The sequence below is a fragment of the Esox lucius genome, chromosome 13 (assembly GCF_011004845.1).
Source record: "Esox lucius isolate fEsoLuc1 chromosome 13, fEsoLuc1.pri, whole genome shotgun sequence".
Lineage (NCBI taxonomy): Eukaryota > Metazoa > Chordata > Actinopteri > Esociformes > Esocidae > Esox > Esox lucius.
In genome coordinates, this window is record NC_047581.1 from 35812440 (window position 1) to 35873387 (window position 60948).

Sequence of the window (60948 nt, forward strand, 5' to 3'; positions counted from 1 at the left end):
TATTGGGGAATCCACATCACAGCCAAAGGCAGGATACTGTATAATATCACTGTGTCAAGATGCCCCTCCCACCCGGAACCCCCAGCTTAAACAGGATTGTCAAATCAAGTCTGTTACAGTGTGTGTACGTGACCTGAAGCCCCCACAACGATAATAAAAACAGAAACAAATCTGTCCCTACAAGGGTCCCTAGGTAAGATGTGATGTCCAGTTTTGGGAAAACCAATTGGGTATATTGTTGGGCTTACATTTAGGTTTAGGCATTACGGTTAGGGTTGGCTGTTTGGGCTAGGTTACGTTTAGGGATATAAGTCATTTCGAGTGGGTTTAGGGCTAGGAAATAGTATTTCTGGGTCTCATGAAAATACTATCTCATGTCTCCAGAAGGATAGAGTGACAAAAGTGTTTGTGTGTGTGGCTTTAAGAGTGGTCCTTTATTTAATTGCTATTCTACATTCTGAATGACCAACACAACTGGCAATGTGCGTTTGTTCCTACACGGCAGAAATGGACTGGCACACCGACACTGTCACTGTTTTCAGAGGCTGTTTCCGATCAACGTAGTCTTTGGGACAGTGGCACCATGCATTGCTGCCGTCCTAACAGTGCTGAACATCAGCATGGTGGGACTCGCTGGTGTGTGGAAATTCAGGGTTTTATAGCAACTTCTTACAGGAACAAGTAGTGACTGAAGTAAACTGATTAATCCTCAGCTCTTTTGATCACATTCAGACGGGCATTCATACAGATTCGACCACTTTTTTTCTCGTGAATATTTGGTCTTTGGTATTATACAGTGAAGTGCTAACATCAGAGTGGCATTTTATTTTGCAGCGTATTTGTATTTTGCTTTCATAACTAGCTATTAATTGTTTGTTCCCCTTTTACAAATCTCCAACTGAAAGCTCTGAGGGGCTACAATAGGTGCATTACTATGTCAGACCAGTAGAGGGTGCTTGAAACACATTTCCCCCCAGTATAAGAGGCTCCCAGTCCTTTAACAGTAAATCTCATAGCAACTCAGACAGTAATACGACATATTTTGTTTTTGTACCTAACTTAGGGAAGATTAATATGCAGAGTTGCTCAGGTTCTGTGTCCTTCGTGAGGGCTCTGTATCAATGGACATAGGCGTGATACAGCATAACATCACTATATGTCAATATTGTACAGCCCCGGTTGGGACGCTGCATAAAATGGAAATGAAAACAGAATGCAAAGATGTGCAAATCGTTTAAACCCAATATTCAATAGAAAATGAAAAAACGACATGTACAATGTTGAAACTGAGAAATGTTATTGTTTCTTGAAAAATATATGCCCACTTTGAATTTGATGCAAGCAAAATCTTACATAAAAGCTGTGACAGGGGCAACAAACGACTGGGAAAGTGTAATGCAAAAAAAACCAACTTGTGGTACATCTCACAACTTAATAGGTCAGTCGGCAACAGGTCAGTAACATGATTGGGTATAAAAAGAGCATCCCTGAGAGGATGAGTCTTCCAGAAGTAAAGATGGGGAGGGGTTCACCACTCTGTGAAAGTCTGCGCAGGCCAATAGTGCAACAATTGAAGAATAACGTTTCTCAATGTAAAATTGCAAAGAGTTTGGGGATCTCATCATCTATGGTATATAATATAATTAAAAAAATCACAGAATCCAGAGAAAGTTTGCATAGGACATCAATATTTGATGTGGCTGTGGACTTCAGGCCCTCAGGCACGATTCTGTAGTGGAAATCACTGCATGGGCTCAGGAATATTTCCGAAAACCATTGTCTGTGAACAAAGTATGTCACTGCATCCACAAATGCAAGTTAAAACTACCATGCAAAGGAGAAACCATATATAAAGAAGATTCAGGCACACCGCCACATTCGCTGGGACCGAGCTCATTTAAGATGGATAGAAGCAAAGTAGAAAATTGTCCTGTGATCTGACTAATCAAAATGTGAAATTATTCTTGGGAATCATGGACACTGCACCTTCCAGGCTAAATTGGAGAAGGATCATGTGGTTTGTTATCAGCGCACAATTCAAAAGCCAGCATCCGTGATGGTATGGGGGTGCATTAGTGCACATGGCATGGGTGACTTGCACATCTGTGAAGGCACCATTAATGCTGTATATATATATATATATATATATATATATATATATACAGGTTTTGTAGCAATATATGCTGCCATCCAGACAATGTCTTTTCAGGAGACAGCAAGACATTGTCAGCAAGACATTATGAAACGAAAAATATGACAATGGAGACCCCGAACATTTGAGCAGCTGAAATCCTTTATCAAGCAAGAATGGGAAAACATTTCACTTTCAAAACTACAGAATTGGTCTCCTCAATTTCCAAACGCTTACAGAGTATTGTTAAAAGAGGTAATGCAACACAGTGGTAAACATGCACCTGTCCCAACTTTCTGAAATGTGTGGCAGGCATCAAATTCAAAATGGACATGTATTTTTGGAAAAACAATAACATTTCTCAGTTTCAACATTTGGTATGTTGTCCTTGTACTATTTTTTATTGCACATCATTGCATTCTGTTTTTATTTGCATTTTATGCAGCATCCCAACTTTTTGGGAAACGGGGTCGTATTTCCATTAGTATTTTCAGCTGTGTTATTGCACAGTGTGTATTATGTACTAATCAGCAGAATCCTATTATCTCTCAAAGGGAAGTTTGAAACTAAGACCACAAAACTGTCCTCTTGCTAGCAGCAGGCAGTCCCCTGGCCTTCCATGAATAGCTGTTTGCTTATTTGTTTTATGTGCATCATGCCTTTTTTCAAGACAGGAAGCTGAGCTTGAAAATGCAACAAGCCCTGAGGGTCCATGGATGAATGCAGGACTCTTACCGGCTATGGCTCCTTGTGAAGAGGCTCTTGGATGCTCCTGGCCTGGGGATGTCTGGAGAGAGTCTAATGAAAGAAAGTGAAAGAAGAGGGGAAGACAAAACGTCACTGTTCTGGCCCAGATAAGTCTGCATCACAGGGCTCAACTGGCACACAGTCCAAGTGACTCACTTCAGGAATCCACCTGTCTATTAATAAATGTCCTGAAGCTGATTTCCTGGTTCTGAGAGTATAAGGATCTGAGGCACTTGTGAGAGGATAAAGCAGGGATTTATCGTATTTTGCTATTAAATTATTACAGACACCAAGGAAAATGGCCGTCCTCTACAATTCATGAGGTCACAGGGATAGCAAATGTCTTTCAATCTCGAAACGCACGTGAACACAAACCCTTCCCAGCGTTTGTTGAGCTGAAGGCCAGTGCTGCCATCCCTGTTGTTGACTCCATCCCAGATGGGCTTCTGTCACCTACATTCAGCCTCACATGTTATCAGCCTCTTACCCAGAAGGCCACACAAACACTATGTTCAGTGTCAACCTTGGACACACACACCATATTCACTATATCAACCCCCCCACACACCATATTCACTATATCAACCCCCACACACACCATATTCACTATATCAACCCCCACACACACCATATTCACTATATCAACCCCCCCACACACCATATTCACTATATCAACTCCCCCACACACACCATATTCAGTATATCAACCCCCCCACACACACCATATTCACTATATCCACCCCCACACACACACCATATTCACTATATCAACCCCCCCACACACACCATATTCACTATATCCACCCCCACACACACACACCATATTCACTATATCAACCCCCCCACACACCATATTCACTATATCAACCCCCACACACACCATATTCACTATATCAACCCCCCCACACACCATATTCAGTATATCAACCCCCCACACACACCATATTCACTATATCCACCCCCCCACACACACCATATTCACTATATCCACCCCCACACACACACCATATTCACTATATCAACCCCCACACACACCATATTCACTATATCAACCCCCCCACACACCATATTCAGTACATCAACCCCCCCACACACACCATATTCACTATATCCACCCCCACACACACACCATATTCACTATATCAACCCCCCCACACACACCATATTCACTATATCAACCCCCCACACACCATATTCACTATATCAACCCCCACACACACCATATTCACTATATCAACCCCCCCACACACCATATTCACTATATCAACTCCCCCACACACACCATATTCACTATATCAACTCCCCCACACACACCATTTTCAGTATATCAACCCCCCCACACACACCATATTCACTATATCCACCCCCACACACACACCATATTCAGTATATCAACCCCCCCACACACCATATTCACTATATCAACCCCCACACACACCATATTCACTATATCAACCCCCCACACACCATATTCACTATATCAACCCCCACACACACCATATTCAGTATATCAACCCCCACACACACCATATTCAGTATATCAACCCCCCCCACACACCATATTCACTATATCAACCCCCACACACACCATATTCAGTATATCAACCCCCCCCCACACACCATATTCTGTCACCCACCAACAGATACCATATTTCTTTACCCATATTGAACCAAGTAAGTTGACTGAGAACAAATGACAATTTTCAGCTACAATATTCCTTCCGTTAAACATGTACGCACAACATCCTCATTTAATGTACATTTATTTATTAAGAAACACATTCAGAACACAATCTCTTTTTCAAGTATTCTCTATTTACATTATAACCTTAAAAAAATAAGTACATTAACACAACCAAATTTAGAGAGCATTAAAACCCAGTCTGAAAGTTTAACCACAGCTAGTACTGTATCTACTTGTTCTTTTAGCTAGTTAGTTAACTATATATGGACTCACTAACACCCAAATTATTGTGATTTGTCCAGGGCAATAAAGGTAATTTGACTTATGGGTCAGAGAGTATAGCATCTATTATATTTTCTTTGCATTGCACATTGGTCTGACTGTGATTTCTGCAATGCTTGAAAATCAAACTAAGAGGCTTGGCTTACAGAAGGTGCAGTGGAGTGCAAAACTGTATCAACAGGATGAAAATAAATGTTAACATCTGGTAGTTTTGAAACCACATGCAGGCGTATTTTCCCAAACAAATAAGTCAACTTGTGGAATGATCATTCAGGAAACTCTATAAACAAGGCAACGTGCTCAATATGTCCACCCCAGGCACACATCATATTTATCACAACTTAGAGAACAATATTGTTCTGTATAGACACACTAGAATTTCAACCAGAAAGAAATGTATTATATAATGCCAAGATATATATATATCTTGGCATTGCACATTCATGCGATTCAGAAAATATGACACTTTTCCTGTTAAAAGACACTGTGAAAGTATGGATAATATGTTTTCCTGTCTTGCCATTAATGACAAAACCATATCTGCTGATCCAGTAGGTAACTTTCACTTGCTTTTAAGACATAATGCCAAGAGCAAGGAACTTGCATTAATTGAAAAGAAAATGAATAAGGCATGTTCACGTTAAGAGGGAATCTAGGAAAGAAGCCATAATATAGAAGATACGAATGCATTATCACAATCCTTTAATCAGGAACCTCCTGACTAATTAATTGCAGTGCAAATTCAACCCCACGGCAAAATAAATGCTACTAACCGAGGTCATCAAAGGAATTTGCGAAAAGAGCCTTTGGGTGAAATAATAGCAATTTGCAGAGTGACAGAATCTAGCTCAGGTCTTTTCCAGTAAAACTGAGATCAGACCAAACATCCTCATGTGAGGTCATCATCATTACAGCCCGTGCCAAGGAGACAACGGTTCACTTGCTTGTCCCAGCCCGAGAATCACACTAATCGATACAGTCTCATTAAAGCTGGTTTACAGAGAAAGACAGGAAAGGAGTTGACAGGGTGGTTTGACCCCCTTCACATCCTTCTGCTGGGAGTCGTTTGTTCCTTTGCTTCCCTATTCTGTCATCTTTCAAAGTTTTCTGTTCAATTCACCATAAGACGACTGGCAACAAGGCGACCGTCCATGTTGTTGAAATAGTATTCCTGTTTCTTTTTCAACTAAGTGAAAATCATTTAACAAGAATACAATTCCAGAAAATTATATGAAACGACATCAGTCTTTGTTGAGGGAAAGGTCTTACGTTCTACGAGTGAGCAGTTCAATTAAGAACTCGGAAGCCAATTGGTGCAGGTAGTGCTGATCATTGTAGTAGGCATTAACCTACATCGTTGTCTACTTTGCTTTGTGTCACAACATATTTAAAAGAGAACTAACGTGATCAACATCAAACATTTTCTCATGGTCTATTTTGTTTTTGTGTTTTTTCCAACAATATTTAGTACATTAGTCCACTGCATGCCATTTTAAGAGTTGACCACCAACCAGTGTCACATTCTGAGTGCGTAGATAAGAGAAAAACAGACACTAACCCTATTTTTAAATACATTTCTTCCAGCAAGAACTAACATATTTCTCCCCATGGCTGTTAAGACATTAAACGGTACTCAACATCTGCATTCTATCTCCTTCGTTCCTTCTGGCCTGTGAACATGGAATCTTTTTTTAGTATGCAGTTACATTGTTCTTCTTCCTTCCCGCATTTTAAGGAATGTTTAAAGTAATAGAAATAAAGTCTGTTAGTAGTATAACAGATTTAATAGATTAGTATATACAGTGGCACATTGTACGACGTTATAGTAGGCTTTCAAACGCTTAACAACACATTGACTGGAATGTTTTACTCTCACCTGACAAATGTACATCTCATGGACCACTTCATCTGTTTCTGGGTCAAGGTATATAGAGGATTAGGAAAGGGAATGGAGGATAGACATCTTGCCAAATGTTAAATGCTCATGATATATCCTGTTGCCTGTAGATGTCCCTTCCAACTGAGTGTTAATGCATATACACAAAATAAATTACGTCCTTGCTTTGAAAGAAATCACTTGACGAAGGAATCCTAGTTTTTGAAAGTCTTCGATGATGAATGTTCAGTTTGTAGACTCATAATGATTTGTCCTATTTTTCCACCTACAGTGGCAGTACTTTTCACAGTGGTGTTTAATGGTTCTTCCAGCTAATATACAACTACATCTACTTTGCCAGTTTGTCTTCCTCATGGGAGACGGTATATTTAGGTATAACTTCATCACAGTTAAACAGATATTTTCACACAGACACAGTTTTTGAGACAAATTATATCTTGTTTTGGTCCTTTTCTTAAAACAGATTGCAAATGTTTACCCTTTTGCTCTGCAATCCAATCTGTGTAAAACTAAAATTATGATACATGATATTCATTATGTCCTTATAACTGCTTAATTAAACAGATGGAATGAAAATTGCTTTGATTTAAATTTTGTTGCATGCGAACTTCATGAGGAAAATAAGAGGTTTGTTCTCATGAATAAGCTTAGATTAGCAAAATAAGATAGAAATAATGTTCTATATCCACTGAAGCAGAAACAACACACCCTCCCTTTCCAAAAAACGACCTCTTAGTGTTGTACTGCATTTCTCAAAGCCACTCATAGCAACCTTGAACGATGAAGGTGTACTGCATAACCGCTACTGTGTATCAGGTGGGAGAAAACATCTTAAGAATTAGCTGTTTCATGGGGCTACAAGGAATGTGTGCCCACGGACACCCACATGCATGTTCACAAATTACCCCACCCCACCCCCCCACCCCACCACACACACACACACACACACACACACACAGTGTAGTGGTCACATATCCATTAAGCCGGTTTAATGGTAGCAAAATTCTAACATATCGGACAGAGTTCCAAGCAGTGTTGAGCGGGTTTTCCGCCATAGATAATAGAACAGTAGATGGGCTGATGTCATACAGACCCTATGAATCAGAATTGAGCAATTCGACAGCTATCTTTCCTGGGACCAGTTCTAATAATCTACAATACGAACATGTGGTAAAAGTGACATTTCAGTTCTGGATAGTTCTGAAAAAAACTGTTGCATTTCCTTATAACAGTTGCATTTCCTTAATAATATATAAATAGCCACAGTCAAGCATAGCATAATGCATAAAATGATTATGCTCAGAATATTAACAAACTAATCCATTTGAAATAGTTTTCAATTATTTATTAATTTAAGAGTACATGGCTATGGTCTAATGTAGGAAGATACAGGATAGTGCAAATGTATATTTCTTTATATCCAAAGATAACAATTAAGTGTAATTTTAAATTATATTACCTTATATTATATTAGCTTTCTTGTTCATTGATTAAAAACATGGTATGTAAAGTTAAGTATGTTATCATACATTTCTACACTATTACTGATGCATGAACAATGTTTCCCACCTCCTTTTTATCCTTCATCCTATTTCTGGACCAAATTACTGCTGCTCAAAAAAACACCATGACTAGTGTTAAGTGGGATTTTCCGAAGTGGTCCAAGGTAAAATGGCGGAGCATTTAGCTACTGTTGGCCTTGTCATGCCAATTTTGCACCATATTTGTATAGCACCAAATCCTGTCTAATGGTGCTCTTATGTGGCCACTTTGATCCATAGTTTCTAAATCTTTTGATCGAGGGTATTTGGAATTAACAGACGAATGACGCGTGCCCATCGGTTGCAGTAACGCGCACCTGAATGACAGTCGATGCGGGCTAATCGGCCATATTAACGGCTGTGGTGAGGCACGTTACGCGCACGTGTTATGTCTTTGTTTGATTCTAAGCGCGTCCATCTAGTCGTATTATAACATGATTAACGGTGTCTGGTTTATATGCATGTATGTGCAAAACTATACCCACATTGTTCATCGGTCAGTAACCATTGTTTTGACATACTGGCCTACTTTAAACACTGTTTACAGACCGTGGTCCATAGATATCAAATGTGTTGTTATGTGAACATCAGCTATTTGGTACTACATGTGTTTTTCACAAAATCCAAAATGGTGGAAAATCCAAACATCGTCCTTACTAGAAGGTGGACCATGTACCAATTTGCAAGATTCTAGGTCACATGGGGTGAGAGTGGCAAGCTAGAAAGATTGGTAAATTTAGAGGCATTATAGCACCACATTGAGGTACATTTGCATGGCATTTACTATGATGCAAGTTGTGTCTCACTGGAATTAGCAAAAAGTGTCAAACCCTGGAAGTGCCATAATAATAAACGGCAGTAACACATACAATAGGGTTTTACTCCCTAACCCCTAATTAAACATCTGTATCATAGCCAAGTTGTAGGGGGGAATTATGGGTAATTGGAAAACTGCTTCAATATAGTAAATAAAAAGTAAATGATAAGCTTACTGGAGATCAATGCATCACAAAGGGGGGGGGGGTGTTTTCCTTATGCCTCGTGTTTTAGACAGCATGACAGGGAAAAGGTTTTGATTGAGGAACAGAAGCGTTAAAATTAAGAGACCACTGCAAATTGAACGCTTCTGTTCCTCTCTCAGAACTTTCCTTTTCAACGTTTTTTGGAAAGAAATAAGGTGTTGTGCAGTGGTCCCTTAATTTTTTGCGGAGCTGTATGTGCATGCGTGAATGTGCAGAAAATATTTTTGTCTCACGACCCAGTGTTAGGGTGTTTCTGTCATTCCTTTTTTCCCATGTGTATAAGGGCCTTGTAGTCAGTGACCCAGAGAGATGCAGAGAAACACAGGCTTCTGCCTACTCCCCCTCAACAGGAGTGCAGCATGGTGCTGGAGTGTCCAGCGATGGAAATGTCTTCGGGAACTATCCATTATTTACACTTTGCCTACCCGTAGACCCGATGTGACTTGACAAGAGCCATAGGAAACATAAATAAAACACAGCGGCCTAAAAGTAAAATGATGGGGGGGGCAGAAGTTAGGGGTGGGGGTAGGAGCTGGATAGATTGCAAGGCACGTTGCTGTGGCCAGAGGGGATTGGAAGGCTGAGGTGAAGGGAAAAGGAGAGATCTGTGTGGAAAGGGCGTTTTAACAGAGAAATAAGAGGGAGAAATATTGCCCCTTCCTTGGCCTTGAATATATTTGAAGACAGGGAAGATGACATCATTGGCTTTTAGTGGGAGATGAATCCGATGAACAGTCAACGGTCACACTAAACCCCTACCTACATTTATTGGATTGGTTGAACAGTTCAGAAAAAAAAACACCACTTTATTTTTTTTAACTCTTGTGAAGGCCACGATAAGGTAAATGTGGTTTCATCAGTGACACATTCTTCCAGATTTTAGGTACAACTGAAAAACTATGGCCAAATTGAGTTACCACTTGCGTTTTAGCACATCACCTTAAGCTCAGCCTCCACAAGACAGACCTGCTCTTCCCACAGGGGAAGCCCTGCTCACTCATAAAACGTTCTATTATGGTTGACCACTCCACGGCATTACTCTAAACAACCTGTCATTCTACTAAAACATCAAGGGGATTCGCCCCTGCAGGCTCATCCTCTACAACATTCATAAAATACAACCTTGCCACACACAGGAAGCAGGTATGAATTAGGGCACTTTCTGATAGCTACTTCATTGAGGAAGATGTACTTACAGTACAAAACGGTCGGGACGTTTGTGGGTGTGTACTTCCTTGAAGGTGTGTGAGGTGAAGGCCATTGACAAGCTTTGTTTGGATTCATTTAGCCTACACTGAACACTCCAGAAATGAAAATATACGGAAGCAACGTGAGCATAAGACAAAAGAAGGTACATTTAGCATTTGAGGGACGAGAGCTGAAGTTTGTGTGAACATTGATGCAGAGTAATTACCTTCCTACTTGACGAGTAGGTTACATCACCTCATTAAGCTAGTTGGCTAGATTGTTAAGGAAATCTATGTGGAAGTTAATAGATTGATGATGATGGAGTAACAATTATACTACGTAGAAAATCATTCAATATTACTGTTTATTGGTATGAGCGCAGATACGTTATAGGAATTTTTCTCCAAAGTCTTTGGTTGAGACAATAAACTAATGAGCTAAGTTGTGTCTGAGAAGACATGCATTTTGGGTTGTTGACTAAACCTCATGCATAAGCAAATATTGCTCAGAAGAAGCAATTATATTGCCTTTTAGCTAGATTTAGCCTTGTGCAACATGGTCAAAGAGCGCTAGCTAGCATGATATTGGTGTCATGTTCGCTAGATAGTCATCAACGATTCTCTGAATTATGCCAGTGCATCAAACGCAATAGATAGCCCAGATGTTGTTGTGATTGGTTTAGCTGTTTACTTTGTTCATTCTGTGTTTTCCGTAGTTATGGAAAGGTACCATCAACTTTAACCCCATTTGAAAAGTCTGTGTTCATTGTTCCAGCAACGACGATTGGAAGTGACACTGCTTCAAACCGGTCAGTATGCTCATAGTTAGTAATGACAATGTCAGATCCTAATTAAGTAACATAACTGACATTCAACTCACTGCCAATAGGTGGCATTAAGTTGCATAGGGCAACTTTAAAGGAGATAGGGTCAATTAGTATGTATTCACAAGCTTAGGCCAGATGCTTTTTGTATGGATGTCCTATTATATTGACGGAGTACAGACAGAGCTTGCTATGTTCAGCCCATAGAATCCAATATGATAACAGCTTGCTAGCTTGACATTTTAGCTAATGTGGTTCAGAATGACCATGTGCATTGCCAGGCCTGCACACGGTAATTACAGTGATGACTACATTTATTTGGGTTTTTGCCAGAGCTTGAGCCAAATGTCTTTAAAACTGGAAAGGCACAACAACCAGACGAAAATAAACAAGAGAAAATCCTCGGGAAGATGATAAATCTAGGAGCGGGAATTCACTGACTATTACACATTTTTAGGAAGTATCCCGTTTCAAATAGCATCTCTCTGCAGAGCGCCATGTGTTATAATTAGCATTTTCTTGTGTTTGTATGGTGCAAATCTTACAAGTGTCTCCTTTTAGAAGACTAAGCCTTTGTGGATGTATCAACTAAATGACATAAACGTACATACTGCAACTCAGAGAATCGGCCTTTTGTAGCTCAGTTGGTGGAGCATGGCTCTTACAAAGCCTTCTTCTTCTTGTTCCTTGATATTATGTCATTCTTATAATGCCAGGTCTGTGGGTTTGATGTCCACAGGGAGCCAGGACAAAAGAAAAATATGATTATGTCACTACTGGAAGTTGCTCCGGATAAGAACATAACTTTTTGTGTAATGTATTAAACATCAAAGGAGGATACATTCTTGCTGAAGAACAGATAGCCAAGCCTATGATATTTCATGTTTTCTACGTGCTATGAATCTCTGTAGCCCTTCCTGTTGCTCGGAAATCCAGACCGTTGATTGGGACAGAGGAGGCCATGGGGCACTTGGATGACAGGTTGGCATTTCCTTCAACTTGGAGGGTGGTTGTTGCTGCTCTCATCCTAACTTCCGCGGTGCAAAGTCTTTCAAACTGAGCTCCTAGGACACCGCTCTCACTCTCTGGCTCACACTTTAGCTCTCTCTCTCTTTCACTCTCTCTGAATAAATCAAACAATTGTTCTAGAAATTTGTGTGTGGCAAAAAGAAAAAGAAATACAGCAGCACTTTCTACTCCAATCACTAGACCCTAGAGCATTGCTGCCCATCTTCCCTGAAATCACTTGACCGGAAGAGGAACCGGCCAAACTGGCAATGCCACGGTGATATCATCGGAAAATGCCGTCCACCTCTATGGACACTGAGCTACAACCTGATTTTGTAGAGAAAACTATCTTGCTCCTAGTGTGAGTGTGTGTGTGTGTGTGCATTATGTGTGTTTGTGTGTTTTTGTGTATATGCGCGTGTGTCAGTTTGTGCATGTGTGTGTACGTACGTGTGCGTGTGTTTCTTGAATTTATCCTATGTGAAGAACAAAATTGGCTTATGTTACAAAGCACAAAAGGTTAACCATGTGCACTACTTGACACTGAACATTTGCTGGAAATGATTGTCCTGTAAAACAACAATTATATTATTATTAATTAGTAATAATAATAACACTCTAATAATAATATATTTAATATTGTGCACATGTAACTCTCTTACTCTCTCGAAGAGTGGGATCATAGAAAAATCGGTAGCTAGCTTGAATGTGAAGCTTGCATCTGACTAGTTCAGTGACCAGTTCAGGTTTTATTGTTCCATTAGAAGGAGTGGTCTCTTTAGCCATGGATTGGTATTGAATGTCACTCTAGTATTTTTCCGTGAGTGCTCTGACTTCCCGCAATTGCCTGGACAAGAGTATTTTCAAAACGTGTATATTTTAATTTTTGCAGCTGTATCAGAGAAATCCCCTGCCCTACACACACACACACACACACAAAAACACAAACTTACACAAACACACTTGTGCAATTATCAACACTCACAGTTCTGAATACACCCATCTCCATTTAGGGCCATTTTAACCCTAACATTGAGTAGCCTTCTATACAGTCAGTGTACTACATTGGAGGAATAATAACACAATGCAGGTGGAACCAATCAGCTACAATGCCTGTGCATATGGATTTACAGTGCAAATTTACACCAGTTGTATCACATACCTAAAAACACAAGTGGCACACAATAATGCAGCATGAAAGCATTAAGACTAACCATGAAAGCCTAGCTGAAGCTACTCATACAACACTGACAAAAATAACTGTCAGTTTCACTTCACTATTTTTTCAGCTGACGCCTGGTTGAATACACTTATATGTGCATTCTGTTTAGCGAACGACTCTCGTAACGACATGAGTTTGTGTTTTTCACAAGTGGCTGGGGAATGAATGAGGTCACTGTGCTGGTTTTGTTTTCAGTCCTTCAATCCATTCACATGCTGCAGTAGCTAGTGTTATAGCAAGACATTGTAACAGTGTGTAAAGGAAAAACAAGCATAAACATATACTTTACAGGAAGAGTGGTTTCATTCAAGACCAGATGGGCCTGGCATCATGATGATGAATGAAAAGTACAGTACAAAAATATTGTACATTATACATATTTATTTATACATTTTTTACAAATATGTAATTTAGCAGATTATTTTATTCTGTGCGACAAACAGTTGTGAGTGCATAAACTTGCCTTCCTGAGGGAATCTAACCCATGCTCAACTCTTTGCTTGACTGGAAACAGCCTCTGCTGCTGTCAGAATTTCACACCTACACACTTTGTGTCTCTCTCTCTCTCTTTCTCTCTCAGTCTCTCTCTCACAGTCTCTCTCTCACAGTCTCTCTCACTTTGTTTCGCTCTTTCTCTGTCTTCCTGTTTTCTTCTGTATTTGGACAGTGTCCTCTATCGTCCCACACGCTGTAGCAGATGCATGATGGCCAGTGCCTCTAAGCAGTTGTCCCTCTTATAGGGGTGACTGACTGAGGGAGCCATGTGCCTTCCCTTCACCGTTCCCAACCCTCTGCTGCACATATGTGCTACCGAGTGGCAGCTGCAGTCCTCCCCCAACCCCCAACCCCCATCCAAAAACAACAAAAACAAACAGCCGTTCACTCTGCCCAGCGAAAGGGGGTCTACTTTGCAGGGAGATTCCTTCTGCTGAAACTAACTGGAGCCTGCAATGTAAATGTCGGTAGGAGACAAAATGGCTGAACAGACGTTTAGGTTGGGCATCCGACAATCAATCAGATTTATTTATATTCTTATTATTTATAAAGCCCTTTTTACAACAGCAGTTGTCACAAAGTGCTTCACAGAGACACCCGGCCTTAAACCCCACCCGACAAGGGAACGTAATATTACGGACGTATTGCCTAATTGCTAAAACTGAAGTCAATCAATTAATTAGTCACAGAACAAACATTTAGATGGCTAAAACTCCTTATATCGGCCACACACACACACACACAAACCAGGCAACAGGGTCTAGTTAAAATTACAGTTTGCCCAAATGCAGACTTCAGTATTGGTGTTCATGCAGCATTGCGATCCACTAATATCTCAGCGCAGAAGCATCTCCATCTGCTCCCCCAGTCCCCTTGGGGAAATGTGGGGGGTTTGGAACAGCAGCCTGTGCCATGCGTTCCCTGACACATTCCTGTCTGGACGACACCAGGAGGGAGCAACAGGAGAGGGTGTCCAAAGACCCAATTAGGCCTGTCACCTCAACACACCCATAGGTATAAAAATAGCAAAACAAAAGTGTGTGTGTGTGTGTGTGTGTGTGTGTGTGTGTGCGTTTTAGAGGGACTGTGAACACACCTGTATGTCCTTGCATGATTTTATCAACACAGACATGTAAGGAACATATTCAACTGAGTTTATTGGTAGACGACTGGCCTACTCAAAGTTTCATTGCACTCTATCCTGTAATTGAAAATGCACATAGCATTCATATTTAAGCAGGTGGTTAACATTGAAATTGGCAAATATTCACAGGTCTCAGGAATGTAATGTTGGAACCAAGTCATTCCATCCCAAAAGACCTTCACTCACACAAACCTCTCTCACTCAGTCTCCGTTAATGTTTTATTTTAATGGTGTACATTTTTCAGTGTCCCAGTGCTGGAATCCTCCATTCATTCGGCTGAGGTAGAGGCAACTTTGGCAAGTTCGGTTGTCCAGAGGTTTCAATACAATATGTTAATTTGTGTATAGATGATTTCTCCATTAGATCACTTTCCTAGGCATTCAGAACATGACGGGTTTGAAATACAAGAGAGTGTCTGGAGAATAAGAAAAGTAGGGTGAAGAAGTTTGAATGTTGCTTTTCTAGACTGAGTTGTGCCAAGCATAAGCCATTTTGAAACCCTCTGAGGGAAAACATCTGTGAAGTGTGTTTTTGATATGGAGGTCTGCAATGATGTTGTGATGCATATGAATGAGAAGCTCACAGCACTCAGTCAGGCTCCTGCTTTTCTCCAAACCAGTGCCTCACTGGTATTCACATCTGATAACCTAGTTCCTGCGAAACAGAGCAGAAAGGTGACTCTACCCTTTCGGTCTTCACACATCCTTCCTCCCTCTGTCTTTCTGGCAGAAGCCCCCCCTCCCTCCCACGCTCTCCCAATGTCTCCCAACCCATTCCAGGTTTTAACTCATGTTTTGCTAATCTAGCGCTGAGACTGTGGGGGAAGTTGTCTTCTTTTTAGCAGGTATGAGTCCTTTTCCACCCTGTCTGTCTTCAAGGGAAAGCTGATTTTCCGCATCCTGCCCGGAATCTAGTTGCCCTTATTCCGGGAGGGTGTGTGAAACTCAGGCACAGGAACTTGACCCAGGCATAGGAACATTTCACTGACCTTGTAGGGGCAAACATTTGACCTTGTGGGGCCCTTTCGGTAGTCCCTGCATAGAGAAAGGCTATTCAGACTTACGTGTTAAGTTTGGGCCAAACGTTCCATGGGGTTAGGGCTAGGGAGAGTTAGGAGTTAAGGTTATGGTTAAGATTAGGTTTTAGGGATTAGGTTTAGGATTAGGTTAGGGAAGATAGGATTTGGAATGGGAATGTATTTTTGTGTAAGGATAGAGATTCCTAAAAGGCACGTGTGTAAGAGAGAGTTAGAGAGGGCAGGAGGGAGGGGGGAGTGAGACAACGAGAGGTAGAGAGGCCTCTGCCTATGGATTCATGTGGGGACCATAGTTACAGCTAAATAAATAGGTCCTCTCAAGGTTTTTTGGCAGGTCTGTGGCAGAATTGTGGTCACTTTTAGGTTTGGGTTAGGCATTATGGCTAGGTTATGTTTAGGCAACAAACGTTTTTTTGGTTGAAGTTAATGCTTGGTTAAAGTTATCATTAGGGTCTGGTGTGTGTGTGTGTGTGTGCTCATAAAAAAAAAGAATTCTTGGGGGCGTGTCAGACCGATTTGAGCAGTCAGGTTTACAGTTTACTGGCCTTCTGTGTCACAGAGGGAAAACCAGACCAGTGCTCCAGCCATGAACATCAGCAGGGCTCATTAAGTGACCCATGGGATGACAGGTGACCATGGCCTCCTGAGCGATGGTATATCATTCAACACCATCCCATCCAACCCACTGTCAGTGGCCATGTCTGGAGCCATTTTCCATTCTTGTAATTTAGTAGTCTTTTGAGTTGGAGTAGAAGAAGGAGTGGAGAGGTGGATGGTAGACACATTAGAGCGAGTGCTGGGGGACAGGGAGACAGGGGGACAGGGGGACAGGGGGACAGGGGGATAGGGAGACAGGGAGACAGGGAGACAGGGGGACAGGGAGACAGGGGGACAGGGGGATAGCAAGGTCCACAGCATGCACACATGCAGCTCCGGAAAAAAGGAAGGGACCACTGCACCGTTTTCTTTCCTTTCCAAAAAAGTCGCTAAAAGGAAGGTTTTGAGCGAGGAACAGAAGGGTTAAAATTAAGAGACCACTGCAAATTGAACACTTCTGTTCCTCACTCAAAGCTTTCCTTTTCAACTTTTTTGGAAAGGTGCCGTGGTCTTTTCATTCTTTCCGGAGCTGTATGTAGGGAGCAGCAGCACATGTTATCCAGTACACTCTCTCTTTTTCTAAGGCCTTAAAAAGATGTGAAACAACCTTCAAAAGAGCAAATTCTGCAATCAACAAAGTGACACTGTTGCCATTAGTACCATGGTTTAATCTGGATAGTTTCCCCCTTCTACTTACAGTATTTTTATTTACGGCTTAAAGGGGTTTCATTTATATATTCCTGACATGGTTTTCCTTTTCTGTTCATGTATCACTATTTTGGTATTGGATTTATTAAAATGTTTCGCTTATTAGCCAATAAAGCTCTTTGCTCTTTGTCTTAAAAATGTGGACGGCCTAATGAGCTGCCTCTAGCATAGAGACATTTGGAGATCCAGGAAAATGACAGACAGCATACCTATGATCAACAGGACACCAAAGAAGAAAATAAAGGACACCAGACAGGACAGACTAACACTTTTCCCCAACACACAGCCAGACTGGAACATTGCAGCACAGACCACCAAAGGGACATCAACAGACAACTAACTCACCGCCCTGAGTACACACCACAGAGAGCTCTCTCGTCGCCTGAGCCTGTGGGAGTGCAAACCTGGACAGAGGACTCAACCCACTCACATCAAACACGGTAAAAACCCGGCCACGACGAGATCCACTTTCCCATGGACGGCCTAGGAGTGTGTGACCCAGCTCCTGTATAGGGTTAGAGTGGCAATTACATAGGAGCGAGGGAGGCCTGCCGGGCTGAAACAGAAGGGTCGGTCAGTCCTGCACCTCGTCACACGTCGACGCTCAGTCAGAGTGAAGACTTACAGGTTGAGAAGGTTGAGCCTACGTGTCCTGCAAGGATGGTCAGATCATGCCAAACGAATTCACCTCTGTAGGAGAAAGTCTCCCGACCAAAGGTGCGACAAACACAAGACCTCTTCTTACGCATGATGGCACATTTGCTTGTCACCACGGTGACAGGGGCAAGAGGAAGCAAAGTGGCCGCCGCCCACGGCGGCGTGTAAAATATACGTTGCACTAGAAAGCTGCCAATATATACGATTTTGGAATGGCCTGGTCAAAAATGTCATCCAAATAAGATGTTGCAGCAGGACAAGAAATTGGCGCAAAAATAAATAAATGCTGCAGTATTGCATGGAGAGGTGGGATACAATTCCTCTACATTGAGATGAAAGACTGATCAACAACTACAGGAAGCATTTGGTTACAGTCACTGCAACTGAAGATGAGTCAACCAGTTTAGTTGTGTGTCCAAGAGTTGCGAATTCCCGCTGCATTAAGTTAGAGGCTTGAAGACAAGCATGGGGGCCTCAGTCAAGGTATGTTTTCCACATTGTGCACAAGTGTCAAATGTAAGACATCTGAACTCACCAAAACCTCCACGAAAAGATGGTTTCATTACATTTTCCTGTGGATATTTCATCATGAATTCTGCTCCGGCTTAGTTACACTCCCCGTTGTAAAGGGGAGAATGGCAAAGGATATTTTCATGTATTTTGTGAAATCCAGGCAGAGGCATTACCAGCTTGATTAAAACATAGCTGGCAGGCTAACTGGCATATTTTTTCTTTTTGCCTGCCACATCTCTATTTGATGTAATTTGACCGCCCTACAGGGAATGACATGGCATGTTTCATTTTCAGGTAGCACAAAAGTATGTTGAATGGCAGAATGTATTGCAAGTACCCGGCCGATATCTCTCTCTCTGCATGTGTGCAGAGACTCTAAATTCACATACAATTTTATTCAATCTTTCTGACACATTGTCAAGCAAGCTGCCCGGCTTTGGCAATATATTCTTTGCATGCCAATGATGACCAAGTGGGGTGGGCCTCACCAGGCTTGTCTCTGTTTTGCTGAGTTGTTTTTAATATGTTGTGAATCCCTAAAGAAGAGATGATATTATTGAAGAACTAATAATATTGAAAATCAGTTAACTTCCTGCATGTCTTTGTGGTTCTGAGATTTTAAAGAATGTTGGTTTTGGACATTGTCATTATGAACGACCAGATTTAATATCCTCTCACACCCTGGGAGAAGGGAAAAATAACAGAAATTGATGGGGAAAAATACAAAAGGATTCAAAGAATAAGAGGGAATGAAAGATGAGAGACAAAGGCATACGGGAGAGAGCACAGCAGGTCAGATCCTCTGGTAATGGAATGAGTTAGTGACACCCAGACATTCTTAGTGCTGTGTATGTGTCTGTAGCTGTCAGACATGACATCGACATTGTGATTCTGGTGATGGGAAAGTGATGGTAAACAGACACCCTGAGGGCATAACAAGAGGTCCGTTTGTTGTTTTGGACTGTACCTCAACACTCACCTATGAAAATAGAATTTGATGAATCTGATGAGTAGTTATTTCCACTCCACTGGACATCTGAACTTTTGAATTTCTCGATGAACGATCTGGCCTTAAAAGGTCATGTACATGTTTAATCTCATTTTCCACAAGGCACTGCCTGAGAAAGACTGGTCACCCCCTGGGGCATGGCTCTCTAGGCCGTTTTCCATGGTTCTGGCCTGTCTGGGGAGTTTTTCTTCTAACCACTGTTAGAAGGAAAATATCATTGTTTGTTCTTCTGGGTTTTAGGCTTGGGATCTGTATACATAAAACAATTGATCGATCGTTTGATTGAGGAGGAACACAGGAGGCCACCACCCTATGAAACCCACAGATCACTCACGGATCTCAAATTCTATCCCTAATCATTCGGGGTTAAAACAGCACACTGACCACAGAGCACAGTCAAACGGCACCATCAGCTCAACAGATATGCAACTGTTGCACGGCGTAAAGCTACCAGGGCAATCACATTCAGTTGGGCAGATGGGATGTTGTCTCACACCGAGCCGAAGTCTACCTGTCAAAATGAAGAACTCTGCCCTTTATCTCCTCTACGCCTGTAAAACTTCCATGGCACTCTGACGTTAATTTTATAAAACAGCCACGTGTCTGGCACTATCAGGCGAAGGAGGCCAGATGCAGTTGGGGAGTTGTAAACACTGGGGTAACAAAATGCATGGTACACAGATAACAGCAGGGAATGTAGTTTCCTTTAAGCTAGACAGAAGGGTTTGTCGTAAACCCTTTTTAGATAACCCTGGTTTTTGCCTGGGCATCCCCCACTGTATGCCTGCAAGGCCTATGAGTGCTTGACCATGACATTAAGCGCATGGTACTTACACATCTAGCCAATTTGTATTGACATGGACATTAGAATGAGGCCTAGAGGGGGAGGAGTTTTCAGTGATATCAGATCAAAGGCACGGATTGAGTGGGACAACACACAAAGATGCACACGCACCAGCTCCCAGGTTTCCATGACTACATTACGTTTCTGCTTTATTAGTCACGTTAGGAAACATTCACTCAGGCATGGTCAAAGTGAACGGAGAAGCTCAAATTGTACACAAAAAATATTCATAATAATACTTTGAAAGAGATACTTATACAGTTATGTAAACATTTTGTAAAGAATAAACGACATGAATAGAACGTGTTTCAAACCAAACAGATACAGTATAGGCTACTATCTACAGAAGCTTATTGACAACAGTAATGAAGCATTCTAGCAATTTAATGTTTATCATTAATCCGTCATATAATAGCATATTATAATATAATAATGATTAATGCAAGCCAGCATTGTGTTTCAATGCAGCGGGGTTATACTATTAATATATTTGCACCACTATTAACAGATTTGCAGATATTAATTGGTAGATTTCGTTGAAGTTGTTTGTGTGGAGGTTGTACTCGGTAGTCGTTTGGCTGGGCCTGCGCGTGAGCGAGCACGCGCGCTGAACTGAGTCAGAGTGGGAGGGAGTCAGCAGCCGCGGAGCAAGCCATCGGCCCCGCAATCGAGAAAGAAAAGAGAACTTGCGCAAGAAAGAAGTGCTGTAATTTGGTTTTCTGGTGGTCCACATCGCTTCAATTCAGTTCGCTTAAGGTTCAGATGACAGGGAAGACAAATTGTGGTGGCAGCGCAAGACATTTCGGAACTCCGTAGGAACAAAACAACAACAGCAAAAAGACGGGATTTCTCGTAGACACACAAACACACACAGGCAGTGACAATAAAACAACACTCTCAGACAAGTGGACTGCTGCCTGGCTGCCGAGGGAGCAGTCAGGATAAGGAAAAAGGATATCAGTACGTTTTCTACCTCTACCTTCAGGTATTTATAGGTTATTTTCAAAACCTCGATTCCAGCTGAACTTTAAACTCATTAAACAATGAAGACTTAGCCTGAACTCATCAAGTGTCTCAATAGCTAGCTATAATTTAGCTAGCGAGTGTGCGGCGTTAGCTAGCCACTAGCTTAGCTAGCTAACTAGCGCTAGCTGGCTAAACGTGTTGTTTTCCAAGAAACTTTTGGTGTTGTTTTTACTACGTTAACCCAGACAGTGAGTGAGTGCCACAAGATTAGAGGGGAAGGGCAGGTCCCCCTCTTGACTTATTCCCCCTCCACATTTTTTTTTTTTAAATGATGGCTGCTGAGGTCAGTAGTGAGGATACGGGCTCTGTCTCGGCAGGGACTGGGGTAGCAGGCGGTGGAGGCCCGGAGACGGCCCATTTTCCGTTTTATCCCAAGCCGACCAGAGTACGGGTCACTGATTTGGGACAGGGCACAGCACCCAACCTTCACCATCCGTCGAACACCTCCCCGGACTCCCTGCCTGATATGAGTATGATTTATCCAGTGTCTGGAGAAGATATTACCGGAACAGCCTTGTCCACAGGGAGTGGCGGTGGACACGGGCTTAGTCTAGGAATTAGCTCAGCGACCGTTGGCGGTGTTTGCTACTCTCCCACCTCGGAGGGACTTGGCAGCCGGATGTCACCCACCTCGGCGGGTCTGGACGGGCCCAGTGTCTTCCCTCCTTTACCACCACCTCCACCACCCCCAGGCTATGGGATACTCGGCACCGTGGATGAAAGCGACATGCAGGATGGACCGGAATTCGAGGAAGAGGAGGTGGTCTTCCCCCTCACAGCGCCGCCCACGAACCAGTAAGGACTTTTTTATATTCACTCAAATGGTTATATTGTGTATTGTGCAATGACACATAGCTTGCAATATTTACCTATTTTATACGTTCTCGGTATTTTCCACTCCTTCCGTTGAATCCCATTCAAGTTGTTGGTCTCCTTCATCTGACGTCGTAAATCCCCCCCCCCCCCCCCCCCCCCCCCCCCCGGAACCCTCTTCTAGTATTCATGCTTGTTGGTAACAATCAATCTAGCCAATTATTGAATATGCCTAATGCATGCAACTGTCATTAAAGTAATGTACGTGTACTTTGTTCCCTAATGTACAGACATTGTTGCTCTTGTGGATGTATGTCATGTTTGTTATGACCTCGCAGCCAGGTAGCAAAGTCTTTAACTCAATACATTGTGTTTCTGAAACCATACATGGTGTGTGTGGGTGTCTGTGTGGGCCACTCAAGTTTGTCATAGTCTGATTAGAGAAGTGCTGAGCTTTATCATTTTTGGCCTCATGCTGAGATATGGAAGTGACTGGGGCTGGAGTGTGGAATCAGCTCTTATTTTAGGAGCTACATATCTCCCTGTCATATTGCAGAGGAAGGCAGAAGGCCAGCCCTAACTCTCCAACCAAAGTCCAACTGACAACCATTGTTCACAAGCAACACTGCTGTGACAGTAAGATTCACTGGTTTCTCTGTGATTTCTTTTTACATTCCTTTCTGCAGGGGGGCCATGTAGTGCCAATAGACAGTAATAAAAAGGAATGATTTTAAGTAAAAAGTGAAATCCATTACCCTCCGCTAGTATGAGATATTTTACACAGCTGGAGCTTGCTGCATCACAACTTTCTCTTTAATCAGGTCCCCTGCTTTTTGTGTGGTTTTGGTCAATGGGTTAAGATGTTGTGACCTTGCAATATGAGATGACTAATATTTCACTGTAGAAAATGTAATGGTATGTGTTTGCATTTTTATGTGTTTTGAGTAAATCAGGAAGTGTTCTTCTGTGTTTTGGATGTTAAATTGGGCTTAACATCATGATACCCATAGAAAGAAATAACAATCAAGCCTATTTTCTAAAGGATATTGAGTCTTATATTTGCATATTTCTTATTTTCACATAGCTACATGTTTTGATCCAGTAATAATTGAGCAAGCAAATAGATGCGCTACCACCACCCCTTGTATGCATTCCCTTGAGCTGGGCAATATAGCCCTGTAGGCCTATATTTCAAGTTTTGGATGGCAACGATATATATGATAGTATATTCATTATTCATTTTTCATTTTAGTTGCAATAAAAACTGTTTTAGAAGTTGTACAGGACAATATTATTGTAACTACTTATTTGTAGGTGTTTGCTGTATTTTTGGTGAAATGTCACAAATAGAATAAACTTAAGAATAAATGCAATGAACATATTGTGTTTTTCAGGTAAAGGTCAAAATAATTTATAGATCAAGTATTTTCCAAGTATTCACAATATTATTTAACAAAAAAGACAACATATGTAGAAAACAATGCTTATGTTATTCTGGTTATGCATGCTTTTAATATGCAGCTAAAGAGCATTTCTATTTGCATGTACTGTGAGATGAGCCAAGAGAGGGTTGTGCCTTGAAACACATTCACTTGACCAGCCCCTTATCAGTGTCCATGCCTTGTTTTTCATAATGTATATGAAGTACTGTGCATATAGTAGGGATGTGCATCTTTCACTATCAAGAAGTTATATTTATAGTCTCTGATACAATATACAAATTATATTATCTACATTTTAGCAACTCTGTGCCATTTTGGTTGATTAGAGGAACAAATCCATTTGGGTTGACACAATATGCTGTATTCGTTGTGTTCTGACTGGGTCTTCCAGGTTGGTAATATGTGTCTTCGGCACTCTTGCTTTGGTCAAGGTGTGTATATCAAGGCTGCCAAGTTCTGTTCTTGGAGAGCTGTCTTAAAAATCCAAGTTAAACTGCTAGCTCTCCAGAAACAGGGCTTTTCTGGTGTAGCCCATGTTGTTCAGGCCATGGAGCCTGAATAGCAGTTTCACCACTACTTTATTTATGATCACCATTGACCACTAATTCACTTGTAATTTTTGCTGATTAAGCATTTAAACCAGTATTCTTTGAAAAAATCTTACAAGAACTTTTTTATTCATCCCCTGTGTTAAAGTTTTATACTTTTTTATAACTTTCAGAAATTGGAACAAGTGTGCTGTGACATGCATAGGATGGCCATCGTTGTTTAGTAATGATCATTTTAACATAATGCTGAAATAGAAAGTGCTGAACGTCATGAAAACATCTGCTAATGTACTACTTGCCTTAATTTGTACCAGAGGTGGGACTCATGGGTGAATTTAAGGTGTGTACTTCACATAAACATTTAAAGTTATAATGGGCTAAGTAAAAAAAACATCTAATCTAATGTAACATGGTTCTCAACATGGTCATTGTGTCTAACACTTCACAGCCTGTTGTCTAGCATTCCCCTTTTGAGGTGATGATCTAATGTGTGTAGCATGGTTTCATTGGCACACTTGGAGACTGTCAAAGGCTACCTGGAGACATGTTCCGTCAGAGTTGGAGATTATTGGCTTTTCTATGGCTCTGTGGCCTCTGTCACGTTCTACAGGTTAGCTTTGTTACAGAGCAAATCCTGTGACCCGGGACCAGGATGGACCGTGTTGGCTGTTTCCTCTCTGTCCTGTTAGTGGGGACCAACGTAACGGAGGAGGACATTTACATATGTTTTTAATTCAGAATGTGTGTACGGGCGCTTAAAACACCACAGAAAAATCACCACAACCAGCTACATTCAGACTCATTCACGTTTCTGTTCAACAGACAGCAGCTCAACCAGCAACATTCAGACTCATTCACGTTTCTGTTCAACAGACAGCAGCTCAACCAGCTATATTCAGACTCATTCACGTTTCTGTTCAACAGACAGCAGCTCAACCAGCTATATTCAGACTCATTCACGTTTCTGTTCAACAGACAGCAGCTCAACCAGCAACATTCAGACTCATTCACGTTTCTGTTCAACAGACAGCAGCTCAACCAGCAACATTCAGACCCATTCACATCTCTGTACAACAGAGGCTCATTCATAAACAGTGGTGGCAGCTCCGGGATCAGTGTTTAACAGCTGCTTAACGAAGACCGCGGGGGAGACGTCAGGAGGCCTAATGCCACTCTCCCCACCTCGGAGAACGCCAGCCCAGTGCCTGAGCTAAAACAAACAGGGCACTGGAAAATGAGCTGTTGATTTTCAGTTTCCACGAAGATTAGAGAGGATTTAGAGTTGTAAACTGTTTCCCTAAAGGGGAAAAAAATATGGATTTCCAGATCAGCAGCTGTGTGAATGAGTTTACCAGGTAAATATTTGGTAATGAAAAAGTCGCTCACTGAAGGGCTAATTAAGCAGCCACACTTCCCTATTCCCTTTTTGAATCGTATTGCAGGACTTCCCTCTGCATACCTATTCTCTGTCTGAGAAACTGCTGTCCTTGGAGCCAAATAGTACAGTCCTTCAGAACAATATACAGATATATTTTAGTCCCAGTCATTACACAAATTTGCCATCTGGTGATCCCGGCAATTAGAATTAGCAAAGACCTCAGACAACCTTATTAAGATTGTCGCCATGTTTCCTGTGCCTAAGCTTTTGAAGTTGCTGCAATGAAAAGCTACAAACTGCCTAAACTTAAATGCAGCTGGAATTGCAACCTACCGGTCTATATTCTGGTTTCCCCAGAAAGCTGTTTGACAGTCCCTGGGGTTGTGTTTGCATGGGTCTCTACTAGCGCAGTAACGGTGCAGTTCAAATTAGGCCACTCGCTCGGTGCTGTGCATTGATAATAATAAAGTCCAGTGTTTCCATGCATTTTCTGCATGTTATGCAATGTCCTGTCATGCCCATCTGATACCCACACTGGCCCGGCCTTTTTTCTTCAGCATCCTGTTTTTAAGACTTCTGAGCGACTCATTGTGCCCACAGGATCTTCAGAGGCATTCTACAATAGTTAGGTTTTATCTATTTTTGACGGTTCCCTTTTCACTTTCTGCATTGTCGGAGGGCAAATGCATTAATCCACTGAGTGGTAAGTCCAACTATGGCTAACTAACAACATGGCTGCAGTGAATAAGTTCCTCTGAGTGTCCGACAGAACAACCCTCAGGTTGTCCTTCCCTCATTAGCCCGTTATCAATTCAATCGGATGGGACATGATTGCTAGTCGTTTTCCGGAGGAGGAGCATAGCAGTTTGAACCCCCCCCACACACACACACACACACACACACACACACACACACACACACACACACGCGCGGATTAACTGAGTTTAAGGCTCTGGGTAGCTTCATAATGTGGAGTTATTTCATGAAGTTTGGCATGTGTTCTCAGAGTGGGTACGTTGATGGAGAAACACACACTCTCTCTGTCTGTGTGCCTCTGGCTAGTCCCTGTGTGCTGTCACTCTCTGGTCCTTATGCTGGGTAACAAGCTGTGACAGTCCGTCATGACTGAAGAAAAATGGAGCAGTTTCACAGTTGGTCCTGACCTTTGCCACCCCTTTTCCACTGTGGAAAGTGTTTATTCATATATATTTTTTTTAAACCTTATCTCTGGTAAACAGTTTGGTTAATAGTTCCCTTGTACATAAAACCTGTGCAGCGTTTAAATGTGAAAATGTGTAGCGTTTGTACATTAACCACCCCCTATTAAAGTCAAAGGAGTGTCCTGAATCCCGATGGCTAATTGGTGTGTCGTTGCCTAGAGCTCTAAGTGAGTATGTGGTTGGGTGTAAGCCCTCCCTGTACCCTCCTGGAGGCCTACCTGTGTGACGCCACTCCCTACCCACGGTGGACCACTCCTCCGAAACCCAGTTAGCATGCTCAGGATGCCTGCTGTTACCTCAGACTCCAGAGGAAGAGAGGAGTATAGAGGGGCGTTTCATTTCTGCCCTGTTTTAAGAATGCAGACGGTTCTCAGTGCCCTCATCCTGTAAGGCAAAAGCCCTCTTTCCCCAAGAGCGTCTGGTGAATAACAAAACTGGACTAGAATATTGTTCAGGTCACTTAGCACGACTCCGAACATATGTAGAGGTCTTGTATGGTGGCACTCGTTCACCTTTGGCGGATGCTCACTGACCCTGGAGCGCGGCGATGGATTTATCAGGACAGTGGGTTCACGGCTTTATGGCACCGACCGATTTGGAGTGGTTCACTCTCCGCTTTCCGCGCCGTAGCACTCCGACCCGAGTCACTCCGACTCAACGTTCTCCCTGGCAGCAGAATTAACGGTACCGGTTGAGCGGACACACCTTGTAAGAGAGCAGGACGGACAAGAAGATGCAGCAGAGGGCAAACTCTGCGTAAGTGGGGCGCCTAATTCAGGCAGCACTCGTTGCTCTCTGCTTTTACTCGACAGGCTGGTAGGACCGGAGATGGAGGTGGAGGAGTCTCTGTTGTTCATCACTGCCAGACAGTGTTGGGTTTTTGAAAATTATCCATGCCTCCTTCCCTTAAAGGTCTTTACTTAAGGCTTTGCTTTTGTTTGACGCTGAGTTTGGGTGAGTTAATGTTCTGATTATTTTTTCCATCTTTGACTGTTTTTGGCGGAGGACTGTGGAGTTTTAAAAAGTGCAGGGGTTTAGAATGTGTCCCCTGGGGATTTGTCTTGCTGTTACACCTCAAGGAGTTTTTGTAGAATATCATGTCAAGCTTTAGACGTTTACAGTTCAAGAAAAGGGGAAAAGAAAAACAAACTCGTAAGACTCAAATTTATGACTGCTGAGGAAAATGTTTATTGATATGATTGATGAAGTTCAATATAAAGTAATTTGGTTTGCTAGACATTTTTTGCGCAAATGCTAAAGGACAGTCCCCTCCATGGTGGCAGAAGCATGATGGGCTCTGTTTCCCCTAGATGACAGCTGCCGGCTCCGCCAAGGCACATCGCTAATGTAAAGTGGTGCAGTTTCATTACTTGTTGACACTGATGAGGAGTGACTGGACGTTGTCGGAGATGCTTTAGCATAGCGACATCCATCATGAGGGCATCAGAGTAGAACGGAGAGGGAAATGCACAAGTGAGATCTAGCGGAGGAAGATTAAATTCTAAACCAGGCATCGACAGAGCTCTGTCTCTCCCCTCAGCCCCAGGGGTGTAGCCATTGCAAATGAAGAGTTCTTGGTCCCTTTCTCTCCCTCCATCCCGCCTCCCATCTTCGTCAGTCTTCCTCACCGAAGAGGTCACATCCTAAATGCTGTAACAACGCAGATCCATTATGGATTCCTCTCAGTAGGAGCCCAGCCAAAGGGGAAACGCCACTTGGTATGAAAACCTGTTTGGCTTGTTTTTCTATCTAAACCATTTCAGTGTTACAGTTGCCGGTCAATCTCTCTAAATTATTTAGGAACCTAAATTTCCTTCCTATTTTCAACAATGTATTATGCCGTAGTGTACATCCTTCTCTAGAGAAATCACATTGTTTTCAGTGAGTAGTCTAGCCTTTTGAAATCCAAGAGCCTAAATATTTGCGATGTTACTCAGTGCTGTTATGCATTTTAAATAATTTTAAGCAAATTAGGATGTGACACATGGATTATTTCCCCACCATTTAAACAGGTCTTTATTGGTTTCCTCAACAGAAATTGACACGTGTATCTTGTTGTCAACCAGTTACAGCGGAATCAAACCTGGGCATGACTAAATCCAAGGGAGATGAAAGTAAAACAAAAGTAGTAAATGTTAAGAAATGTTATAGCACCAAACAACTAGCCTTGCCATTGAATGGCGTTTGAAGGGGGTGTAAGTCGCACTCGTTATAGTGTTAAATGGCTAGATGGCTTGATTAGCTTCTCTTTTTGATAGATTGATGCCGTCAAAAAACGAGAAAATATGGTGAATTACAAGCAATCGGTTAGTATACCAGGCAGTTCTGAGTTGACCTGATTACTTTCTCTCCTGTTCCCTGCTTCCCTCATCATTCAGACACTATACGTTGCCTGCTTGGACCTCTGCTATGCCTGTCCTGCATTGCAGCTCCAGCTATTCATTTTATCCTACTAACGTTACAGTATAGTTGCTTTTCGTATTTTATTGTCTTAATGATCTGGACCTGTTAGTGTTTGTGACAACTGTACTGTTCACATTTTGTTTTCACTCTGTTGCTACGTTTTAAACGTTGGCCTGTTTAAGTCTTAATGGCCCTGGTCCAAAGCAGTGTCTGGTTGTCCAGTGTGGACACTGGGGACACCATGCATAGGTGGGTCAACCACACAACAGTTGGGACGCCAGTACAGAGAAGAACCCATGATGGGGCTCCTATGGGGTTGAATTGCCAGAAGGCCAGAGGTGGCAGAATGAAGAGCTTGTGTAAGAATGTAGGGTTTAAGCATGCCCTAAAGGAGGGAGGTTTGGCTCCATGGACATTTAGGCTCTATCAGTCAAATTGATATAGTAATGTCCACATTGTATGGAAACATAATATGGAGGATCTTCTATACACACTAGCAACGTGAAACTCTTTGGTGCCACTGAGATATATTTCGTTTTTGAAAAAGGACCTTTTTACTGTAAATGTCTGCACCCTGGGAATCCAAAGCAGTATTCCGTACTCCCTCGACATGGATTTCTCTAATACTAAATTGCGGGGATTCAGCTTTTTCATAGTGCCTCTGAAGACGCCAGCATGGCCTGGCTTATAGGTGAACCCAGTTATATTAATTTGATAATACTCAAGTGCTGCATGTTTACATACTAATTATCTTTCAACCAATGTCACATACAGTGGGATGAAAAGGACCAAAGAGTTCAGTGTTTTGCAGTTATCACAAATCTGTATTGCAATTCAGTAATAGGATTTCATTGCAATTTGATGTTCCCAGAATCTTGCTCATTATGTCTGCTGCTGAAAAAACAAAAAATTGCAATATGTTTTCATCAGTAAAGGAAATAAAATTCCTGACAATATCCTCTCTCCAGGCTCCTTATTCAGTATGATGAGGAACAGTCTATGAAGGACGCATATTTGAGAGTTGTTTGGCAGCTGAAGTCAAATAGTACACATAATATTACCATGCTGTCAAAAACTGTCTGGTGTCCAAACCATATCCTCATTTGTCACAATGTCTTTCTGTTTTTGCCCGTAGCAATTAGTTCATAAAGCCACCAAGACTTCCCACCGTCTTAAAGTCTATCTGCAGGAAGCTCTGTCGGTTTCAAGAGCCCTCAGCACTGTACATTCACCCCACTCACTTCCTCTCTATATCAGCTTACACAGATGAGTGTACTTTTCCACCTTGTGCGAGATTCAACTAACTTTTGCATGTTACGCGCCGTAATGGAGACCCCGCCATTTGACATTATGTCAAAAGAGTCTGTTGGCGGTAACTTACTGTACCTTATTATCCTGAGAGATTGAGGTCAGGTAGGCTGAGAGGGGAATACCTGCTCTGCCTGTGTGGGTGGACACTTGCTTGACTACTATTACTTTTTAACTAGCCTGATGGGACAATAGTGTTTGCACAACCAGTTGCTTGTTGTTCTTTTGTAGAGCGCACTGATCAGCAGGTAGGACACAGAGCGGCATTACTTTACGCTCTTCTTTCCACAGAGTGGTCCCTGGCTGAGGGTTAAAGTATTTGCTGTGGCTGTTAATAGGAAAGCACAGCCTGCGTGTCACCATGCTGTGCTTGGGTCATGCACCAACACGACAAGGCATTCCTCGGGCAGAAAGAACCAGCGTGTCATATCTCTGCCGTCATGGGTTTATACCTTCGCCCCTCCAACCGTTCCCCAAAGTGTGCTAACTTGCACATTACAAAATAACCCTGTATTTTAACTTAGGGCTGCGTTTGTTCAAAGCCTGTAAATGTATCGTGTTCATATCACGTTGTGGTTGATTTTCAGTGTCTTGTTGGAATGCATGTAGGTTGGTGGAGCGCAGCCGTTTCATTGCCAGTGGTCCTGATCGCCTGGATGACAAGCGTCACCTTCACCTGGGAGTTAGTAATGAAGCAGAACATGTTTTTTGGCTTAGCTGTTGTTTGCTGCCTCCTCTCTGTCGCGTTTAGTTGGATTTCCTGATATAACACTTTTGTAAAACAGCTGGACTCCATTCATTCTTCATGTACATTATTGCCACATAATGCATTTCAGAGTCACGGTCATTTTCTTGTTTGCTGGGTTTCTTGGTCGTTTGCTGATTTATACCTGTCTAATTATTGTTGGTTGGCCAATTTTCAAACTGTATTTATTCAAGCTTTTTTTCCCCCTCACTTGTGTTTCCGAGTGATTGGGTCATTTTAGTCAAACCTTTGACTTGATGGTTGCCCTAAATTCTATAGCTGTGTTAACACACTCTTTACTAAACCCACAGACTTAGGCCCAGCAGTTGCTATCATGTTAGAGTAAAATTGAATGATATCAATGTATTCTGCTTAGTTAAACCAGAACAATCTACACATCCCTCTGCTCAAGTCTAAAACCCAAAGCAAATTGTTTCAAAAGCAGCTGCTGTTTTCATGTGCGTTTGGCCTCTGTGTTTGGCGTTTGGTCTCTGTGTTTGGCGTTTGGTCTCTGTGTTTGGCGTTTGGCCTCTGTGTTTGGCGTTTGGCCTCTGCTTTTCCGCCATTATATTAAAACGCGACCATACACAGATGAATCTCCTTGAAGCCCGAGAACTGAGACACTGTTGCCGAAGCCCGAGAAGTGAGACACTGTTGCCGAAGCCCGAGAAGTGAGACACTGTTGCCGAAGCCCGAGAAGTGAGACACTGTTGCCGAAGCCCGAGAAGTGAGACACTGTTGCCGAAGCCCGAGAAGTGAGACACTGTTGCAGAAGCCCGAGACGTGAGACACTGTTGCCGAAGCCCGAGAAGTGAGACACTGTTGCTGAGGCGGAAAAGTAGGAGGTATGGTAGCCGGCTAGAATATATATATTTTGTTTATGTTAATGGACAAAAGACAGCAATTATTGGCTAACGGAATCTCTGAGTTGGCTACACCTGGACATCTGTCCCAACCACAGCAGGCCAGGGGACCTACACCTGGACATCTGTCCCAACCACAGCAGGCCAGGGGACCTACACCTGGACATCTGTCCCAACCACAGCAGGCCAGGGGACCTACACCTGGACATCTGTCCCAACCACAGCAGGCCAGGGGACCTACAGCTCAAGCCAGGAAGAGCCCCTGTGGGGTTTTCTTTCTATGAACTCCCCCCCCGTGCAGCAGTCAGTCTCTGCATTGGCCCGTGCTGACGGATGTGGGTGATGACTCAAAGTGAGAGTAGAGGCCCCGATCTGCCCGATGCCCTCCGCCACAACCCCAACTCCCCGAGGCACGTGCCACCTTCGATGTCTGCGTTCCCATTCAGCTCCTCTCGTGGCTGTTTGGAGGTCTGCATTTCTCATTCTCAATGTTTTTAAATGTCATCTTCCTTGACGGACATAAAATCGAGCCTCATAGTTCCCGGCGAAAGCCCTCAGCACACATCTCAGACAGCGACTGACCTTTCAGCCTCCCTGCAACTGTCAGAGTGGAGACCGGAGCATCACTCCCTGCGTTCAGTCATTTAAGTCATAGGTCGTACCGTTGAGCGCTGCTTTCAGTCACGCACGTCTCCTGTCAGTCCTTCTCAGTGCTCTCTCCATCACACAGTCCCCCCTGTCCCCAGCCTAAGAGCTCAGCTGGCCTCTTTCCTACTTCACAGCGTGCCTGCCTCCACACCAGACTTCATCGCTCTTGCAGAAGACCCCTGCTTCTCTAAGCCAGATGGGAGCCCTTAAAGTCCTGTGTGGAATAGAGCTAGTGAAGGACCTCATTCGTCTCACTGAATCCAGGCCAGCGTGTTATCCCCCCCCCCCCCCCCCCCCCCTCCATCCCACACAATCTGGTGGGTGCCTTAAGTCAGGGACCGGCTGAAATGTTTTCCAGTGTTTGAAAAGCTTCTGTTTAATTCAAAATGCAGACTGATTTTAATGGTGTGGGGGAAGCATAAAACGCTTTTAGCCTTTACGCTCCGTTCCACTCTTCTTGGGCTTGTTTTAGAGGGGCTGTGCTCTAAATAGACTGATGTAGCTTTATGGAACTATGGCTCACCTTGATGGGATGAACAATTCAGCTTTATTGTTAAGATGTTATTAATTCATTCAGTGATAATGATGACCTCAGTCTTTTCTAATTCATTCTACAAATCATCTGTTAAAAAAAGAAAAGTAGTTTCATATTTCCTTACTCCCAATGATTCATTTAAAACTTAGGAATGTACATTTGATGGGGGAAAAACTGTCTTAGTGATTAGGGCAACATGAAATATGTGGTAAATTTGTCATAATTAAAATCTGCAGCAAAAAATTAAATGGTGCTTTTTTATTTTACATGTTTGGATGTTTAATGTCCTCAGTTGCACATTTGTAAAGGTGTGCAGCTAAGGACATGAACCCATCATCTGTTTGTTTCTGGGGGCAGAGGCTGTTTCGTATTGCTCAGCTTGATCAGACTTGCCAGTGCTAATAGTTCTCAGGTGGAATACACTTATTCTGGATGCCCTGGACATGAAACAAAGATACAGATACACATATGTTAACAACCAGACTTTCATGGGGGCAGAGGCATGAAGCACTTTACCTGTATGGTTAGTAAAACTATGCTTCAGATGTGTTAATGGCACAGATGCTCTGAAGTCAACTCTCCCTGCAGATTCCACAGGTGACATAGAAGTGACTGTTAAAAGAATGTGTTAGTATTAAGAATGGTTTTGCAGCACCAAGTATTCTGCCCAGCAGTTGACTAATGAGTACAGTCTGAGACGTGCGGCTTCTTGCTGGCGTAGGCCAATATTTTTTGTAGATGCCAGTGTTTTGCTTACACTCGCAGTTGTCTTGAAAATGTACCATGGGCAAACTTAATCAAACTCTGTGGCGTTCGCATAAATCATAAAAATGTGTGATACCTACTTGTTCTGGCTAGAATCTTTTGTCTATTTATTCTAGCATTGTGTAAGACTCAAAGGGTGTTTTATCAAGTGCAAGATCAAACATGGGCCCTACTATCTCTGCATTCCCAAGCACCCCAAAACAAAATGTGTTGCTAATTCTGAACTGACATGTTAGGCCTATTTATTAATATTGTGTAATCATTCATTTAATTATTCATAGTGTTTATGACATTTGAACCTTGTTGGGGTCCCTCCCTCCATCAGTCCCCTCCTTGAGACGGCGTCTTGTTAACTATGTCTCCCTGAAGGGGAAACACACTCATAAAAACACAGCCGTCTGTCTGAATACACATAGTCTAATGTCATGTTAAATGTCGGCCTGGACAGCCAATGCTGACTGTTTCCTCTGTCCTGGTACGTTTCAGGTGGTACCATGGGAAGCTCGACCGGACCATTGCAGAGGAGCGTCTGCGGCAGGCCAGGACGCCTGGCAGCTACCTGATCCGGGAGAGCGACCGGCGGCCCGGCTCCTTTGTCCTGTCCTTCCTCAGCATGACCAGTGTGGTCAACCACTTCAGGTCAGTCAAGGCTGTCACTCGCCCGGTGCTCATTAACGCTGAGTTTATTTATGAGAACGACCTGCATTACAAGGCCGCCCAAACCTGTTCCTGGAGAGATTCAGTTTAAATGGTTTCATGAGAACTCTCCAGGAACGGGGCTGAGCAAGCCCATGTTAAGAAGCTTGGTCTGGACTAGATTAAAGCCGGCCTAGGCAGCTCTGGGCCTGGTTTGCAGCTGATTCCTCCTGTTTTTATTCTACCAAATAAGTCCTACAGAATCTGAGCCACGCTGGTTCCGTGCATCTGAAGTGAAGACTTAACTCTGTCTGCTACCTAACTGTTGAAATAACGACAACTGCACAAAAACCTGAGCTTCTGTATTTAGACCATGTTAGCAGGTCTCTAGACCATGTTAGCAGGTCTCTAGACAAGTGGTCCCTACCACTTACACACTTGATTGAGATAATCAACCTATCATCGTCTTTAGTTTGAATCAGGTGTGTGAGTGCTAGGGCAAAAACAAAAACATGCACCCCTTTGGGTCCTGAGGACCAGAATTGGGAAACACTGCTCTAGACCATGTTAGCAGGTCTCTATTTTTTTTTTTAGAATGTCTCCGGACCACGTTAGCGCGTCTCCGGACCACGTTAGCGCGTCTCCGGACCACGTTAGCGCGTCTCCGGACCACGTTAGCGCGTCTCCGGACCACGTTAGCGCGTCTCCGGACCAGGTTAGCGCGTCTCCGGACCAGGTTAGCGCGTCTCCGGACCAGGTTAGCGCGTCTCCGGACCAGGTTAGCGCGTCTCCGGACCACGTTAGCGCGTCTCCGGACCACGTTAGCGCGTCTCCGGACCACGTTAGCGCGTCTCCGGACCACGTTAGCGCGTCTCCGGACCACGTTAGCGCGTCTCCGGACCACGTTAGCGCGTCTCCGGACCACGTTAGCGCGTCTCCGGACCACGTTAGCGCGTCTCCGGACCACGTTAGCGCGTCTCCGGACCACGTTAGCGCGTCTCCGGACCACGTTAGCGCGTCTCTAGGCCAAGGCCAGCGGACCACAGCGGAACAGACAGTGAGCTAGTGCAGATGTTGAAGATATGACAAACAGGATCCTGTTTCTGGGATGTTTGGGGATGTGCGTGGGCAGAGGCCAGAGACTAGTCTTTAACAGAGGGGTGTGTGGGTGGACCTGAAGTGAATGGAGGAGATGGACAGGCAACAGAGATGGACTGGCAACAATGCCTCAGTGTCTGATTACCAGCCGCCAGAACATGACCTCTACAATCCCCCCGCCCCCTCACCTTTTCCGGTGAATCTCCATATGACATTATCCCTTAACAACAGTTCCCGTTCACTCAGGTCTGACAAGATGGTTGAATCTACCTACCCCGTGAGTCAACAATCTTGTAGTAGCTAAATGTGCCTTTTCACAGTGTATATTTTGGACAAAACAAGCATATATCCATACAGAAATCACGCTGTTTTCACGCTGTATTCACGCTGTATTGGGTCTATCCCCAAGATGTTCCAGGGATTGAGATGCTATATATGGGTCTCATTTCCAGTGAGTTCGATACATGCGTCAGGAGGGCCTGGACTGCGTTCATGACATCCGACCCTCCTAGATCACATCAACGCCAAGCACTGCAGAGACATGACAGAGCGTTGGCGCTGAAGGTGGTTGTAGAATGGCATTAGGAAGGCGTGGTTAAACATGTCGTGTCAGCTTTGGAAGATGTCCTGGGATGGTCTGCAGTACTGTAGCCCAGTCAGACTGAGATTTGCTCCACGGTTAAACCGAGATTGAAGGAGTATTACGGGCTCCCTACTCCTAGCCCGCTTGCCAATACTTAAATCATGTCACTGTCATTGTTACTGGTGCAGTCTCACCCCAGGACATTCATCTGATGAGTCATGAATGGCCTAGCTTGAGCGCTGTGCTGCTCAGTCTACTCCCATTAAGTGCCTTGTCGTTTAGTCCGCGGATTGATTTGTTCACATTGCCAATATAGTTCAGGCTTGTTTTTAATTTTCCTTCTCCATTTCAGATGTTCTGCGTATGATGCACATTGTGCTTAACCCTTTGTGTGGTGTGTTCTTGTGCGTCTGTGCTTGTTGACAGGATAATCGCCATGTGTGGAGACTATTATATTGGTGGGCGGCGCTTCTCGTCCCTCTCGGACCTGATTGGTTATTACAGCTATGTGTCTTGTTTGCTGAAAGGTGAAAAGCTTCTGTCACCTGTGGCTCCTCCAGAGGTAAGACTTTGCTGCTCACCAGAAACATGGAGGTTAGACTTTCTCAGCCACATGCTCAGAGAACCTGTGAGAAATGTCCCGACTTTTCATAGACCCCAGGACATATTTCAGTACCACTCCCGGGAGAGAAGCCAGGCGAAATACTAATGGAGGCCTGTCCTGCAGGGCATCTACTGGAATACATTCATTTAAAACACAGAGGGGTTTAAAGATATGAAGATTTTATTGGGAACGTGTTACTGCTGTTCTCAGTTTCATTGTGTGTGTGTGTGTGTGTGTGTGTGTAGCCTGTAGAGGACCGGAGGAGAGTGAGAGCCATTCTTCCATACACCAAAGTGCCAGAGACTGATGAGATCAGGTGAGCTCTACAAGAAACGTCCATATAGACAAATATGTGGAATGTGTGTAAGCCTGTTCGGAGGTGAGCACCATGACCTGAAAAGAACAAAAACACCCCTTTCCCTCGCATGTACCAACGCCCAGTAGACCAGCAGATGACCGTGACTGTTGTTCACCATGTCAGAGGAACAGATAAGACGTAACTGGGAAGAGAAAACCCAATTTGTCTTACGATGCTGTTTGCCAGCTTACGCGAGACACCCTGTGGTGAACAGGTAGCACTACCACCAGAGATTACTGCTTCTCCGCAACTAGCCAGAAAGCCTCACAAGTCGCCGCTGCATGAATAACCAAACATAATTGAAAAACCTTTTTTTGGGCATTATATTATTTGCATTGTGGATGAGCTTTGTGTACCAGGATATTCGGGCAAATGGTAACCCGTGTTGTTTGCATACCCTAAAAACATTGGGCCATTGATTCTATGTCCATCAGCTTCCTGAAAGGGGACATGTTTATTGTTCACAATGAACTGGATGACGGCTGGATGTGGGTGACCAACGTGAGGACGGAGGAGCAGGGCCTCATTGTGGAGGACCTGGTGGAGGAGGTGGTGAGTAGAGTGCGCCACTGTCTGCCTTCCACAAGCCCTTACCTGACACAGTTCACATGGCTTGTGCTCCAAAGGGCTCCTCATACAGTTCCTACTGAGAGTCTACACAACACTTGCACAGATTTTACATTTTGCATGTTAAAATCTGAAAAGGGATTACATTTCGACCCCCCCCCTTTGATCTACACAACCCGCTCCACGTTTTCCCAGGGAAAGTTACATTACGCAGAACTTTCCAAATGACTTCTAAGTACAATGTGAGGATGTACTGAATGCCTTTGTCTTTCCACCCCCGAGTTATTAGTTGGTGGAAGCTGTGGGAGCCAGAATGGCGGTCTTGAGACATGGTCTTTTTGTGTTTGGCATTCCTTTTCATTTAACTGACGTAGTTCTGTCTGCTTTTCAGGGACGGGAGGAGGACCCTCATGAGGGCAAAGTGTAAGTTGTGATGATTTCTTTCTCCTTGGTGGTATCAACAGGTAAACCTCGGGCAATAGCGATCATTGCAGTGATAATTTTCATTACTAACTTTGCCATAATCTGTGTGGCTCAGCGAATCACTAAGAAAGACGACATTTCTAAGGTAAAAAAGCTTTTGGAGCAGTGTGCGTGTGTTTAGTTTGCCAAATTCCTGAATGTAAAAATTATTCCTCTCAGCCACTTTTAGTTTTTGCCGACACTCCGTCCTGAGCCGCAGCCAGGTGTAAAACGGAACTCCATTAACTGGGCATTTACATTTCCACCTTTCACCTCTGACCCAAAGGCCTGTTTTCATACCACCCTGATGCTCTTTGTGTAGGGAATTGGTAACACATGAATGCTATTGGTGTTCCTGTTATTTTGTCTTCCCGTTTAGAGTGTCTATATGTGGAAAAACATGCGTTTCTACATTCAGGGACAGCTGTTATATGAATGGATAAATGGCATCTCAATAGAATAAAATACATTATAAATGACATGACAGTAGAATAAATTACATTATAAATGACATGACAATAGAATAGAATACATAAATGACATGTCAATAGAATAAAATACATTTTAAATGACATGACAGTAGAATAAATTACATTATAAATGACAAAATACATCATAAATGACGTGACAATTGAATAAAATACATTATAAATGACATGTCAGTTGAATAAAACATTTTAAATGACATCAAATAGAATAAAACACATTAAAAATGACATGACAATACAATAAAACACATTATAAATTACATATCAATAGAATAAAATAAATTATAAATAACATGTCAATAGAATATAATACATTATACATGACATGTCAATAGAATAAAATACATAAATGACATGTCAATAGAATAAAAGACAAATGACATGTCAGTAGAATGAAATACATTATAAATGACATGACAATAGAATGAAATACATTATAAATGACACGACAATAGAATGAAACACATTATAAATGACATGACAATAGAATGAAACACATTATAAATGACATGACAATAGAATGAAACACATTTTAAATGACATGACAATAGAATAAGACATAAATTACATGTCAATAGAATAAAACACATTCTAAATGACATGTCAGTAGAATAAAACACATTCTAAATGACATGTCAGTAGAATAAAACACATTATAAATAACAACCCTTCAAATCTTTAACTTTCTCCCTCGCTCTCTGTCTCTTTCTCTCTTTGTCCATTTCCTGCATTTAGCTGGTATCACGGCAAGATCAGCAAACAGGAGGCCTACAACCTGCTGATGACAGGTAGCCCTATGCTCTTTCTCCAGATACTACAGTCACCTCACTGGGTAACCACAGCCGGGATATGCTCCCGTGTCATTCTGTCACCAACACAACAAAACATGGTTGCTGGTGATGTTTTCTGGTAATGTTGGTTAGTGAAGTGTCCAGTGCTGAAGGAGTGTTAACAACAGGATTTCTCTCTGTCCATCGTTCAGTTGGTCAAGTGTGCAGCTTCCTGGTCCGGCCGTCCGACAACACACCTGGGGATTACTCCCTGTTTTTTCGCACCAATGAGAACATCCAAAGGTTTAAGATATGCCCCACCCCCAACAACCAGTACATGATGGGGGGGAGGTACTACAACAGGTATGGTATTCCACGTGTTTAGTTGAAGTATAGTTTCGCTACTGTACAGGCATAGCTCTTGCAATGGCAGGGTTGTGAGTTTGATTCCCGCATGGCACCATTACATACATGTATATACTCACTACTGCCGTGCTGCATAGGAGTCTAAAATGTTAGTGTGTAGATGCAGATATTGGTTCTGTAGAGAGATAGTGAAGTATTTTGTGTTAGAAATTATTATTGTGGCTGGTGCTTGCAAGTTCTGGTCAGTAAGAATAACCGCTGTTTTCGGTCTCTTCTCTTTCCTGGCAGTGTTGATGACATTATTGACCATTATAAAAAAGAGCAGATCGTGGAAGGGTACAACCTGAAAGATGCTGTTTCAGTGCAGGTAAGGCAGAATAAAAATTGCACTATAGTGGAGCTCCTGTGTGTTACAGAAGTGTGTGTGTGCGTGTTTGTGGTTATTGTTGACATCCCTGTGCATTCATTTCAGCACCAGGAACAAGTGCTTTCGGACTTGGTGGACGGCAAGGAGATTTATAACACTATCAGACGAAAAACAAAGGACGCGTTCTACAAAAACATTGTCAAGAAAGGCTACCTCCTATTCAATAAAGGTACCCAGATGTTTTCATGCTGAAATTATTTGCTGGAGAGTGGAACCTCAAATGTCTGCAATTGTCTTCTGGTCCTTAGCCCATTTCCACCTCTCCCACTGTCAGGGTCTCTGGTATCTACAGAACCTCTCCCAGATTAAAGGGAAGGACTGGTGAAAAACATACGATGTGAACTCCCATTTACATTTTAAGAGGGAGGAAATGAGTGCAGGCTGGGGGAAGGGGATTGTGGGAATTGTCCTGATCTCTCCTCGCCTCCAGGTAAAGGAAAGCGGTGGAAGAACCTCTACTTCATCCTGGAGGGGAATGACGCCCAGCTAATCTACTTTGAGAGTGAGAAGAGGGCCACCAAACCCAAAGGCCTGATTGACCTGAGTGTGTGCTCTGTGTACGGGGTTCATGACAGCTTGTTTGGCAGGTTGGACACTTCCCCCATTCTCACTGATCCCAACACAGACATTGACAGAGCAATTCACTGCTGTAGGACATTGTCTTTGTCGTTATTCAAGTCAAGAGTTTGAGCACAAGGCTGTTTGGTTATACCTGGGTACTCCTTTTCTGGATTTGCAGGCCAAACTGTTTCCAGGTTGTGGTTCAGCACTTTAGTGAGGAACAGTACATATTCTACTTCGCTGGCGAGACCCCTGAACAGGCACAGGTTTGTACTCTGTCTGTCTGTGATGACTGACCGGGTTATGTCCCAAGCACACCTCCCTTTAGTCTTCACACTGTTCTTTCCTCTCCTTAGGATTGGATGAAATGTCTGCAGACGTTCTGCAGTAACCTTAGGAAACCTACCCAGCCAACTGCCAACAAGAGGCTCAGACAGGTGCCAAGACACTTGATATTCAATGTCCCATATTATTATAATCCTTTAAGAAATGTTTTTGCCAAAAATGTATCCATAGCATGTATGTTTTCCCAACATTCGAACGGTTTCTGAACGGTACCCAAGCAGATTTGCTTTGTTTGATATGGCAGTTGTCCTCAACCCCAAAAGTAGCAGATTCCGGGGTCCAAAATGCATTCTAATAAACACATGCAATGTAACCCATTTCCATTGACTATGCATTATAATTGCGACCCGTACATCTTGCTCCAGCCCGCTGAGGAATCAGAACCACTGACAGGCTGACGGTTATCCTGGTGTGCACGTGTGTGCACGTGTGTGTGTGTGTGTGTGTGTGTGTGTGTGTGTGTTTCATCAGGTGAGCAGCCTGGTCCTGTATGTGGAGGAGGCCCATAAGTTGCCGGTGAAACACTTCACTAACCCCTATTGCAACATCTACCTGAACAGTGTCCAGGTGGCCAAGACCCACCCCCGAGAGGGCCAGAACCCAGTCTTCACAGAGGAGTTCATCTTTGAGTCAGTCACAGTTTCAGCTCCATTTAAAAGCATTCCTTGGGATTTGGCCCTTGGCCATTCCATCTTGGCAGTGTAACATTCAGGGGTTCGAACAACCAGTTTGTAACATAATTCATACCATTAGTCCATGCTACACTTAGTAATAATTTGTCCATAATGTTGCACTGATTACGACTAGCTGTTGAGTAATTTTTGGGTTCCCCACACTGACACGTCTTCTGCTTTTGTCCTCCTCAGTGACTTGTCCAGTGAAATAAACAGGTTTGAAATCAGCCTGAGCAACAAGACGAAGAAGAGCAAAGAAAGTGACATTTGTGAGTTTCCTTTTCTAGCTTTCTCAACCTCATCACACGTTTTAATAATGCAAGTCCATGTTGATGCGACGGAAACACCCTGCTACAGCTGGCCTGTCTGTCTCCCCCGTGCATCTCCACCAGTGTTCATGCGTTGCCAGCTGAGCCGCCTTCAAAAGGGCCAGATGATCGACGAATGGTTCCCCCTGAGCTCCCACGTGCCTCTGAAGGGCATCGAACCAGGCTCCCTGAGGGTCCGAGCACGCTACTCCATGGAGAAGATCATGCCAGAGGAAGAGTACAGCGAGTTCAAAGAGGTCAGCCCCGCCCACCACACTCAGCCCCGCCCCCGTGGACAGTTGCACGCCCCCATAAGCCAGACTTGATAATAAGTCCTGCCTAAAACATAGCTGGTCATTAATGTTCATACCTTACTCCGGCAGCAGCCTACATTCAGCGGTGTTGGTTCAATGAGCTGGCTAATCTGGAAAGGTGCAGGCACAGGTTTACGGTGTAATCATTTCTGTGGATTATGGCGTGACTGGGACCATTGGGCACCCAGATTCGGACTCAGACTTGCCTTCCGTACCACTGGTGACTGGGACCATTTTTACGGCACACCAGCCTTTCTGCGGGTGAGGTGTGGGGGCCTGTGGACAAGCCGGTTGTCCTGGATCATACACATTGTCCTGGATCATACACATTGTCCTGGATCATACACATTGTCCTGGATCATACACATTGTCCTGGATCATACACATTGTCCTGGATCATACACATTGTCCTGGATCATACACATTGTCCTCAATCATACACATTGTCCTCAATCATACACATTGTCCTGGATCATACACATTGTCCTGGATCATACACATTGTCCTGGATCATACACATTGTCCTGGATCATACACATTGTCCTGGATCATACACATTGTCCTGGATCATACACATTGTCCTGGATCATACACATTGTCCTGGATCATACACATTGTCCTGGATCATACACATTGTCCTCAATCATACACATTGTCCTGGATCATACACATTGTCCTCGATCATACACATTGTCCTCGATCATACACATTGTCCAGGCGACTCTCGCTTCCCCGTAGCCAACCACTCGCCAGCCTTCAGTTCAGATTTATTTTGCCTGGTTAGGAAACGTAGGGGGAATTAAGCTGCTACGAAGACTCAAACCTGGGTTCTAAAGGTACGACAGTCCAACTCTTGACTGCGTCTCCCCCAGTCCAGCCAACGGCCAGGAATTCCTCAGTGAATTCACTTGTCTCAGTGTGTCATGCACTGGGAGGACACATTTTACGTAACACGAAGGCCTAGTGCACAGAGCTCTAAAATATGGATTTATGCTCCAACGTTTTCAGTCATGAAACAATGGGGACATTTGCTGTATTCTTTCCGCCAAACAAGCTTTTTAGCAGAAACATTGTTCCAGTGGGACAAATTCAGGCAGGTCCATCATTGTTTCATTCTGTTAGACACAACCTGTTGCAACTAAAAAAGAAATATCACTTTTTAGGGACTATGTACCTCTTTCAGTTTCCCTTTGTTTAAAATGATTTGAAGTTGTTTTTGACTTATTATAATCAACTTGGGCACGGGACTCCAGCACAAAACTTGACTTGACTCGAACCACATTTCACAGATGTGGACTCGACTACATCATGGCCATGTGATACAAAGGGTACAAACACACACCCTGCTAGACTAGAACATGGATCAGCAGAACACCGTGTGCGTGCGTGTGCGTGTGCGTGCGTGTGCGTGCGTCCTGCAGTGCATGTGCCCCAGACAGTAAGATGTGAACACGGCCACTGTCCCACAGCTGATCCTGCTGAAGGAGTTCCATGTGATCTATGCCCTGGCACATGTCTGCGGTCAGGACCGTACTCTGCTCGCCAGCATCTTGCTGCGCATCTTCAGGCACGAGAAGGCCGAGGCGCCCCTACTCCGAACGCTCAATGACCGAGAGATCAACATGGAAGGTAAGACACACTCGCCTTTTTGGGAGGGGTTTAATGTGATGGTTTACAACAAGTCTATGGTTGCCGCGCGACATCGTAGCCCCGGCGACAAAGAACGTGCCACTTCAGATGGCTGTATGACGCTGAAGGATTGTTTCAGTCTCGAGTTGATCTACACACACACACACACACACCTCTCTCTGTCTCTCTCTCTTTCTGTCTGGGGTTCCCTCAGACGAGGCGACGACCCTGTTCCGAGCGACCACACTCGCCAGCACCCTGATGGAGCAGTACATGAAGGCCACAGCCACCCCCTTCGTCCACCACGCCCTCAAGGACACCATCCTCAAGATCATGGAGAGCAGGCAGTCCTGTGAGGTAAGCAGAGACCACATGCCGGTGGGGGGGGGGGGGGCTCTGAAGGCGCCTGCTGTGTCTGGGACCTAAACAGGTTGATGTTGTGTCTGCCAAGTAAACTCAGTCACAAATATTTCCAGAGATGAGGGCTAGCACCCAGCTGTTTTTTCTCGTAATCCATCCTGCGGAGTGGAGTGTGTGGCATTTGTACAGTCAGTATTTTGGCCTACCCCGAAGAGAGAAACCTTGTCAAGATGACTCGGATTCAACCTTGGTGCAGTCAGTGTTAGTCTGTTGATCAAACGGCAAGCCAGTGGTACAGTGGGTGTTACACGCGTCGTGGCATTGAACGTAACCTTGCACAGTTGTTTTCAGCAGCGAATCCTACCCCGTAAGATGTCTTGTGTAGTCCGTTATACAGTTCACAAGCACCCGTATATCTGAGTGGTGTCTCTGCCCCTCTCCATCCCTCGTCTGTGGATGCTGTTCACTAGCTGAACCCCTCCAAACTGGAGAAGAATGAGGATGTGAATCTGAACTTGGCTCACCTCCTCAACATCCTGTCTGAGCTGGTGGAGAAGATCTTCATGGCTGCTGAAATCCTGCCCCCGTAAGCATGCATGCGCGTACGCACACACACACACACACACACACACACACTACAGAGCACATACCAACCAACTAACACGGGACCCATCCACATGATATAATAGGGTTGGGCGATGTATGTACTTTTGTCATATGGCCGGTCGGGGACTCGTTGATTTGGACTAACAAAAAGACAAATGAATCCCAGTTAATCAATCGATTAGAATTTGAAGGGAACAAAATGTGACTGTCTGTACTGTTCTGCTTTGTCAAGTGTAAACAGGCTGTCATCAGTCATCGGCGATGACGTCCCCATTGACAATGGCTGTCAATCTTTACCGACACCCGATGACATCGTTCATCGGCCCAACCCTAATAAGTAAGGAAGTGTATATTGGACCGGCAGAAAGAAAGGAAATGTAGTGGCTGAAATGAGTAAAGGTTTAGTTTAGGAACACGCGGCAGGTTAAGGTTAGGTTATACCTCCAGTGAGTTAGTTCATGCTTGGTGTTAGGGGAAAGATAACATCGGGCTCGTGGACCGCCGACATTGGTTTTCTGCCGGTTAAATATACACTGCCAATAAGCACCCATCTGTGTAGTTTGGACCTTGTATGTTCTGACATTCTGCTGTGGTAAATTCAGTGTTTTGTGCAATAAGACAAAACATTTTGAACTGAACACTTTAGGTCCAAAGAATAGTTTGGAGTTAAATAGTTATGTGTGTACCTCCACTGTCTCTCCCTTGTGTTCTCCAGAACGTTAAGATATATCTACGGCTGTCTGCAGAAGTCAGTGCAGCAGAAATGGCCGACCAACACCACTATGAGAACCAGAGTCGTCAGGTAACTAACTAGATATCTGCTTTGCCTTCTGCCTCCCCCACGAATGTGCACCCTGAACCATTACCATGGCTCCGGTTGTCATGGTGAACCTGTGTTGGCAACATTTCACTGTAATGTTCCTGCACCAAATCAAACGGGACTTATCGACCCGATTCCCTTTTGACTTCCAGTGGCTTTGTGTTCCTGAGACTGATCTGTCCTGCCATCCTCAACCCGAGAATGTTTAACATCATCGCTGGTGATTTTATAACTCTTCTTTTCATTTGGTATTGCAGAAATTGACCATTCCTTTAGCATGAAATGTACACTGTTAAATGTGGGCGATGAACGTCCAGGACCTTGAATTCATTTGTTCTTGTTTTTTTGTGTAGACCCTCCTTCTGCAACTGCGGGCCGAACCCTCACGTTGGTTGCCAAGTCTGTCCAGAATCTAGCTAATCTGGTGGAGTTTGGCGCAAAGGTATGACAACCCAGCCCCTAGGCCGCACAGTGGGGGGGGGGGTCTTCCTGTTCGCTGTACCTCATTTACTACAGGAGTTAAATTCACAATTTCACCATCCAAACGTTAGGAAGTAAGGAAGTGTGTTGGTCTTGTCAATACAGGAGCCCTACATGGAGGGAGTGAATCCGTTCATTAAAAATAACAAACACAGGATGATCATGTTTCTGGATGAGTTGGGGGTAGGTGACCCGTTGTCATTTCCTTTGGACAGTTCTATCCCGATGTCAAGGGGAGACGTTAACAGGCCTGTTTGTGGCATTTCCAGAATGTCCCCGAACTCCCTGAAGCTACAGAGCACTTTAGGACAGACCTGTCCCGCGACCTCGCCGCCCTGCATGAGATCTGTGCCACACACTCGGACGAACTCCGAACCCTGAGCAACGAGAGAGGAGCACAGCAGGTGTGTGTGTGTGTGTGTGTGTGTCCATCCATATTCACTATACTATAAAATCTAGAAAAGCAACTTTATGTCCCTGAAAGGCACACCACTAGTCCCATGTTTTCTTTGTGTTAACACGTCACCCAGATTGTAAACCATTGCTGTCTCGCTGCTTCCTCTTTCCGCAGCACGTGCTGAAAAAGCTACTGGCCATCACAGAGCTTCTTCAGCAGAAACAGGTTCACTATGCCATGTCCAACAGCAACAGGTAGTACAGCACTCGTCTCTCCTTCCATCACGCCGTCTCCTCGCACAGAGTCACATATGGGACCCGACCCAGCATGTTCCACTCATCACCATGGCAATCCCACCCCCACCCATCTCCTCTTATGACTGCCCCCACCCACCCACCCCATTGCCCATGCCAGGAGACTTATGCAATGCAAACAGCAGCAAACTGAACAAGCAACAATTGCTGTACCCAAAACCGAAATATCGCACCAGTGACTTTGAACGGTGTATGGTCAGAAAATGTTTCTCTTTTGGTATTCTGATAAAACACGCTCATGATTCTGCGACTTGGGGTACATATGTATCGTTCCCTGTCGTCAGGAGAGTCAAAGATTCGATGTGTACGTAAAGCTTGGCATACACACCCAAGACATGTTCATCCACACTGCACAGGTTGCCAAAGTACATCTCCCAGCTAATTAGGAGGAAATGCAACTGACATGAAGAAGCTAGTCAACCCTGTTTTTCTTATAACTGGATTATGAGCGATAATGCTTTTTATACTGTAATTTGTGACCGATTCGTTTAACGGTCACAACTCTTGACAATTTCCACAAAGTGCTGAAACCAGCGTTTCCTATCTATTTGTCTCTAGTATATATATTTTTTTTGTTCTTTCTCTGTATTTTAGTTTGGATGTTTTCTTGCAGAAAGTTATGGTTATTTTATATCGAAAATAAATTCTCTTGCTGGAATCATGAGTATATAATTGAGAAACTGAATTTTGTTTGTATGTATCATGTTTTTGATTGTTTGGTTGACCTTAACTTCAATGCCAGACAAAATACATAATCAAACCAAGTAAATGGAAATGTTTACAGCAGTAAATTGAAATAGTACAGATTGTATCAGACATGCATGCACTTATTAAACTGTTTTTTTGTAAAGTAGATTATGGAGTTTTTTTCTTCACTATAAATGATTTGTCAAAGTTCATTAAGGCCTGTGCCCTTGCATTGTTTGTCCAAGAAGAATGTTTCAGACTGAAGCAGTCTTGTATCTTAAGGTAATTCAATCTTGGTTCCAAAAATGCTCTCTTCATGTTAATTGGTCAGAGCCGTGGGCTGAGGTGCCTAAATGTCACTTAAAAACAATTATCCATGCATAATTTACTGTACAAAACAGATGCCATTAACAGATGAAGAAATTAAACATTTGGCATATAAGTTTACACACACACTGAACATATAGAAAAAATATTTTTATTATCTTATAGAAAAAAAGTAGTATCTCCTCAAATACATCTTTCACATGTGGATCATCTGTGAAGCCACAAAGTCCTGACAACAGGGTTGTGACATTTAGCTCAAAAGGTTAAATGTTTTCTGCATCATTCATAGGTCATCTAACTCCAGATCTTCATCAGTCCACTCCTAGAAAATACAGCAAGCTATTACATGACTTAACTCTAGAGATACTGTTTTGGGGAAAGTTCAAGTGGTTTTGTCTTACCTCCTCTGTCATGCGAGGCTCTTTTGCTACATGATCATCATCTTCGTATCCTCTTTTTCGTTTCCTGCAAAACAATGACTTCCTGTATTACTTTTACTTTTCGGTTGAGAGCGCACAATCGGGTAATTTGTAGAATTAATAGATTTTGCAGATCGACACAAGGTAAACAAGTATCTTTGTTTTGGAAGCTGTTGTTGCAGGTATTTATCTTTCTAAACAACTTAAGTTGTTAATCATGATTATCACTTTGTTACAAGTCATGCATGTCTCCAGACCCCACCACCCCACCCCCATGCCATCTCCCATGACACCTCAGGGGCGAACACCCCGCCAAGCGACCATCCAGGGTTCATAACCGTGTGTTGGATGTGGAAGGCTGTACGTTGGGCCCTCCATAAATTAAGTCACGGTGTTTCTACGCTGACTGCTGTCAAGGCTGAGACTTCTCAACAGTGTACACTTTACTTTTGCAGGACTGAGTGCACGATCATGGCGTTGGCTGCCACCATCCAGGTAATGTGAAATCTACCAAAGGCGCGAGACATCAGTCAGTCGACCAAACAGCCAGCCCCGGGGCGCTGGCACGGAGACCAGGCTGACTTGTATTGACACTGTAGCTTTCTGGCTGTTTCTATCCAGGATGGCTGACTGAGCCTCATCCTGGGAAAAGAGGCTGTGGATCTGGTCAAAGATCTTGAACATACACTGGTGAAATAAGGAATACCTGCTCTACCCACGCAATGCTAACCTGAACGATATTCACATTTAACGGAAGTCCACACCAACATGAAGGGGACCCTGACAACAGTTTGCCTACACGGCAGAGCTAAAGTGTACTGACCACTACAGAGAACTATGGACCATCTCCTGTACGTGGACTGGCTCGGCCTTCATTTGGGAAAGGAGGCCGACCTGAAAGCTTGAGGTCCCTACGCTAAGCCACGCTGTTATTAGTGTAACCTTCCCAGAGGGCCTTGGGACAAAGGCGAGCCAAACCATTGATGCGATAAACATCAGGGAAGCATAACATAGCACCTCTCCAAGACGCAAGCCTTAATTCAATTTAATCACACCACTACAGCCCAAGTCAACTTCTTCCTTTCTCTGAAATGGCAGTTTACAGTTCACATAGCTTCATATACAGTATAGCCCTGAAGTTACTAGCTACATCTTTTAAACCACATGTGCCAAGCCCAATTCCTTGGAGGGCCGAGTGTCCGCTGGGTTTTGCTCCAACCTTGTACTTTAAATTATTAATTAGGTCACTAATTAGGAACTCCCCTCACCTGGTTGTCTAGGTCTTAATTAGACACCAACTAAAGGAACAAACAAATCCAGCAGACACTAGGCCCTCAATGGAATCAGTTTGGCACATAGGCTTGGACGGCAAAAGTAGTGTTTTTGATAGCTAAATGAAACCGCACAGCAATAGATTAACATTTGTATGACAGCTCAACAGTTTTAAGGACCTATTTGTAACCTGTGCACGTGTAACCCCTGACAACTGGCCAGCTGTTTGGACCTAGATACACGCTGGGAAAATGAAAGGAACCTAAACATCTTCTCTTTAGCCTAAGCCTGGGCTAATTCAACAGAAGCTTTTGTTGTTTATAACTTCAGTGTAACCCTGACTAACCCACCTTCCGCTCTGATACAAGCCAACGCCAGGCTGACCTCAGAGATAAGGGACTTGAAGGTCATGGAGCTTCACCAAACGCTGTCACTTGGATGAGAACTGGCCCATTCTGTACGCCCATTATCTGCTAATTCAAACACCTCTGAACACCAGAGACTTAAAAACCAAGAGACGTTTACATAGTTTCTCAGTTTGGATGCACTGAAGATTACACAGACCTCACAAACATTACCCTAGTGTTCACATACCATCCAGATAAGGATGAGACTCAAATGTACCAGTGTCAGCTGTGCTTTATGAGGAGTAAAACTGTTCCACTTCACCTTTATTTCTATATAACTGATGTGTTTATTTTTTATTTTTCTACTTGATAGACAGAACCGTGAATCGTTTGCATCTTAGATACACTTGATCGACCAGGCTAAATAAAACTGTTGGTATGTAAAACAAGAAGTATTGTTTCATTTGTGCAAATAACTCTGAAGCTGTCTTCAATACCGGAACCCACTCAATTGGCTTACCTTAGCAGTCAGCCACTCCTATTACACAATATTAACATAATAGTCAAGCAGCTGCCCAACCTTAAAACTCCCTCCCCAGGTGGCCCATCAGTGTAATTATACTGTTTTTATGCAAAATATAACAACTTCTTTTATTTGTGACTGACTGAATAAGGAGTCTATGCGTACCAGCTGGTGTTTGGGACTAAATTAATAGTCTAAATGAATAGTCTATAAACACATATAAACACTCTATAAACACATATCGGTGGTTGTGACTGACTGAATAAGGAGTCTATAAACACATATCGGTGGTTGTGACTGACTGAATAAGGAGTCTATAAACACATATCGGTGGTTGTGACTGACTGAATAAGGAGTCTATAAACACATATCGGTGGTTGTGACTGACTGAATAAGGAGTCTATAAACACATATCGGTGGTTGTGACTGACTGAATAAGGAGTCTATAAACACATATCGGTGGTTGTGACTGACTGAATAAGGAGTCTATAAACACATATCGGTGGTTGTGACTGACTGAATAAGGAGTCTATAAACACATTGGTGGTTGTGACAGACTAAAGGAGTCAATACGTACATGTTCGTGTTTGTGCAAAATTCAGCATGGATCCTCTCCAGCTTCACTTTACAAGCATTCACCTCGTCTGGCTTTGGAAGCTCATACCTCTTCATGAGAGATTTTATCCCTGTGTGAAAAATATTATTGTTGTATGTGGAAATAACATTGTTGAATTCTGATGTGCAGTCAAAGCGCTGATCAAGTTTGCCACCATGTGGTTGGAATTGGTAAGGGCAACAATGTTGTCAAAATGACTCACGTCTCATCGCATCGTACATCTTTGAGAGGGTCTCTTTGTTGTCTTTTAGTCCCAAACACTCTGTCAGATAGCTATAAAGAAAAAAAGGGGACCAACAAACTTGTTTTAGGCTAAACTGATTAATTCTCCACAAAACATTATGAGAGTTTGTTAGCTCAAGGACTGAGTGGTGCTCACCTACCTTTCCATGCTAAGCCCAGCCCGCGACGCACTGTTCATGATGGCCGTCATGGCAATCTGTGATGGCGGAAAAAGCAGTCCAATGTCCGTCAGGGAGGCCCGCGTTAAGAAGTCATCGGCGCTTTTCCTCAGAGACTCTGGGTTCTCCAGAAGAGGGTACCTTGTCTGAGGAAAATATCAAAGGTCACCAACAGACAAAGCTTCTGAATGAGACTTTAGTTCACATGTGGAAACATCCGGATTTTCTGGATTTACCCTCAGTGGAATCTCTTTGGCATCCAGAGCAACTGACAGTAGCAAGCGCTTACATGCTCATACTTTCTTGTACTGAGCCCTCGTGGGAATCAAACATTGCACATTGCAAGCGTCATGCTCTACCAATGGGACACAATTAATAAGCCTACAATTTGGCAACACAGCTTTTTAAATGTTAAACTAAAATGATTTGCCAATTAAAAGTTTAAAGTCTACATCTCTAAGACGTAGTTCCTTTGCACAGAAGTTGTGTGTTTTTTTTCAACTTCGCAATCAATGTATTGTTCCGTGGTCGATATAAAAATAATAAAAGCCTGTCTCACTTTCATTCTGTTAACCAAGAACTGGACGTCTCAATCCGCCCACCTTGAGGTCTATGAGCAAGCCCTCCATCGGCCTGTAGGGGTTGTGCACCACCAGGTGAAAGTTGAGCTGCTGAATGAGAAGGAGCTCATATTCCAGTATCTGCTCCAGAGCCCTCTCCTGACCAGATGCATTCTCCTGAACCAGATTACCCACGAACTGGGTGCTGGACACATTAAACTCATCTACCTTACAGGAGAGGTAGGCACAGGTCAGCCTGGAAATAACGGAGATAAACATAAGCTGGGTTAGGGAGGAATATCAAGGGTTGAAACAGACTGCAAAAAAGTCCCATAAATGGAGAACGGGAGACTGAATAGACTGAGTCCAAGAGAGTGAGAGCGAGAAGAGGAAGTTATGTACCTTGAGTGTGTGAAGGGCTACACTTAGCTACCAGATTAGAATGACTTGGAGCAGCAGAAACCCCAGTGAATTCGCTGTGGACCTTTAAGAGTACTAGCCAAAGAGCCCTGTGCTACTCACATGATTGTTCTTGGATGATACTCCATCAGGGAGTTGTTCAGGTAAAATCTCCGGAAATACATGATGGCTGTCCCCTGTTGAGATGGTGGCAACTATTAAGCCTGCACGTATGTACAATTTGTCTATACAATGTTTATTCTGGATCAATTCTATCAGCACAATTACTTTGTGATCCTACATAGGTACCATTTATATTCCTAAAGCTGAGAATGTCCTCTTCCAAATGTTTACTTCTCAGAGTTGACAGACCCAACTTTACAGCTAGCTTGCTGTGTGAAGAGTTGCAAAATGATCTAATGTTTTTTTCTTTCTCTTTAGCAATACAGACTCTAAACAACACAGGAAAAACAAATATATCCATAGTTTTCAGAACACTGCTTTATATCTGTAAGAATAACATGATAATATAATAATATGAGTTACAGCTTTACTGCAGGAAGGGCTAAGGTGGTTTTCTGATTCCGTTAAAGTTAATGCCAAATCCACTCTCCCCTGAGACATGGAAAACAGTTAATCATATGAGCGTTGACGATTAATCTGTGGATTACTACTTTGATTCATCGATTAATCAGAAAGAAAAAATACATCAATTCCAGAATGAAATTAGTGTTTCATTTAAAATGTAATTAAAGTGTTCAGCGTTTTTCTGATCGTTTTACAATGCTTTCATTAAAACAACTGTAAGCAGTAGTTATAAAGCAAGTAAAAAAAGGTCCTCATAAATCATTTCCCAAGACTGTTGGAAAAGCATTCCAGAGTATCATGGTTGAGAGACTTTTGACTGATACTGTAAATGGAAATTGTAATGCATTTACATTCCTCAACATTTCTGTTGTGGTGAAATATAGAACTCACCAAATGTTACATGAATGGGTTAATTAATCAGTAACATCGCAAAAGGTTGACTAGTTGGAGCTGCTCAACTCTGCACAAACTCAACCAGCTCAAGTAGATTAAAAAGAGTTAACACAGCTATGCATTCACAAATAAATATTTCTCAGTTAAAAATGTAACTCCATGAATAAAAATTATAATGAATGACAAATTTAAATTTTATTAACCTTCCGTGATGAGCAATATAAATCTTCTGTCAACACCACGACAACGGTTTCCTCTTTAAATGCTCATGGATTACAGTACAGGTGTGCTGTGTGCCATGAGAGTTCTGCTTAGCAAATTTTGCAACATAAATGTGAAGTTGTCCCATTCAGCCCTTTTGAAGTTTTTGGTCGTACGTGACTTCGCTCCGGTGGATTTTCGCCACCTTTTTTTGCTGTGTCTCATATAGACCCACCTAGTCGATAATGACATAGTTTCCAAAATTTGTATCCATACTTTGTTGCTGCCCTAATGTCAATGTGTTAGTAAACAAGTGAAATAGTCTCCCTTCTTTTCACCGATAAAAGACTCATTGAGGAAGATGAAATGTGTTCAAATCTGTCTAAATTATTTTCAGGAAACATTAATCTGTGATTAGGCTTTAGATGATAAGTTACGTCTGATCGGGATCGATATTAATATTTTAGATTTGTTTTACAATCGATCATTGTGTTTGACAATATTGCTGTTTTCTTTTTTTTTTAGCTATTTTGCTGTACCAGCTGAGTGTTTCCTCAGACTGAAAGTCTATGGGCCAAGAGAAATGGTAATCCAGGATTTAGTTCTTTACACAGCCTCAACAAAATTCAGCTAACTTTAGCCATCGCTAGCTAAAAATCTATGGAGATATTGGGCCCGTAAGGGCATGTTGACATGTTAATGGTCAATCACCTTTAAGTAAAACGTAAGTGTTTTTGAGAGTTCTTTTGTAAAACATGCTCACACCCCAATTACTTCCATAAGTGTAAAATGCAAACATACAACAAAAATATTTTCCAATTCACACCTGGGTATAATACACCTTGTTTTGTGGACTATAATAAGCACCCACCTAAATATTTGTTGGAATTCCTGGCCCTACATAATACATACCACAACTGACTTAGGCATTACAGGCTTGAATGCATTACAGAAGTCAAGCAGTCTCTTCTCATAGTGTCTGAAGAGCACATCCTCCTCATGAGCATCCAGAAACAGGGAGTTAACTGTAGGCTAACAAGGCAAAAGGAAAGTGTGAGGGGACAACAAAGGGCAGCAGTCACAAACCTGACGCAACTACAGGTGCTGGTCATAAAATTAGAATACCATCAAAAAGTTGATTTATTTCAGTAATTCCATTCAAAAAGTGAATACATTCATTCCACACAGACTGATATATTTCAAGTGTTTATTTCTTTTAATTTTGATGATTATAACTGACAACTAATGAAAACCCCAAATTCTGTATCTCAGAAAATTTGAATATTGTGAAAAGGTTCAATATTGAAGACACCTGGTGCCACACTCTAATCAGCTAATTAACCCAAAACACCTGCAAAGGCCTTTAAATGGTCTCTCAATCTAGTTCTGTAGGCAACACAATCATGGGGAAGACTGCTGACTTGACAGCTGTCCAAAAGACGACCATTGACACCTTGCACAAGGAGGGCAAGACACAAAAGGTCATAGCTAAAGTGGCTGGCTGTTCACAGAGTTCTGTGTCCAAGCACATTAATAGAGAGGTGAAGTGAAGGAAAATATGTGGTAGAAATAAGTACACAAGCAATAGGGATAACCACACCCTGGAGAGGATTGTGAAACAAAACCCATTCAAAAATGTGGGGGAGATTCACAAAGAGTGGACTGCAGCTGGAGTCAGTGCTTCAAGAACCGCCACGCACAGACGTATGCAAGACATGAGTTTCAGCTGTCACATTCCTTGTGTCAAGCCACTCTTGAACAAGACAGTGTCAGAAGCGTCTCGCCTGGGCTAAAGACCAAAAGGACTGGACTGCTGCTTAGTTATGTTCTCTGATGAAAGTACATTTTGCATTACCTTTGGAAATCAAGGTCCCAGAGTCTGGAGGAAGAGAGGAGAGGCACAGAATCCACATTGCTCGAAGTCCAGTGTAAAGTTTCCACAGTCAGTGATGGTTTGGGGTGCCATGCTGGTGTTGGTCCACTGTGTTTTCTAAGGTCCAAGGTCAACACAGCAGTCTACCAGGAAGTTTCAGAGCACTTCATGCTTCCTGCTGCTGACCAACTTTATGGAGATGCAGATTTCATTTTCCAACAGGACTTGGCACCTGCACACAGTGCCAAAGCTACCAGTACCTGGTTTAAGGACCATGGTATCCCTGTTCTTAATTGGCCAGCAAACTCGCCTGACCTTAACCCTATAGAAAATCTATGGGGAATTGTGAAGAGGAAGATGCGATACGCCAGACCCAACAATACAGAAGAGCTGAAGGCCTATCAGAGCAACCTGGGCTCTCATAACACCTGAGCAGTGCCACAGACTGATCGACTCCAAGCCACGCCCCATTGCTGCAAGAGGAGCCCCAACTAAGTATTGAGTGCTGTACATGCTCATACTTTTCAGTTGGCCAACATTTCTAAAAATGTTTTTTTGTATCGGTCTTAAGTAATATTCTAATTTTCAGAGATACTGAATTTGGGATTTTCATTAGTTGTCAGTTATAATCATCACAATTAAAAGAAATAAACATTTGAAATATCAGTGTGTTTAATGAATGAATATAATATACAAGTTTCACTTTTTGAATGGAATTACTGAAATAAATCAACTTTTTGATGATATTCAAATTTTATGACCAGCACCTGTACTAAACATATTATCAAATGCAATGTAACATGTTAAACGTCTCTTTACCTTCCCACTGGCAAGCATTTTGTTTCGATATTTCTGGTTGGCTTCATATCTCAGTTTTTCCAGTGTATCTTCATTCTCAAACGTCCAACACTTTTTCTGCGAGCTATTGTAAAACATGGTGAAGATCTGCTCATAACAAATAACATACATGGGGTTAGAAGTGTATATAAATACCGTGCCAGACACTGACACTCGAAAAGCCTTTGACGTTAGGTACACATGATATGTACAACTACCGTACGTTATCAAGCCGGCAAAACTGAATAGCCTATCGATAGCATGGGCTAGGATTGCAAGCTTCTCTCGGTAATATTGTAAGTACCTTACTGTACATTTAACATTCCACTGAATACAACGATTTGTGTAACTACTCCGTGTTGTGTTGTACTGGTCCCAAACATAACTATTTAGTTAGATTAACTAACGCTACAATAACACATTTTAGTTAATCAGTGTGCGAACTTTTTGGTATAGCTTAGTACATTATTACTAACGACGTCATGCAAGCCAGTTACCTGGATACTTTTAGCAAAGCCCGCTAAGCACTGACAAAACACATTATGAAACGTTGCAGCTATCTTTATGATTTAAAAATTACTAGCTTAGCAAGTAGTCCAAGATTCTTAACTAACCATGAAGTCGCTTTCCCTATTCGTCTTATTTTTCTAGTCTTGCGTGTCAACATTATGTCCATTACTGATGACGTCATTCTACCGTAATGTATGGTAAAGTGTGGAAATAGAAGGCAATGTATCGCCATGTACCTCTGTAAATTATAGGAATAACATGTTAGTTGGTTCGAGCCATGGTCCTAGATAACTGTTATCTCATTAGCTACACCAGTGTTTGCTCGGTTATGGTTGTACCACAGACAGGATTATGCTATAAATATCGAAACATTGTAGCTAGATAGTTGTATATATAGTTAGCTTCTAAAGCTATCTAGAGTTGTATGTTTCTATTATTCCCTTTGTAGACGCTAGAGGGAGGAATTTACCAATTTCTCCTTTAATGTCACAATGAATGTATCTATGGACCCGCTACCTAAACGTTCTTTCTATATTGATCAAGTATACTTCTGTTCCCTCGTCATACCTGCCTGTAACACAGATTATTATGCGTATATTTGTACAGCTTTTATAACAATAATACATACTTCTCCAATTTATTTTTTTGTGTTCCTGTCTGTCTGCTCATCTATCTTGAACAAGTATACAGGAATGTTATCTACTTACTGCTAATATCTGATTATCTTATGTGCTCACCACACACGAAATGTATTTTGTCTTTCAGCAGTTCACTGTTGAAACCCTGTTATATTTGTTGCTGTTGGTCATTTTAGGCATTGTAGATTTATTGTGTTCTGCGTGAACCAGTAGATTGTGAACCAGTAGAAGTAGTAAGGTCATTAAACTGAGTATAGGTCAGTGTATCCTGAGAATAGGGAAGTCTAATATTTTAAGTGTAGTAAGTAAACCTAAGTGATATATTATGGTTAAATGTGCTTATGAAGATGATTCTGATCTCCCTCTATAAGACACACATAACAATGGGTTCATACACACATAACAATAATAATTACCCTTAAAATTCCAGGACTTGATTTGATTCAGCCAATTTATCAGATCTATTCCACCCGAAGCATAGGCTATAGCCTAATCGTAAAACAGGATAAGTGTACGCACATAGTTAATTAGGGTAATCAAGGCAAAATGTGAACAATTGTCTGTTTCTGATTATGGTTAGACTATTCATGCTGTTATGCATTGACAGATGAAAATCAGAAATTGAATCAAATATTTACTGTAACAGAAAGAAGGGTTTACCCAACCTCCACTCTCCCCAGTCTTTCTGTATTCCCTCATTTGCATAAACATGAGTAATTTATGAATAATACATGTCCTTGCATTCAGAGGGAGACATTAATTTGCATATCACTGCACTACAGTTTTATTTCCTGTGCGGTGTTATCATGAAGCCCTTAAAGCCTGCATAAACCAAAATCAAAGGAAATGCTATATAACGGTATGTGAGACTTTTCACTTTATATCTCTTGCACGCGCTCTCAATCGGCGGTAAATATTCGAAATTCAAAGTATGACCATTTTATTTACATATATGGTTTTGTGGCGTGCTATAGAGAGTATTTATACAATAACAATCGCCGGTGCTTTACCCTGTGAATTGCATATGAAGTCTGGATGCATTACTGATGAGACCGCAACGTTTTCTATAGGCTATGGGGTGTGTACGCGTATGTGCGCGCTCGCGCTCACTTCTAGATGCTTTTTCCTTTGCGAACATGCAGCAGGCATGCTTATTTACGTTACATACATTTAACATGTATTGTAGCAGAGTTAACTTACGTTTTCATTCTTTCAACATTGTTTACAAAATCAGTAGACATAGACACTTTTCACACATTTGTAGTTTCTGTTGCCCACATCACGATTTAGATTTTTTTTTCCTGCGGTTATTTATAGCCTATAAATGGTTGTAATTAAGTTTGTGTCGAATGCATGGAAGCAAAACAATGAAACATTGACTGGCAAGAAGCACGTGTGTTGCGCATGTTCGTGTGTGTTTGTGTGTGTGTGTGTTTGAGAGAGAGAGAGAGAGAGGAATCCAGAGGGAGAATCTGCGTTTTGACTGAATGTATGGTGGGAAATCCTGGAGGGTTGCTCTGGCATTGCCAGATCAACCAAATAATCTTTAAAAACCTGCTGACTGAGTAATTCTCATTTAGTCCTAAATCCAGTGTATGATGATGCATACATATTCTTCCTATGAAAACATGGAGGAATTGAGTCTTAGGTTTTTTTTGCACCCATTAAAATATGAACTGTTGTAACAGCAATGATAGTGTGGAATTGGGATTGCCTTGTTGGGTGTTCTTTATTGTTATGTTTCATTTTGTGATGTCATCACCATGATTTGACTGCAGTGTATAGCTATCGGAGTTACTCATTTTGACACCTGTATTTCTGAATGACCCTAATGTTAGATAATAAAAATGCAGGTCAACTCCTCAGCCTCCTGGTTATCATTCCTTGTGCATGTATTAGCTCTAAGTGCTCCGTAAACACACTGTCCTATGTGAGGAGATTACCATGATTAGAGACGAAACCCACTGAAGAGTTGACTATACGCCACCAACCGTATGTTGTGGATCCAGGCAGTATCGTTGTGGTTCTGATGATGTCTAAAGACTACAGCAGTGATGGCCAGGGGAATGGTGATGATGACGGTGATGGTGGCGGTGATGATGGCGGTGATGATGACGGTGATGATGAGGCCGTTGACCGGGCTGGTGAAGACAGGGCCAAGAGAAAGGACTCGTTTGTTTTTCTAGTCTATATGATTGTCCTTAGAATCATTTGATGTCATTCAGGCATTGGCCATGGCCATCGACACAGAAAACGATACACTGTTTGGTTTGAAATATTTATTTTGAGATACAGTGTGTGTGTGTGTGTGTGTGTGTGTGTGTGTGTGTTCCCTCACGGACCGTTCATTCTTTTTTTTTTCATTCCCCTCATGCAAATATGAGTTATTGCTCCCCACAACACCAACCCTCTTTTAATTTCCCTACCCACCCTTGATGCAGTGGTTGCCATGGTGATCTGTTGTGGCTATGGTGATGTCAGAAGCTCTCTGAAGGACAGTGCAGGGGATGGCCACAGGAACACTGAGCACCATTGTTTCCCCTGTGACACTGGTACAGGAATGGCACCTGTCCTTGATCAATCATGAAACTGGGTTTTCTTTTTTTAACCCTAACCCTATTTTTGTATTTTATTTCGTACTATTGGAAATGGGGCCTTATTCCACTTATTGCACATTATGGTTTAATAAAGTCTCCAAGCTCAGTGGTCTGATAATGACTGTGCTCTCTGTTAAATATCAGATGAACCTTGAGGTATTGCAAACATTGGATCTGTGTGTCTCTCCTCACGTGGGTGTTTCTATAGCCGGCCATGTTGGCATTACCCCCCCCCCCAACCTCTCCTTCAGACAGCCGGCGCTCCCCCTCCACTCCTCTCTTTAATTGAGCTTTGTGTCTTCCTTCTCTCCATTCAAATCCAGACACATTTGCATAGCAGCTCCCCAGCT

The 60948-nt window shown here is 42.8% G+C and overlaps 2 protein-coding genes across 8 annotated transcripts; one reads left to right on the forward strand and one right to left on the reverse strand.

Moving 5' to 3' along the window:
• Positions 1 to 21002: 21002 nt before the first annotated feature.
• rasa1a (RAS p21 protein activator (GTPase activating protein) 1a) lies at positions 21003 to 50913 on the forward strand. Of its 4 annotated transcripts, none has more exons than XM_020052689.3 (28): positions 21005 to 22370; positions 34730 to 34882; positions 36987 to 37122; positions 37410 to 37480; positions 37957 to 38074; positions 38481 to 38512; positions 39775 to 39827; positions 40022 to 40172; positions 40464 to 40542; positions 40648 to 40771; positions 41033 to 41189; positions 41342 to 41429; positions 41520 to 41600; positions 41980 to 42137; positions 42375 to 42451; positions 42575 to 42747; positions 44274 to 44433; positions 44648 to 44790; positions 45264 to 45379; positions 45632 to 45736; positions 46115 to 46201; positions 46372 to 46439; positions 46573 to 46661; positions 46805 to 46882; positions 46969 to 47103; positions 47271 to 47350; positions 49299 to 49338; positions 49465 to 50913. In XM_020052689.3, exons 1-28 carry the CDS (start codon positions 21844 to 21846, stop codon positions 49471 to 49473), a joined length of 3288 nt encoding a protein of 1095 aa, XP_019908248.2. In that variant the 5' UTR covers positions 21005 to 21843; the 3' UTR covers positions 49474 to 50913. The 4 variants fall into 4 exon arrangements, with proteins under 4 accessions (XP_010875430.2, XP_010875428.3, XP_019908248.2 ...); XM_010877127.5 differs by having other exon boundaries at positions 21006 to 21534; positions 21893 to 22370; positions 49299 to 50913; XM_010877126.5 differs by lacking the exon at positions 45632 to 45736 and having other exon boundaries at positions 21004 to 22370; positions 49299 to 50913.
• ccnh (cyclin H) lies at positions 48562 to 57543 on the reverse strand. 4 transcript variants are annotated; one of them, XM_010877123.3, is made up of 10 exons: positions 57468 to 57543; positions 56836 to 56961; positions 55056 to 55175; positions 53085 to 53158; positions 52605 to 52818; positions 51985 to 52148; positions 51804 to 51874; positions 51563 to 51671; positions 48826 to 48889; positions 48562 to 48746 (listed from the first exon to the last, which is right to left on the reverse strand). In XM_010877123.3, the coding sequence occupies exons 1-10, from the start codon at positions 57468 to 57470 to the stop codon at positions 48708 to 48710; spliced, it is 984 nt and encodes a 327-aa protein (XP_010875425.1). In that variant the 5' UTR covers positions 57471 to 57543; the 3' UTR covers positions 48562 to 48707. The 4 variants fall into 4 exon arrangements, with proteins under 4 accessions (XP_010875425.1, XP_019908251.1, XP_019908249.1 ...); XM_020052692.3 differs by having other exon boundaries at positions 56836 to 56938; positions 57468 to 57484; XM_020052690.2 differs by having other exon boundaries at positions 57351 to 57468.
• Between the last annotated feature and the right edge of the window lie 3405 nt (positions 57544 to 60948).

What these genes read in the sequence shown, in the direction of transcription:
- rasa1a (XM_020052689.3), top strand. Translation starts at nt 21,844, where the DNA reads ATGATGGCTGCTGAGGTCAGTAGTGAGGATACGGGCTCTGTCTCGGCA. An exon ending in AAGATGCTGTTTCAGTGCAG is followed by an intron (nt 40,543 to 40,647) that starts GTAAGGCAGAAT and finishes CATTCATTTCAG; the next exon opens with CACCAGGAACAAGTGCTTTC. An exon ending in ACAGAGGAGTTCATCTTTGA is followed by an intron (nt 42,138 to 42,374) that starts GTCAGTCACAGT and finishes TGTCCTCCTCAG; the next exon opens with TGACTTGTCCAGTGAAATAA.
- ccnh (XM_010877123.3), bottom strand. An exon ending in TATCATCCAAGAACAATCAT is followed by an intron (nt 52,819 to 53,084) that starts GTGAGTAGCACA and finishes CGTTATTTCCAG; the next exon opens with GCTGACCTGTGCCTACCTCT. An exon ending in GCTTGCTCATAGACCTCAAG is followed by an intron (nt 52,149 to 52,604) that starts GTGGGCGGATTG and finishes TATTTTCCTCAG; the next exon opens with ACAAGGTACCCTCTTCTGGA.